A 72,089-nucleotide genomic window follows, 5' to 3' on the forward strand; every position below is an offset into this window, starting at 1 on the left:
TGTTGTAAAAGATTAACTATTTCTATATCTTCTTTATTCTTCATCTTAACTCCTGTTAACAGCTGAAAAGGTGTAGTATGAATGCTCCTCTGATAGGTGCTATTCAATGCTCTTTGTACACGGCTTACATGCTTGTACCACAGAGACTTATCCTCTAGACAAAGTTTAGTTAGCATGGGAATTAGAGTCCTATGAACCCTCTCCACTTGTCCGTTGCTTCGTGGTACTCCAGTAGTGATCAGTATGTGCTGTATACCTTCATCTTCACAGTAATGTTTGAAATCGTGACTTGTGAATGCTGTCCCTCTGTCTGTAATAATCCTGGTAGGGTTACCAAACATCTGCTGGTGTATTCGGAGCTTACCTAGCGCCTCAGCACTCGACGTAGTCTTCGTGGGGAATAACCATACACACTTAGTAAATGCATCAATCATGGTGAGTAGGTAGTTGTATTGCTTCCTTGTCTCTGTCAACGGTCCAATGTGATCTAAGTGCAAAGTGTGCAATGGTGTTCCTTCCTTATCAATCGGATTAAGGTAGCCCTCCTGTTTTCCTTCTTTTCTTGTAGCTAACAAGCAAGGTATGCAACTTAATACCACTTCTTCAATCTTTTTATCTAATTTCTTTATGTAATAATCTTTTCCTATAGCTTCTTTCATCTTCTTGATTGAAAAGTGACCATTCTGGTGAACTCTTTTTATTATCTCCTTCTCCATTTCTCTGGGAACCACTATTTGCTTCTTTTCTCCTTTGAATAATATACCATTGTCTATCCAGTAGTCGTCGTACTGTCCGTCCTTCAATACCAACTCTCTTACAGCTTTGAGGTCTTCATCCATCTCCTGAGCTTTCTTTAGCTCCTCATGCAAGCTGACCACTACTGCCACCACTGGGTATCTACTCAGGGCGTCTGCGTGTTGCATTCTAGTGCCCGTTCTATGCTCTACTTCATAATCATACTCGTCTAGCAATAGTGCCCATCGAGCTACTTTTGAAGTTAAGTCCCTCTTTTTCAACGTAAGCTCGAAAGCTTTACAGTCGGTAACTATCTTGAAGTGTATTCCGTACAGATAGTGGCGGAACTTCTTCACGCCTTCCACAATAGCGAGTGCTTCTAACTCATAACTTGAGTAACGGCTCTCAGCATCACTGGTCTTGTGGCTCATGTAATGAACGGGGTGTAATGCACCATCTTCATGTCGTTGCAGTAAGATTGCAGCTAGTGCGTGGCTCGAAGCATCTGTGTGTAGTTCTGTCGGACACTTCGGATTGTATATCTTCAACACTGGGTCGTTTGTTAACTTCTGCTTCAAAATCTGAAATGCACATCTCTGTTCTTCTTTAAATTCGTACTCTACATCTTTCTTCAATAAATCTGTTATGGGTTTGGCTATCTTCGCATAATCTTTTATGTATTTTCTAAAGTAGGATGTTAATCCTATAAAGCTCATGGCCTGCTTCACATTTTTTGGCTCAGGAAACCTCACGACTGCATCGACTTTTTCAGGATCTGGTCGTACCTCTCCATCTTTAACCACGTGACCCAAGTACTTGATTTCCGGGCTTATCAACTTCGCCTTCTTCCAGTTCACCTCCAGCCCGTACTGAGATGTAACCTCCAATACTTGAGCAAGTCGATCTACAGCCTCATGTTCGTCTTTCGCTGGAATGATAATATCATCTATAAATATCATGACAATTCCCTTTGCAATCAGCTCTCTGAAGATGACCGTTATGAACCTCATAAAATATTTAGGTGACACTGATAAGCCAAACGGAGCACGTAAAAATTCAAACTGCCCGTGATGCGTCACGAATGAAGTATAAGGCACAGATTCCTCACTAATTTTCAAATGGAAAAACCCATTCTTGAGATCTAATACACTGAACACCTTAGCATCTTTCAATTTATCAATTAAGTCCTCTATTATAGGTAAAGGAAACTCATCTCTCACTATCTTCTTATTTAAAAGACGATAGTCAACACACACCCGAGTCGTACCATTTTTCTTTTTAACAAGTACTAATGGACTACAATATTCAGAATAACTGACCTGAACAATCCCGTTTTGCATCCACTCATCTACCTGGTCCTCAATGATCTTCTGCTCCATCAGAGACACACGTCTAGGTCGCTGAGCTACTGGCACCTCATCTTTCAATACGATCTTGAGTTGTATAGGCGCCTCCCTCGTCTGCGCCGGTGCGTAGTCCTCGAGCAAGCGTCTCACCTCATCCCTCACTCCCGGACTAGAAATGTGACCTGTAACATCCACATCCCTCTCACAACAATTCACTCTCGCCAGCCACTCATCACTTCGACTTAACATGACTGAACCTTCCTGCATAATCATTACCACATTTGACAGAAATTCCTGCCCTAAAATCATTTTAAAAGGCATACAGTCTCTAGGTATTACATGAAATATCACTTCGTCGTAACACTGTCCGTCGATATCAATGTTTGTATACAACTTTCCGCAGGATCGCACCACTTTATGTCCGAGTCCAGTAAATGTCGTATTATCGGGAATTTTTGGCGTTGAGACACCATCGTATAAGTCCTCCGAGATTAAATTTACCTCGCTTCCACTGTCTATAAGCGCACTCACTGTTTTATCACGTATTTTTACAAATTTTGTCGATTTTTGTAGGTTATCTTGCGGTTTGTTTACGTCGTCGGCCATCATCGTCGAACCAAACATGGCGGAGAAATCGCTCGCTTCTGATTGGGCCGTCTCACCCTCTTCCTGTTGTACCGACAGGCCGTAGCGCGTTCCGCTTCGTGTCATCCGTCCCGTTCTCGCGCCCTGTTGCACCGACACTCCCGCCGCTGTAGAGGTCGCTGTCGTCGCGCCGCTTCCACTCGCGCCAACGCCCGCGCTTACATTGTTGCCAACTGTACCGCACCGTTGTCCAATATGGCCGAACTGATTACATTTGAAACATTTGACTCCATTCTGACATGCACTTGCTACATGCCCCACTATGCCGCACTTGTAACAACGCTGCCGCCATTGCTTGCCCCCGCTATTTCTTTCTTCTTTCACAGGTTTATTCTTCGTCGCCGTCCCTTCACGTTGCTGTTCTCGCCGTGGTAATTGCTGCGCCCTCTTTTGCTTCATCTTTTCGTAAATAGCTAACTTCTCTTTTAGAACAGGAAACGTCGTAGCGCCATATAAACACGCCTTAAAATACTCGTCGTCGGGAATTCCATCAATTATGTACTGTATGCACACGTAATCCGCAAATTTCGCTCTGCGTCCAAGCTCCTTCATCGTCAACATGTATTGGTAGCAACTTTCATCATTCCTCTTCTTACGTGCCGTCATAGCTTCGTGCATTTCTTTGGAATTTAATGAGTCGGGAAATTCCTTTAGAATCGCCGTCTTAAGTTCGTCGTACGACCGGAATACCTTCTCGGATTTTAACCACAAGGCCGCCGTGCCAGATAATGATCTGCGCGCCCTAACCAGCTTCTGTTGGGCTGTCCAGCCGGACACCTCGGCGTAATCCTCCACATCTTGCGCCCACTTGGTTGAGGAGTAGGTTAAGTCCTCACCATCGAATGTCGGTATGGGGTCATCCATCATCGAAATTGAGTGCTTCGTATCGTCTTTGCTGTCGTCGTCCCTTCCAGCCATCATCTTCTTTGATTCCTTGTAATAGAAATCCGTCGTCACGCGTCTTCTAGGTTATGTCGTCGTTGCCGGGCCGTCGTGGCTTGGTGATCCGATCGGAAAATCGAACTCCAGCTATCCCGGACGAGCCCCCAAATTTGTAGGAAGGGACTTCGTCGTCTTCAATTAAACACTCTTGATTTTGTTCGTCTTTTTATTTTTATTTACACCCACGCTACGCACCTTCACCTTTCGCCATCTTATAATATATATGATAATTAAAAAACAATACCACTTCCGCTTCCTATTTCTGTCTCTCTCACTCTCTCATACTTTCTCGCTCCAAACGTTCCTTTTCATGCATCATACCTTTCCATTCCCACAAATATATATGCAGAATACAAAAAAGGGTCAAATTATTAAAAATCATACGGCCTCTGTGGTCTAGTGGTTGAACATTGGGCTCACGATCCGCATATCCCGGGTTTGAACCCTAGTTAATCCGTGCTTCGTAAAGCACTTTAAGTCATTGGTCCCGGTTACTACTTACTGATGTAAGTACGTAGTCGTTACATGAGTCATGTCAGGAGCCTTTGGCGGCTCAATAGTAACCCTGACCCCAGGGTTGATGAGGTTGGTAATCCACCCCACAACCCACACGACAGAAGAAGAATAAAAATCATCAACAACATTCATTGCATGTAGGTACGTACCTATGTAGATACGTACGTAGTCTAACGACTGATCACGTTGTTTGATTTACATTGCGGCGTAGCAAAAACTCATTAAACATTTCCAAGAAAAACATATACCACCGTTTTAAGTTCAATCACGTCTGTTTGTTTGTTTAGCCATTGTTTATTCTATATTTCCATCTTTACAGTGTCAGTAATACCTGTATATACGTATAAGGTACAAGTATACAGGGTCTTCGTGACATCGCAACGAAAACTTTGAGGGATGATTAAGACCATGATTCTGAGTTGATATTAAGTGGAATTTTCTATCGCAAAGGTATAGAATTTTAAAAAATTAAAAAAAAAACTACTTGATATTAACTCAGAATCTTAGTCCGAATCATCCCCCTAAAATTTCGTTACGATGTCACTAACTCCCTGTATACCAGGACCACAGAGCGAGACGGGCCTCCGGCGGAGCTCAGCACATGTTGCAAGTAACTTGCTTGAATTTTATGTTACGACCAGCTTATAAACAACAAAATGACTAAGTAGCAAGTACTGTGGTTCTACAGATGGAAGGCAGCTTATTCATCGTTTAGATATTCCCGAGTTTGATCCTTACTTTAACTTTTGCAGACAAGATATTTAAATCGTTATGTAGTACTTATTAGCAATCAAGATGATTGACTGGTTACAAAAGTCTTTCATCATCATCAGCCCATTAACGTCCCCACTGCTGGAGCACGGGCCTTCCCTATGGATGGATAGGGAGATCGGGCCTTAAACCATCACGCGAGCCCAGTGCGGATTGATGGTTATTAACGACTGCTAATGCAGCCGGGACCAACGGCTTAACGTGCCTTCCGAAGCACGGAGGCGCTCGAGATGAAAACTTTCTTTGTGGTCACCCATCCTATGACCGGCGATTCCGAAAGTTGCTTAACTTCAACAATCGCAGGCCGAGCGCGTTAACCGCTGCGCCACCGAGCTCCTCAATCACAAAAGTCTTTATTATACATTAAGAAATAACAGTATTGCAGACACAGTCTAACAATACTTACAATAATTAAATTAGTACAAATATTCCGCCAGCCATGAAGCCATACGGAAATTTATGATACACATTGAGAACTATTTTAAAAACAATTAAGAAGTAACCTGTGATTATTATTATTTATTTATTTAAACATGCTGATTCCAGTACACAATGTCTAATTTTATTTTAAGTTATAAATTTCATCACTTATTATCTTATCCGCCGAATAGGAAAGGGATGAGTAATCGACAGACATGAAATTTATGGAACACACGTCAATTATAGGCAGAATTTTAAACAAAAAAAATGCTTCTGAAATTATAATATATTTATTTTTATTATATAATATTATTACTCGACTGAATTAAGTTGACAGCACACGCCAAACGGGTTGCATATCAGATATCCCTATTTCATTCGCCCGGTTTATGCATTCATTCATTTTAAAATTAATAGGTGGGAAATCATCCATCCTTTTCTTTTTTCGGCGGATAAAAATGATGGGTATAATTTAAATAAAATTAGGAGGTGTCTGCGGGTATCGCGGCGAATATTTAAATAAAAATATATTAGTTACTGCAACGTAATTTGTTCAACATCGCTTGGTAACAAGGATTATTTTGAATGCATAAAATAAAATGTTTTTTTATCATGATTAACCGGTTAATCAACTCTAACGGTGAATATTAGTAAACTAATCTCAGCTTTGAGACAGTCTTCAAGATCATGTCAATGTGACAGTTCTTATATAAAAACAGGGACTTGAGCATGATCTTGAGGGCAGTCTCAGTTGAGATTTGTTTATCAATACCACCCTAAGAATCTATATGGAAAACACCCCGTATGAAGACATAGGCAAACTTCATCTGAGCCATTTTGAGCTAAGTCTCCATTTGTGGCTAAAAGCTATCTACAGCATGTCACTCACAGTATACATTGTTGCAAACTGTGTTGCTGCAATGTAGTCTTTGTTTAGAAGTATGTTACGAATTGAGTCATAATGCTTCTTTACGTAGTGAACAGTGATGGGAACGTTTAAAACTTACGTCAAAAGAGGTTTATTAAAGAGTTAAAATAAAAATAGTTTTGAAAATTCATTCCAAAGAGTGAACATATGCCAGAGCCAGATTTACAAAATGCATTTCCAACTGCAGCGCCGAAATTTAAATATCGACAAAAGCAACTAAGTCTATACACGCGATATCTAAAATCAGACAACCGTTCGAACAAAATAGAGGACTCTTCCATTGGCTGGGGTCCAAAAATCGGTTCGTGCATTGGCCTATAAACCACGATCTCCAACCACTCATGTGAAAAGATACTCTTGAACCCACAGTCGATCTATCAAGCACCTTATCGGTTTAAATTGAAGCTAATTTTCACACCCATTTCTCTTTATTTATCGTCTGCTATAATTATTACCTATTTGTTATTTGTAAACATGCAACAAAAAAACAATCCGAAACATTGAAGCGTCTAGTTTGGGTAATGGGCTAATAATAATCTGTGTCTATGTCGCTCGTCATAATAATTATATTATGTCTTGTTATCAAAAGTGACTATAATAGTTTCCACGTGGACGATCTGTAGCTATCTCCGCACCAATATAGGCTTGTTTTATATTTATAGTGTTTAAGTTATTTTGAATAGTACGGATTTAATTGTGCGGAGTATTATTTTTATAGATTCTGTTTAAGCGTTCATGTTATTCTATTATTCTCGATAATATCATGTGGCTTTCATCAGTCAAATGCTCGGTGTTTGAATGATTTATTTTGTTTGCCATCAAAACATTCCAGTCCAATAAAATAGGCCATAGGGTTAAATAATTTGTTTATTTATTTTGCTATATTTCGTCCAAGCAAATGACAGATAAAACCACATGTTGTGCATTCGTTAAAAATACTTAAGAGTAAATGACTACCGACTTTGAAAATTCCGTTTAAAGTTGGAAATCCGGACCGTATTCTGCAAATCTGGGTTAAAATCACAAACGAGCTGAAACTCCCAACGCGAAACAATTTCGTCTCAGTATCGAGTCAAACACTTGAATAGCTTTTGGGTCCCGCGGGATGCTACCAAAATAACTATCTTCTTTCATCAAAATTCCTTGCACTATCACGGAATCCGTCGGATGTTCAAAGGACTAGGGGAATGACAGGCTGGAGTGTTAATAGCTGATGGTTATCTACATTTTCGTGAGGCGTCATTGCTCGGTAGCCTTTTGTTACCTGTTCAGATTCAAAGCGAAACTTTGATATTACGGGAAAGGCTAAAGGACTCGGATATTATACAAGACAGGCCAGAAAAGGGTAAAATAATAGAGAAAATTTTAACGCAAATCCAGTTCCGGGAGACGCTAAAATAGGTACTGGCTTTTAACTTTTTATGGGAGCGAGTAAAATTTTAAAGTGTTGCATGCAAGTAATCCAGGGTTACATAATGCGTACTTTTATACCTATTCGATAAGAAATTATAATAGAAAAAAAATGCACGGAATATTCACAACAGCATAATGTCAAATAATAATGTCACAAAATCTAAACTTAAAGGTCAAAAAATCTAAATTCAAATGAGGAAAACATATTTGTACCTATATGGAGTAGGGAGCTGGTAAAGTCCTCTGTGATGTATGAGACATTAATGCAGTACAACTCAAAAGGGAAACCACGCACCCCCATGCAAACCAACTTTTTCAATAAAAGCATGAATGAAACAAACAATAAAGCGCAGTACAAGTGAAATAAAACAAAAAGTTTCCAACAATCTGTCATGTAGATGCAGCTCTTTTAATAAAACTGGAATAGAGTTGATTTATGCATGTTTTGTCTGGTTGAAACAAGATGGCGCTTGTAATATCTGGATGGAACCGGTTAGCGCCGCTCCCGACCACAATTTCTCGCTTTTTCTCACTATCTTGCAGTTTCAACCCTGCAGTTAGAGACAGATTCGCTTTATTAAAAAAAGAAAAGGTCACGGAGAGTACTGTCTTGAATAATTTCTGCTTATTCTTTTAAAAGCGCTGACTGGATGGAATATAACACTTTTATCTAGCTCTTAGTGTTCTGCGACATTCTTTTCCGCCTTGAAACGTCATAAATTAAGAAAATACCTACTAAAATAGGCTTAAGTATGAAAATCTATGCTTTCAGTCATTGCAATTATGTCACAGGCAGCGTGAAATAATTAAAGTCGTAAGATGGACAACGACACCTAAACGTTTAAACAATAATCAGAACTAGAGTCAAAATGTCTAAAACAGGATTTTACTAGTTAGGTAGCTAATACAATCTTCCTATCAACATTTACATTTCATATAAAAGTCATCCGTAGGTACAGATAAAACGTTGAGAAATACTTAAGACATAAATATAAAAGACACGAAAGTTCGTATAGTAACCCCGACAGCATTACAGCCCAGTAAATATCGGAAGGATTAGAAAATGGTCGATAAAGGTCGCAGCTACAGAAGCGAACTTTTCAATACCGTGTCGCTACATATTTTAGTGGAAGACGGCAACTTGTCGAACTTATCTCAGGGTCCGTAGTGTCGGAACTTGAGTCAGGTTTATCGACAAAATTTGCTAAGCCGAGGATTCTGTATCTTTAGACGACGCTGCATAAACACGGTCATTTTACTAGCACGTTGGTATTATGAATTATGTTAGAATTCGGAGTAACGCAAAATAAGGTTACGTACATTGATCAATATTTTTTTAATTTAAATAAATATTAAATTATAAAACGAAAAATCAACAGTCTATATTGTACCTAATTAAAATTAACCAGGATCATATAAAGTGAAATATAATTTCATCAAAAGTGTTTCATTAGCTATTTTGATCAAGAAATTATGATAGACGTACAGCGGAGTCAATGAAAGGTTTCACTTCTAACTTGCCAGGGACAGGTCCGATTTTGATGATTTTTTTTTTGTAAGCATAGAAAAAGTACATAATAGGCTTTACAATAAGTATGTGAACTATTAGTTCATGGGTTTATTCGTAGAGTTTGCATGCGATATCGACATTTTCAATCATGTGGGCTCGGCTTTCCTTAAACTTCTCCGTTTTTAGCGAAAATGGTTGCGGATTTTTCACGTAAGCCTTTTTTCGACGTGGCTTATTGTAAATTTGTCGCAAATGGCATGAACTATTTGGCTGGAAATGCTGAAATTCACGTAAATTAAGATGCCATTCTGTATTCAGTATCAAATTGCTTCGTTGCTAAGTGAGATATTTTATCATACTTATTCAAATGAATAATGAAAAAAGTTCAAGGTTAGTTATCATGACCAACTGACATAATTCAGAAAATCTTCATCTAAAATCTACTAGGCAGAGATTTGCCTAACAATCTTGTCTCGTCCTCATATTAGCATTCCGAAATTTACCCAAATTCAAACCGTCCAAATATCACACACGTATACACGAAGCGAAACATATTCCATGTTTACCCCAACAGCTTCGATCAAAACTAACTTCGGCTTACCTGAATCATCGTTACACAACAAATTTCCACTTCCCACGTTATTTCATTACATTTTCGTCGATACTATCAAAACTTTTCCTACCTAAGTATTTGCGGAAGGAACTTACTTACAGGGAACTTTACCTAAATCTTGGGAAATAAACCCCACTTATTCGACGTGCACTCGCGAACAAAATTTATGGGACAGAGTCCTAGACCTTTTTCAATCTCTGCTGGTCTGAACAGTCTTTTATATTAGTCCCATCTATTCATATTAACCTTTTTGCTCCCGGAATATAACGTATAGTTATTCAGTTTTTATAAAAGCATTTTGAACTTTTGTACAGCGCAGGTTTTACAGTAAAAGACACTAAGATATTGACACATTCAGTAAATACCTGACTTCCCTAAACAAAAGTACACCATCGTTTGTATTCAAATAAACCTACTATATTATAAATATTAAATATTATAAAGAAATGAAGGCAGTAACGTATTACCCATCTAATACTTTTATATCACCTCATTCTGAAGTACTTTGAGTAAATTCAGTCTTTATAACTATAAAAGAATATAAAATATTATTCGCTTCTTGTTTCTTTTACATAGCAACTACTAAAACACGCGGTAACGGCAAACGTTTTGACGTTTCAAAGCAAAATATTTCCGTTAAAAAAAACATCTGAAATTGTTTTTCGTTAGTTGGTTTTGAAAATTCAAACCACGATTGTAGAATTCCAAAACGGGCAACAATTTGCAATCAGCAATTCCTTTGGCGAATAAATTAAAAGTTGTCAGAGAATTAGAGGGTCCTGCATAATTGAAATTGTTACTTGCAAGGTGGGACGTGATGGTTTGTGCCTTAAAAGACAACGGAAGAACCTATTACCTACGAGTTTTTAAGAATACTTTCTCAGTTTACGACAGTTTGGGTTGGTATGCCATCGAGGTAGATCAAGTTATGTCATAATTTACTAGTATATGTATTATGTATATTTATTCATTTATACTTTCTGTGCCTATCTACATCAAGAAGAGAAGGAATGAAAGATAGAAAACCCTTTTTAGAGAAAAGCCTAGCTTTTGTTACAAATAATTAATTATAGGTATTGTTAAATATGTACATTAAAGAATAAAATAAAATTTAACTACAAGTAAGATTGGTAATAGAATTAAAGGTCTTGTTTTACATGTTTAATTATAAAATAATGTTATTTTTTAGAGCGCCATCTGGTAAAAATGTGCTGCATTAGTTCCTCAAGCCGCCACAGAAACGACGTTAAATTTTATGGTTACGAACTGACATTCGTTTCATGCGGAGAACATAGATGGCATTGTAAATAAGTGTATTATTATAGTGGAATAAAACTTCAAAAATGCATTAAATACTTTTTGCAAATTATATTTTTTTAAAGGCAAGTTCTTACAATCTAATTTTATGGACGTCCTAATTAATAATCAAACTTAATAATAAATAAAATTATGCATTAATTTATACATTTCTATTTATAGATACTTATTTTACAAGAATACGGTTAACAATTTTATTGTTGATATCAATTTTATTTATACTTACAGATAGTCAACGTTTTGTTTCACAGTTTTGTTCCCTATTCTACTAATACTGATAATACTAATATTTTATTCAATGGAAGGCACATTTACATTGGTCCTATAATAATTGTTACGAATTAAATATCTTAATTAGGAACTTGGATGCTTCCTTGAGTCGTAACACAAAATTCCATTATATCTATACAAAATATTAAAATCTATAATTGAGTTGACAATAGTTCAACAGTATTTTTATTTTGTATTTAGACTATTTTGTTATTTAAACTTTCAGAAAAACCCATTGGTGTGCACGGTTAAGACATTGCGATTAATGCGACACAACCCGTGCGGATCCCGCGGGTTACAACTATAAATCGCACGCGACGCGACATACAGTACTACTTATAGAATTAAAAGGTTTATCTACATGAGCATTTGCTGCGTCTATTAGACGTCTCGCACTACCAATATCGTGTGATAGTGGAACCCATCCAGTCCCACAGGAATGTACTTTACTACGTCTAAAAATAATTAGCATCCGATCGCATTAACATATTTCATATTTACTGAGGCTTTGTTTCAATACGTCAGATACGTTAAAGCGACATGGTTCGAAAGTAACTGTTGACATTTTTTTTAAACGTTACCTTTTTTGATTTTGCAATGTTCGATGATAATCAACTACTGTGATTGACCGTATTGTTACTGTTATGATGAGGCTGTGTTGTAATCGGTGTGGTGGGAACAATCACTGGTATATCTTTAGGTATTATAATATTAACTGGTGTTTCAGGACGCGTATGATTCATTTCTGCGTCCCTTTCAGCTACTTCTTCTTCATCAATAATTGATATATCTCTAATGGACGGCCTATTAGATCGTCGCCAACCTGAAACAATTAACATCCATTAAGCATGTCATTCGTATAATTTTTTTTTACTATAAAACACATTAAGAAGAATAAGAATAAAACAAATTTATTGCCAGTAACTTTGCCTAACAAGGGTAGGTGTACAAAGACGAAAGTGTCAGTTATTCCCAATGACGCGTGCGAGTTTGCTTATTATAACAAAAGTATATTTTTTGAATAACAAACATTAGCTTAATTCGGTAAACAAGGGTACACAAATACACATAAAATTATCATAACTTATAAAGACTAAAATTAACGCTATAAATGAATAAATAAAATGAATAATTCAATGAGTACAACATTTACACGCAATGTCATGTATTTATGAGGGGATAATCTATGAATAATTTCTACTTGTCGATTCGCTATGAATAATAAAACATGTATTTTTACAATTGAAACCGAAAAACAATTAAAAAAATAACAAAATAAATAGGGTTAAATATAAATTAAAATAAATATACTAAAAGGCGTCGAAGTGAAATGAAAAAGAGTTGAGATCCACTTTTTTGTCAGTTTAAAACAACAGTATTATGGCTTGCCATGTTCACTCAAAGCAGATAATACCGTATTGAAAATATAATGATCCAAAATGGTATGTGACTAGCTAAGTAAATCATATGATACAAAATAAGAGAAGACCCAAACAGAATGTGGCAGGCCCGGTTCGCTCAAGGCAGATATATCCACAATCAATAGAAAATAGTGATTCGAAATACTGAACTGATTGGCAGTAAATTGACTTACTTTGACTTCGACTCAGACACTCTGGAAAAAGGTTAAGATTATGTTAGCCAGTCCTATGGGACAATTTTAAATAACACAATTCCACAAAAATCTGGCCAATAAATATATTATGAAACTATGATGATGCCTATGGCTTAATTGCTAAAACTAAAGTTTGTAATTTAAGCATACTGTTAAAACTTTGCGTAGATAACTCATGAAACAACAGCTAAAGTAACTACAACACTTTATTATCTGTTCACGATTACTTGCTTAGTCTTCTAACTAGCTTCTTACCATAAAACATTATTTAAGTTTTTGATAAAACAAATAATGCAGGCAACCCACAAAACTTTCACAAAACAGCAAAGTCTTATTTATTGGATCACCGACGCTACAAAATTAATTAAACATTTTGCAGGCAGGCAGGTAGTCTGAAATACCGTATATATAATCTTACCTTCTAAGACAGGTGGCTTAGTAGTCCTGGACAGAAGTCTAGGTCCAGTAATGGTGATGATGATAGCTCCAATAGGAGCTGTTAAGACGATAGATAGGATGCATAGAGTAACTGTAGTTTGAGCAAAATGCTGCATTTCAGGAGAAGCTTCTGCGCCGTATAACTTTCTGACTTCATCCAGCGCTACAGGTCCCAAAGCAGCCTGGAAATTTAAAAATTGTTTTCTTTTTAAGTAAACAAAGTGTACAATAATTTTCTCTGCTCCTACTTTTGAAAAAATCGGATCTGCATACTATCGATTCTATTTTAAGAACAGTTCCTTCCACCTTACGTCATATTAGGTATTATTTTGATCCGAATATAAAATATTTTCATATTATTTTTAATTATTATTATTATTATATTTATTAATAAATACTTTATTTATATGATGCTAAAAATATACGAGTCATAAGAATGATTTGCGATTACTAAGACCTTTTTTCACGCTTCAGCTATATTGTTAGCAAAACGGAATTGCAGTACACATGAATACGCATTGTTGTCTGTAGTCAGTAGGTATTTAAGTGACTATCAATGCTTTCATTTATTTTATTTGCATAGATTATCATCATCTCTCTAGCATTATCCCGTTTTTCACAGGGTTTGCACCTAACCTGAAGATTTGACAGGTCCGGTTTTTACAGAAGCGACTAATCTGTCTGATCTTTCAACTCGCGAAGGGAAGAACAGCACAATATAGGTTAGGTCATATAACTCCGAAAATGCATTTCTCGGGAATGTGGGTTTCCGCACGATGTTTTCCTTGACCGCTGAGCACGTGATAATCATTTATGATCCAAACATTAATTCGAAAACAAATTGGACAATCATTGATTTAGGCTTGTGCTGGATTCGAACCTGCAACTTCAAAGTGAGAGGCAAGCGTTTTACCAACTACCATGTTTTGGATTTTATTTGCGTAGATATTTGTGATAAATCTATACACACATGTATGTAACGTGCAACTGCATTGTTATTTGGGGAGCGCTGAAGGTTCTTCCACTGGGTATTAAAAGGAATGCGTTGAAAAGGGCCAAGGAAGCAAGTGATGCAAAACATTGCTCAAAGTGTTATCATAGTAAAATAATTAAGTAAGCAAATCTAAATTTGTGTATGTATGCCTGTCGTACAAGTGATCCTAGACTTGATCATTGAGTCTGGCCTTCAACTGAGTATTACGGAGCTACAAGAGTTGAAGGAGGATTTGTTTTCGACTCGATAGAAGAATAACTTGATGATAAAACCAATCATTACCTGAACAGTGGCTTTAGCCATCCAAGCCAAACCAACAAAGACCTTCTCTTTAAAATTGAGGTTACTTCTAACAGCGCAGACACTTGTAAGCAATGCACGGAGTACTCCACAAAAAATGATCAGGCCACCTCCAACAAGTACCAAGTGCAAAGGAAGTTCTGCAATCTATAACAGAAACAATTACAATTTTAATACAAAATGGTACATCATACAACAAATTAGACCAAACAGACTAATAAATACTAGTAGAGTAGAATTAAAAAAAACATTTGATGTAGAATTTTTCATATCCTACACACTTTATCAGTTTAGATAATTAGGTAGGTAGAGCTTTAATGCGAAGAGTTATTTATAATATTTTATAGTTTCCGTAATGATAATATCAGCGATAATACGATGAATAAAATAATGTTCGAAAATAATATTAACGACTGTTGAATCAAGCTTTTCTTGAGGGCTCAGAATAAAATTAAATAAAGGTATTATTATACACTCTGAACGTAAATCAAAGACGTTCTTGGAACACCAAGTGTTATCTACTAAGATAATACTAAAAGTAGTAAAGCACTCTCAATAATACTCATTGCAGCAATTTGGGAGAAATAAAAGAGTTCTAATAAGTTCACACAAAATGTACACTCACCACAATTTGTGCACCGGTAACTGAAAAGAGCATGGGTTCGAAAAACATCCATAATATCTCAAAACAAGTAACAACAGGGTTGTCTTCGTGTTCCCATCCTAAGTCCGACCAATTCTTGCATGCTATGAACGCGAACGTTATCACTGCCAAAGGACCTGAAAAATGAAATAAAGCAAAAATCAGAATAAAATTATACAAGAATTATAAAAACACGATAGGAGGTCTTAAGTGCAACCAGTTAATTTATTATTTTTTCGTGAAACTGACCAGACTTTTCCATCTTATTGTAAAAGGAAATTAAATCGAACTTACCAGCTCCACCCCATCCGATTTCTTCAAAACCCAACATAGAAACTATTCCACCAAAAAGCAAAAATAGTACTCTTAAAGGCACCAAAAAAGCGTCGTTTCTTTCAGGTACGAATTTGACGAAATATCCAAGGACGACACCAAACACAATTCCAACGCTTATACTTAGGGGGCCCTGAAATTAAAAATCGAATTATACGCCTAATCGTTAAAATTTCTAAGATGAATATTTTGATAAAACATTAATAGTGACAAGTTCCCACTTTTACAACTGTAATTTTTCATCATGTTGAAAGGCCAATATTTACTTCATGTCCGGGATGATAAGCAACTAGTCACATCCTATTTTTATCTTTACTTTCAAACCAGCAGAGAAATGAACTTGTTTCATTATCTAACTATGAAATATTTACGATAATAGGTATTTGAAATTTACAAAAAAAAAACATTGTATTAATAGGAAACACAAGTATTTACATACCTGAATAATAGTCATAGTAAGTGAAGCACTGGAGAACATAATTGAAAATACAATTCCAAAAGCAGCAACACTAGCTGCATCATCTATACCAGATACAGCCAAGACGAGAGTTGGAATACCCTTAGATACACCGTATCCCTTTTTTCTTAATCTCATTAGACAGGGTACTACAACTGCAGGTGACACCGCTGCCATTATTGCACTTACAAGAAAAGCTAAAATAGAAACAAAAATAAATAAGTAAGATGGTAAAACTTGCTAAAATAGAAACTTAAGCTTAATATGAAGTTATTTAAAACGACTAAAGTTACATAAATATGACACTCACGCTAGTGACTCCTAAAATAAATTTAGTGCCACAATGTATACTTTGATATGAAATCCTTAGATAGATAGATGAACCGGAATTGACATCAGGTCGGTGAACTCAAAATAATAGGTGATAAAAATCTACCACTTGCCGTGAACGATCAGTGGAAACCTTACAAGTAAGTATTTAAAAGTTGTTAAAACTCACCCCAATCCCAAGGCATTCCAAGAAGAAAGTACACTAGAACACCGAACAACACGAACTCGAAAGTCCATGGCACAAGAGATAATTTGATGACTGTGAGGAAGTGCTTTCTCATAGCGTGAGGATCCAAGTCCATGCCAGCTCGAATTAGCAGTATCGTTAGGGATATTTTTCTGTAATGATAAGAATATATTTTTTGTAGATTGACTGGCGACCTACCTGAATTCATTTGCGTGCAGTTATTACACCAAGTTCTATACATCTATTCTGTTCTTAGATCGATTGATATACACCTACGTGTCAATTTTCTTTCTGATCGACTACAGGTGTTAAACATAAGTACGTTTAGTTAGTTCTTTATATAATCTTTCTTTATTATAGTTAATATTAATAGTCGCCGGCAAAAGCTAGTAATAACTAGTTTTACGGACAACGTTCAAATTCAATTAAAATACAACATTTGAAACCAATTTTATACCGGTTTACCATTAATTTATTAAAAAAGACGATATCTTTTTTGAAAGATTGATTACTGACTTGGCCTTAGATTAACCTTGCCTAACATGGCAATTACGAAATGCATAATTTTAGCGAAATACATTTTGTTACAACCTCGACTTTGGTATTAAAACCGCTATTTTTATAACCTTCTGCAACATGCGTTGTTAGTTATACTTAACAACAGTACTTTTCTGTTTTATTATTTAAAGTACTAATATTTATAATATTTTTTTTCTACTTTGTATTTTATTTAAAAAGCGTGACGATTTCAATAGGTATAAAACAATAGTCAACGACTCACCTTATATACGACACAACAACCATATAGTCTTTGTCAAAATGCACCAGTCCAACATTCTTAAAGACTATACCCAACAAAAGCATTCCTATTAAACCTGGTAACGTCGTAACTTTTAAAACAGCCCACCCTGTAAGATGGGCAGCTATTGTAAGAACTGCTAAAGTAAAAAGTTGTCCACCAGGGGCAGCTGTTTCCCCCATGATAAGCCACATATTTAACCATATCAGGATACCTGTAAACGAAAAATTTGTGTTACTAATACAAGTATACATAGAAAAAAAGTACAGAACTAACACAAGCAATAGTGCTACACTGAATACCGTACGCTTTTTTATCAAACCGGAAAACACAGATAAGATGTCATGAGACGATCGAATTAATAGGTGGTTCCCTTTTTAAATCAGGGTAATTCAAAGTTATGTGGGAATGTTACACGTGTATGCTAATGATAATTTAGCATTTATTAAACTGACAATGTTTATAATGCCAAACCCTAACTTAAAAATAACATTATTTAAAAAATATTATAGCTGATATTTCCTATTGATGGTTTTGTATGCATGATTGACGCTAACTTTTTATAGCACCATTAACGTAGTAAACCAGAACTAAAAGTCACCTCGAAAACTATTTTTTACTTAGGTACATCTGCATACAATATTTGGCCTATGATATAAACGTAGACCGGTAAAAATTGAAATAAAGTCAAGGTCCACTAACGGTTTAAAGGCCTTGCATCTTATGACAACGATTCATGATGAAGCATGGTCGACTGTTGACCAAATGACTCATGAATACCTAAGTTACGGTATTTTGTACCTAAGGTGAGTATTTTACACAAATACAATACAATCTAAATATTATTTTATTCTATTCAAAACAATTTACACTATAAGTACCGCCTACTATGTACATTTTAAATGACACATTTCATTCGGTTTGTTGCATTTGATGATAATCTTTTAATTATTTATTTATGGGTTCTCAGTATCTTAAATAGATAATACAAATAAGAGAAGAGAGGAAAGAAGAAAAAGACCAAGAAGAGCTTACATTGGATAAATAAAGAGAATGCTTTGGCTTTGAGTAAAGATCGATTATTTGGAGATTATTTATTTTTATTTTGGTGCAATAAAGTATATTTGTATTGTATTGTATCGGTGGAAAATTCTACACTGGCAAGAGCATGGCTCTTTTGGGAATCAATTTGCAGTTTCGTTATTTTAATAAGAAAGTCGACTTAAATAACAGCATGTACCGTTAACTGGTTTGCCAAATCAATTAAATTGTGTGCCTTGGAATGTATTTTAATAACTCAAAGCCAAATTCAATGCCCTCATCCAAAAAAAAAAACAAATATAATAAGCTGTAAAATAGTAAAAACAACTGGTTTTGCATTTCACATAAATATCAATATACTTAATACACAATATGTTTTCAATGTTAAATTAGACTTAGTTATTAATTATGTGACGTATAAGTACGTAGAATACGTCACAGTTTAACATCCTTTAATTACGATGAAAATGAAGAAAACATTGTTTGTAACGTATTAGGTTTTACGTAGTAACGGTTACATTTTTAAATACATAATACAAACATTCACTTTAATTATATAAAATAGTGCTAAGTCAGTCGAAGGCCTTTCAAAAGTCCAGCAAGATATTTTGATTTCCCAGTTTCGAAAACAATATTAAAGTTTGAAAGGCGATGAAAGTGACAGCTCTTAAAAGTAGTATAACCTGAGTGGCGCCTGCTTATGTTAATTAGGAACTTCAATGGAATTTTTTTAACCGAACGGAAGTAAGACAGCCAGTATGAAACTTTTTCTTTTTATAGCTTGCAGAAGTGTAGCAAGCATTCTGGTAATATATATATTATTATTTTTTTGTTGGAGCCACCAGTTTTTAACTTTATCCTGTAAATCTTGTACAGGTTAGCGTCTGACTTATAAAATGATTTTCAACCTTACTAATGTCCCTCATGTTAGAGAATGAGTTACTTACCAATGAGACATATTGTAACTTGTCTTGCAACTTTCCGGAATGTAGGACAGAATGGATATGGACAAACTTTTTGCCAGTTTGGGGGCTCCCATGATGGAATCGGTGATTCTTCCTGATGGCATTTTTGACAACAAGCGTACCACCAAGATCTGTAAATGAATTATTTAATATAAAGATCAAACTTTTTATTAGGTAATAACCTAGCATCTTCAAATCCAGGGCATCCTTAAACTTTGGTTTGCAGTTCATAAAGAGATAATGACTATTTACCTTTCAACGTGTTCCTGTTGAGCCTTTTTGGAGTAAATTGTAGACGTTGTAGAGTATTTTTTGAACTTTCCTTCGATGTGTGTTCTATCTGTACAAACAAACATGTTGTTGTGAATAAGACGAGGATCATGACCCCTATTTTTTGCATTTATGATATTGTCGACAAGCCGATTGAGGTTACTCTTGCAAAAAATGCGAAGCTCATGACCGTATTACCTACAAATGCCTTTCCATTGATCCTCATAAATATTCTATTGGCGAGACTGTACTGTCCGTTTTCGACAAATTTACCATTAAACGTGTTATATAAGACAATGCGCCCAATGCAATGTGATGCGTGACAAAACGTAACATAAATGGCTCGTGGAAAAAACAAGCCAAGATCACATGACTCATCGGATACGGATCTATTTAATAGATGTCGTTCATTAATTCTAAACTTTTTGCACGAGTTGCGACCACCTTCTGATATAAATCTTCCAATGTTACTTGGGTTACTAAGCCGCAGCCATAATTTGATGATAGAATGTTGGTGTCACATTTCCATTGTCAAGGTTGTGTCACACCTTTTTTATTACACACTATTTTGTTACAAATAATTGGCCTACTCTTATTTATCTTTATCATCATCAGCCAAATTTTACACATTACCTACTATCCTATTTAAACTTTACGTCTCAGAAAATATTTTTTTAAGTAACGTACATACGCAAGTCTCTTGTAATAGGTACATCAACGGATTAAAAAATTGATAATATGTGTGGCACTTTCAACGTCTTTGTTGATAAGCAGCATAATTACGTACCCCATCCATCCATTTCTGCAGCCATGGCATTGTGAAGATTACTTTTCCGCCTCGATGGCCCTTCTGCTTGGTGTACTGATACCCTGCCATTCCTACTGAAAGCATAAGCATAAAAAATCATAATTGTGCGAGTATCCATTTTTGGAAGTAATTAAAATAATAATGGAATTAACGAAATATTTCGGACATGATTGAAATAAACTGGTTTGGACGTTGACCTAAAGAAGTTGAAGTATTCTCGCTAAAAAAAGAACTTGAATGGTTACCGTAATCTGATCCTTAGGTTTCAGATAGCAGCAGCGTGTTTTATTTGTAATTTGCATAGGTCTAGTTTAGGTTACTTATATAAGTATATAGTTTTGACTCAGGAGTTACAGTATAGTAACACTAAATAATTAGTACATAAACAGCCTATATACGTCCCACTGCTGGGCCCAGGCCTCCCCTCAATCAACCGGAGGGGGTAATAAATAATTAGTAATTACTTATTATTTTATTATTATTTTAAGTTGATTTTTCGTAATACGTCAAGACTTATCGATATTAATGGAAAACATATTTGTTCAAATTAATTTTCCAACACTTAAATAAATAGAAAAAGAATTCCAACAAAAGACAAGGTTATACGTGCGCACACTACTGAGCATGAATGTAATAAAGATTGTGATGAATTTTAAAGAGGCTAGACTAACGTTACAATTGAAATTCGTGTTACAATGGTCGATAACTCACAAGCAACACACAAAACTAGGCACATTGATCAAATTTGCGATGTCCTTAAAAAAGATACCTATATATAAGAGACGTTTGTCAACATCAAAGCACATGGAAATCTCTCTGATACTCTTTGTTTACTCCTGAAGGATACGTGAGTTTAGGTTTTTATAATCTGAAGCGCAAACGCTGTAAGCAACAGCGTAGTAATATAGCGCCGGTGTACCTAAGTAACTGAACGAAAAATTTTGCATGTTTTAAGTCTCACGTTTCAGGCGACCTGGTGTCATTACATGCACAGACATAACATTTGAAGGTGTATGTTTAATAAACCCACGTGCGTGAGATTAGTGATACAGTATTAAATGCGACATTGAATGTGAGGCCAGGTCAGTGCAGTTGACATGATAAATCCCCTTGAAGCAACGAATGCATGACCATTAATGAATAATAGGAAACGGAATAGGAAGTATTCTCGTTTGTTGATATGTCGACGGACAACTTAAAGACTGCAGTTTTAAACAAGCCTTTTTAGTCCTGCTCGTGTGTGTATCTCTATTAGTATAACCTAGCCAGTCAATGTGCTCATAAATTGCAAAAACCCGCATAAATATTGTAAGCCTTCTTCGTGTTAGTAACGCTTCTTGAAACAGACATACATAAAGCTGTTTTTACTTAAAATCACGTTTTGTCTACAGAAATTGTGAACATTATGCTAAAGAAAATATCTTCATAAAAGTAAATATTAAATGCTTGCAATCACGTAAATAATGAAGCGTAAAATCACTTGAAAAGATTGTAGACAGTTCAGTATGCACAACTGAATTCAAATTCTCAGAATAAAACAAATTGATTTCATACTCCACGGCTTCGTATCAGCTATCCTTAAACTTAACGTTGAAATAGCGAAACATGATAGGTACAAAAAACGGACGCTACAGATAAGATTCCTGTGACAATGAAAAAACTGGTTTTGATATGAAGTCCGGCGATTGAATTCCTGATTTAAACTATGGGGAAGCACATGGCAATAGTTGATAAGGACTCTCAGATAAAAGACCCTACTGAATTTATGTAATTAATGTAATGAATAGCGACGAATCAAATGACCCGCAAACTCACCAAGTTTTATAATGCGCCTCGATTTCGTGCGGCACGTCTGTCGGGAGACTGTCGTAGTGGTATAGGGTGTTGTGAGACATTTTACATCACACACACAAGTTTACACTAGATTTGGAGCACTGAGGGAGCGCCGTCATTTGCGTGTTTCAGAGAGCGAAGCGCGCGCGCAAGCATACCGAACAGCACGCGGTTAGAATACGAATGGCTATTGAGTGAGCATGCTTTAGGTGAAGGTTTGAGTGGTAACGGCCGCCCTCTCCCCTTCGTCCCTAGCACGTGACTCGAGCTTTCAGTTTCGCCGGCCGGCAGGTCATTGGCCGACGTACAAAAAAATTGCAAGAGCCTCATACAATGCGTAAATCATAGAGCGGTAACCGTGTCGCCTGTCAGACTAGACGGGAACAGCACCTACTTAGCGTATTTCTAAGTAAAACAAAAAGTTGTTCGCAAAGAGTGACGGCTTGACAAATAACTTTTTTCGTCATAGCATTGCTGGGATTCAAGTTCTTGGTTAAATATTTTATTAGTGACTCGACCCACTATTTTTACACTACAGTCTTCCTAGAGAAATGCTAATTATAATACAGTAAGTAACAGTACAGTACAGTACTTAGTTCTTACAGTAAACTGCATGGAAATACAGTCAATGTTCTCGAAATGAGCCTGAACAAACAGAGAGCATACTTCTTTCTATTTTTTGTACCTACCTACTTAATGAATTCACATCAAATAAAAATACTTTATTGCGCAAATTAAATTAAGTTAAATAAATAATAATTAAGGGTTAAGGTATCTACGATTAGGAACAAATCATACAGTAAAAACAATAAAAAGTAAATTATATTATTTCAAAAGTACCTATTTGTTTAAAAAAAATCACCTGAAAGCCTACTCTATGCAATAGGCCGATAAAAAAGCAAAAAAAGACGGATGTTAAATATAATATATATTATATTATTTTATATCCTTATTTGCGTACTATTATGTATACTATATACTTATTACTAATATTTATTTGTTGTTATATTTATTTATTGTTTATATATTCTGGCCATCTTTCTGTCTAACACATTATTATTTTTTATTTTATTTAACTTCTGAACTATGTATATAAAATAAACAAACAGATTAATATTTCCTCATTCATAATTAGTTACAATATCCGATACAAGTTACCCTGCAAGGACCATAAAGTAAGTTTCTATAAATACTTATAGCAGGAAAGCCGGTTCCAAATGACAACTTACTTTTCATTAAATAACCACTTACCTACTTGGTCGGTTTTGCAAAAGTAGGTACACTGGTGAGAGAAAAACCTACTTAAGTTTTTTTTTTAATGTTTACTTAATACGATGAGGCTGGTATTCCACCTCACAACCCACACGATAAGAAGAAGTAAGGTATACGCAGTTTTGATGCATAACATCGCTAATCCAAGCCAGTCTTGTTTCAATGCTTGGTTTCCTGGTATGTATTTTATACAACACGATTGCTTTTGCCCGCGGTCGCGTTATATTCGTAGTATTTCGGAGTAACACGGTTCCCTTTCCTAATGTTAGATTCCTACCTTAAAAACTGCGAAAAGTCCCATATAAACTTCCACCCCCCATTCTAGGGGTTGGATAGAGACAAAAATAGCAGTACAAGTAACCCATGTCACTCTCTATACTTTCATCTCTATTTAAAAAATCAAGTCACTGATCATAGATCTTATTTTCGGACAATAGGTTGATTAGCCTGCAATGACCTAATCAAACTAGGGAGGGATCACAAAGCATTTTTTTTTAGTCTCCACCGGGTTTCGTACCAAAGACCCCCAGGTAGCAATCTAAACGGACTACGAAAACTGTTACGATAATAGATGTGGGTTGTGTTCAAACAGTATATTTTACCTTAATTTATTTTTATCCTCAGAACCAAACACTAATGAGGAAACAACAAGAAATTAATAATAATTCTAACACAATAGAGTTCTAAGAATAACATTAGGTATAATATTCGCGAGAACTGTTTAAATTTAGAAATAAGAAATAAAATAGATTCCATTTATAAACTTTTATTTTATTTAGTTTCAAAATAGATTAGTGAGGAACGTCAGGGTCACGTCACATAATCGCGCTCAAATTAAATCACGCCTGTGATCATTAATAGGGTAGACAAAGCCATAAGGAATTTGAAGGCATATTGCAGCCACCAACCTACCCATAAAAATAGTCCAACAAGCTAGACAGAAAGATTATACTAAAGAAAGATTATAATTGAGGAAGTCCTTACCCGCTTAGGAACGGTACTGAAAAATATCGGCGTCCAAAGGACGTAATATACAATCCCGAAGACCCGATTACTCTAGCCATAGAGGTGGCCAATCAGCTCGCGACAACAAACACTTCAGAACCGCTACCGACCCCGCCGGCGTGGTCGACGTTTTCCCTCATTCAGGGCTTATCGTTACGACCCACTAGGGTCGATTAATTTTTTCAAACACGTCCCAGACCACGTCCAACTGGGCACCCTCAGGACTGCAGTCTTAAATTTTGTACCGGGTGAGAGCCCTCGGTCCTCATTTGCGGCAATTCTACAATAAGTCATGTTTAAAAATAAGATGATATCCTTAAAAAAGATTTAGTAACGATTTACTCTGAACCGGCGGCGGCGTGCGTGTATGAAACGATTGATGGATGTGGGGGAAGGAAGAGAAGTATCACAATAGAAATAAATGGAATTTCTTAGTCAGTGCTTACCCCGGTGGGAAATATGCGTGAGTTTATGTGTGTTTGTGTGTAGGATATTTTTTGCGTTGACAAACTCAAATGATCTGCAATCGCTGTTTTCAACAAAAAGAAGATCAGCACAGGCGGCACGGGTTTCGAGCCGCGCGGCGCGTATTGTACCGAGGGTTTTGACCAATAGACGTAGCGAATGCAATGTACGTGGATAAACGCCGCATGGCTATTGGTTGAAGCCTTTCTGCTCATGTCGCGGGCACAGTGAATTGTTGTGTAATCAAGCAACCTAACCTAAACATCCTACATACATACAGATAAGGTAACCTAGTGTTATTTTGTAGATTCATAGACAATGCTCCTATTGTCTTCTACAATAATACATAATTTATGTACACAATTACATAATACCCTAGCGCTCTATCCCAGGAGTAACACAGAACACTAAGAAGAATTTAAATGACCTTAGTTCTCTGCTGGACTTGCGTATATAAATTCACGTCCGTATTGTCTAATGGGGTGGGCAGTACCGCACTCCCAAATAATCAGAAGACAACTCGTAGTCACTTGTCCTAAAAGTTTGCTTATCACGGCATACGACCACGGCTATCCACTAAACATCACTATTCGGAAGAATTTCAGAGAAATATACCTCTTATCTTGTTTCATACTTTTTAGAGCGTATTTTTCCGTAGTCGGGTTTTAGTTTTTAAGCATTTATTTTTTCCCTTCACGAGTTAGAAAATTGATGATAAGTGTTACTACAGGGCTGGAAGGTCAGACTTTGACGATTCTGTAAAAACCGGACCTGAAAAATCTTCAGGTTAGGAAAACGGACCCTGTAAAAAATCGGGATAACGCTAGGGAGATGATGAGTTGAAATAATTGCCCACTATAGCAGCATTATGATATCTTCTTCTCATCTATCGTGTGGGTTGTGAGGTGGAGTACCAACCTCATCAACCCTGGTGTCAGGGTTACTATAGATAGAGAATTATGATATCGCTAAAAAAACAGGTCACATGAATCGAATTAATTAATTGCATTTATTGCACTGCATCAAGGCAGACAATCTTATTGACAAAAAACCTCGTGACCACAATCGATTCTAAATAAAGCTACCTTGTTGTCTGGATGAGTCATAATGTATCTACCGGTTAATACTATCAATAAACGACCAGCTGGCGTGACCTCAGCTCGCTAAATGATTTTAATTGTCGGGCAAGGGCTTTGGAGTTCTTCTGGGATCGGTTGCCTTTCTGCCTTTCACAAAGTCACGTGAGTCGTATGATGGATTCGATGTTATGTATGATGTATGTGTATATAAGTGAAAGGTAAGGAGGAGGTATGGAGGACAGAGGATCTCATTACGCGTACAGCGTTTGGGTAGGTCACTTTGTGTCTGTTGGTTGGAATATTTATTATATTATATTTATTATTTATATCTTTTTTCTTTATATCTTGAATATTCATATTATAATATTTATCGTATTTATCATCTCTCTCTCATTATTTAAGAGCTGCGCTCTTGTCGGTGGAGTAATCGCCTCCATTTTCATTACTCCATACATAGGGCGTGTAGAACGGTGGTTGCTCCAATCGCCTTCCGTTCCGTTCGTGTATTTATCATAATATATTATCATTAACATTAATTCGAAAATTGTGCATCATATCACACTTTATCGACTTAACATAACATCACGCCTGTATCCCCTAAGGGGTAGGCAGAGGTGTAATAGTACACTCAATCGTCGCCAGCCATGTAATAAGAGGCGATCCTATTGCCATGAACCGGGCACAAATCCTGGAAACCACTTCATATCAATTATCTATGATTCAAACGTGAATTCAAACTCATAAAGTCGAATTTAGTGACTTAGAGTGCGAGTCAGGATTCAAACCCGTGACACTAAGACCTGCCACGCGTTTTAGCGACTTGAATCGCACTTTACACGTGCGAATGTGTCAGTAACCTACTAGCAAAAGTGTACAGTCATGAGCAATATAATGTACCCACTTTAGGACTCTGTCGCACTAACATATTTGACATTTAGTGAGACTTACAGTTCAATTTGTCAAAAAAGTTAATGTGACAAGGTACCAAAGTGTATACATATTAATGCTCGTGACCGTACAAAAAATGTACATATTTACCTATCCAGGCAAAGCCTCTAACATCACTCCTGTAACGACTACATACTTACTTAAGTAATTAATAGCCTCTGCTTAAACGGCCTCAGCGGTCCAGTGGTTGAGCGCTGGACTCACGATCCAGAGGTCCCGGGTTCGAATCCCGGTTGGGAGATATCACAAAAATCGCTTTGTGATACCTAGTCGATTTTATTATTATTTTTTTAAGTAAGTGAGTATCCGTTACATGAGCCATATCAGGGGCCTTTGGCGGCTCAATCATAACCCTAACACCAGGGTTGATGGGGCTGGTATTCCACCTGACAACCCAGAGAATAGCCGAGATCAGAAGCACGGATCATATTACTTTCGGACTACGGGTGATCAGATCAGCCTTCAATGTCCTAACCAAACTGGGATCACTAAGTTATGTTTGTGATTAGTCCTCATTCCTCCCTAGTCCTCTAGGATACGAGCCAGGAACCTCTGGATCAACATACCGACGCTCTAACCACTAGACCACAGAAGCTGTTCGTCTTGGTTGATGATATGTGTCTCTACCTGCCCCGATAAGCATGCAGGCGTGTCCCATGCGCGGCCACGGTGCGTGATATCATTGACTATAATATCTAAGTAACTGCGCCATCTATGAGTTAATGATAGAAGTTTTACGGCAGACAACCTCGACATGTTTTGTTTAACTGAAGTTACCTATGTTTTGCAAAGTTTCAACGTTCTCCCGCGAGATGGCAGTAGTGTTTTTCAGGAAAATCGATATGATTCAATATTGTTGTTTCGGAATGTACTTTTGAAGAATTCAAAAGTACAAAGGTTATTTAATAATTTAGGTACCATATAATACCTAAAAAAACACTAGCGAAGCTATAATAATCATCTCCTTAGCGTTATCCCATTTTCCACAGAGCTTACCTAACCTAACCAGAAGATTTGACAGGTCTAGATTTTTTATAGAAGCGACTGCCTATCTGACCTTTCCATCCGAAGAGAAACAACCCCAATATGGGTTAGGTCACATACTGAAACGCATTTCTCGGGAGTGTGGGATCCCTCACTGTTTCCTTCATCGCTTTTTCTTCTTCTTTCGTGTGGGTTGTGAGGTGAATTACCAACCCCATCAACCCTGGTGTCAGGGTTACTATTGAGCCGCCAAAGGCCCCTGACATGTAACGACTACTAACTTACATCAGTAAATAGTAACCGGGACCAACGGCATAACGTGCCTTCCGAAGCACGGATCATCGCTGAGCACTTGATAATCATTTATGATCCAAACATGAAGCTAACAAATTCAAATTCACAAGTATCTTTATTCAGTAGGTAACATAGTTACACTTTGAATCGTCAATTTTTACATAACGAACGTCTCTTCCGCCTAAAACTACTGCAGCTTCTCACAACCTGTATAATCGGGGAAAAGAAGCTGCAAGAAAAACCTCGGCACAGGGCCCTAGACGATCTTAAAAAACACCTTAAAATATTGGTATACAATTGAGTAATTTAGCTGCCTAATATCAGTTCTCAGACAATTAATCCCATGCATTCATATCTTTTAAAAAATAATCACTAACTTTATAATAACCTTTTTAACTACTGTCTTAAAACAGTTGAAAGGCAAATTCTGAATGTCAATGGGAATCTTATTATAAAAAGGTATACATTGCCCCTTAAAAGATTTAGTAATCTTATGTAATCGACAGACTTTTTTTTATTTTAAGATGAGCCTGGAGAAGCATATAAGAATACAACGACTTTAATATAGAGTGCAGCTACGTTATACCTACCTTAATATAAATTACGAGCATATTTATTTGTAACAAATAGTCAAATCAACTCACCTTTCAGTGTCACCGGTCTTATTGGGATCACCAGTCATAATGGAGACTTTTCTTTCAGTGGAAGTTTTCCTACTCTCCCCTGACTTTTTCCTGTCTGGATTGAGGGGGTTGCAGAGTATTGAGTGTGGATTCGAACCCTGGGCAGACATGGTTCCTGATGATTGAACATTCGGGTCTTGTATATCACTGAAGTCGAACGGGTATTCCCTGATCGCTGTCATTCGTCCAGTGTTCTGCATCTGTAATAGATGTTTAAATTACGGTAAATAGAAAGTCCTTATGATGTTCTGTTACTCAAGTAACCCTTTTTGAAATATTCTCTCACTTTTCACATAATATTTTAAGTACGTCAGTATGGGTGTGGCAGAAGAAGCATTAATCCTACCATGATTAAATGACGTAGAAATGACGTCGTTGCGTAGCATCTAGTAGTAGTATCCCTAGCATTATTCCGTTTTTACAGAGTCCGCTTACTAAACCTGAAGATTTGACAGGTTTTTAACAGAAGCGACTGCCTGTCTGACCTTCCAACTCGCGAAAGGAAAACCATCCCAATACAGGTTAGGTCACATATCTCCGAAAATGCGTTTCTCGGGAAAGATTTCCTCACGATGTTTTCCTTCACCGCTGAGAACGTGATACTCATTTATGATCCAAACATGAATTTGAAACAACTTCGACTATCATTGGTTTAGGCATGTGCTGGATTCGAACCAGCGACCTCAAAGTGAGTGGCAAGCGTTCTATCAACTGGGCTACCACGACTCCGCCGGTTGCGTAGCATCTGCGGTGTTAAATTGAGTGATAGGGTGAGAAGAGAGCGATGTGGTATAAAAGATGTTGTACCGGGTGAGAGCCTTCAGCGCTCCCCATTTGTCCGGCCAAGTAGTTAATTCCATCCGCGGCAAATCTACAATAAGTCACGTCAAAAAAAAATTGGTATAAAAGACGACATAGTGACTAAGATTGAGAAGGAAAATGTTAAATTGGTTTTGACATATAGACCGCATTGTGGATAATGGGAATACGAAAGCGATTGCTATATTATAAAGCGAAGGTTGATGGTAGAGCTGGAAGAAGAAGAGCTCATCATGAAGAAGAGCTAGAAAGACTTTTATTGAACAAATTGGAGATGACCTTAGAAATGGTTCAGTGCGACCTACCCTAAACCAGCGTAGCTGTATAAAACGGTTGACGAATGTGGAGGGTGCAAGAGAAGTCTTTCAGGATCAATGTAAATTGGAATTCTATAGTCTCTTCTTACCCCGGTGGGAAAAAGGCGTAGAAATATGTATGTATGTAAGTATGTATAATTATTATTAACAGCGGCTCGCTTTACGGTCGCTGTACTGTCTAAAGTTTGACTATCGATTGTTCAAAACTAATGATACTATAGATTTTACCGATATTACCGGCCCCGATTCCTGCAGACTCCTATTTTTAAGTTATGCCTGTCATATTCTGATCTGCCGAAAAGGAAAGGGACGGATGATTGATATAATTGAATAAGTGTATTCATTCATGCTCTTATGCATTTCAGAAATAAAGGAACTTGGTAGTCTCAGTAGTTCCTTTAGTTCCTTTGAAGGAACTACAAGGACAAAAAATGCTCAGTAGTTCCTTCAGAGGAACTGCTAAAGGAACTACTGAGAATAGAGGTTTAAAATTAACTATTATAATTAACATTAGACCACGGAGGTTATTATCGTAATTGTCGTTTGATAAGTTATATTAAGATTGATACTACAGCAAAGGAAAGAGAAAAGTGTGTTGCTAAATTTAACACTTACAAATAATTATGTTTCACAGATTGTTACGCACTTTAATACGAATTCGAATACATCTACCGTAGTACTAAAATTAATGTTCAATAAAAGATAGCCATATTACGATGGAATATTGTAAAGTATCTATTGTCATACAAATTTTTGATTATTATCGGGTCTATGTACTCGTAAATGGGAATTCCACTTCGATAGTTCCAACTGATCAAATAAAATATTAATGACTAATATCTAATAATAGTAAGTAAAGAGACAAAATGTAAAGAGATATTATTTTTAATCAGCAGTTTAATTATTAATCGAAATATTCGTAAGGTGTCTATTAATGTGGATAATTGGATACGTCCGAACACTCGTACGAACTTTATTGCCTTCCGTACGAATTTGTACACAACTAAAATTGAACTTACAAAAACATGTTTCAATAATCATGGGTATAACCTGCGTCCTTGACCTATTATGTCACACAAAATGTACAATAACGTGTAAATACTTTTTTGTTAGCTATTCCATGTAAATTATATGTTGTTCATTTAGATCATAAGTGCGTTTCATGCGCGCTTTACATGTCACGTGTTAAATGCCTTTATGCGTCATGTTGAGTTCATGTTGCCCGGATGAGCTAAGAGTGGTAAACTAGAGTTGTCATTGTCACCCGTACGTATTCTAGATTTTGTACATAATATGTAGGAAAGTGAGAATGCTATGGAAGGATAATGAATGGGAATTTTATTGTTATGGTATGAAAGGAGGATGGTTAATGAATGGGACGTAAGGCAGTTTTATAAAGTAAGAGAGGGGAGTCTTTGGTGCGATGTCGGTCGGATGAGAGGATTTTATGTTTATATATAAGGAGTGTGTAAAATAAAAGGAGTAAAGACATTTAAAATATATCCCGTGTTATTTCTATATCCCACATATATCAATATTAGGATTGCAATCTAATGTTCTTATGCTTACCTACAATCTACATACGTACATAAGATCACACCTATTATAAATTAGGGTAGGCAGAGATCACGGAATTCCACTTATTACAATCCTGACACACCACTTTCGTTTCTTCCACTCTCGTCAAAGTCTCATGTATATGCTCGACGGTTTCGAGTACTCTTAACCTGGCCTTTGTTTAAAACGTCCTGGATTTGATCGCAATATTGTTCAATCAATCAATAATACTTTATTGCACAACGACATATACAAAGGACATAAACATACGAATAAAAATAAGCACAATATGGCAACCTTAGGGTGAAAGAAGTTTATGCATAGGAGATATATGCATCCTCCACATTTATCAACCGTTTCATACACGCACGCCGGTACAGAGCAGTTCGTACTAAACCTTTTCTAAGGACATCTCCAATTTGTAAGTTTGCGATTTGTTTGTTAAGTATCTTTATTATTTATGCTGAATGCAGTACCTATGCCTAAGAATTAACGAGACAGTAGTCACTAGAAATAACACATGCTACGAATTTATCGAAAACTAAATTCACCTTTCCGCCAAATCCATTTTCGTTCCGCAGAAATCCTTTAACCGAAACTTTTTTTTTCTCGCACAGTATCACAGCACAAGCGACCTGATCACACTAAATATGTGTAAACAACGCCTACATTTATGTATAGTCTCTCTGTCTGAACAATTAACGCGTACAACTAGATGTTATTTGTTATTTAGCCTGTTGTTCGATGGAATTGTCGAATTGTATTCGATTAGCGGAGAGAGGGAAGCACGGAAGGAGTTCTTGGGATAAAGGTTTAAGTAGATCTGCAGACATAGGTAGATACTTTTTTGTTTCCGATTTATTACAAAATATTCGATAAGATGATTATTAGAAAAACAATTGGATTTCATAACAGTAACAAGTACTTAATCATAAAAATAAACCTTGTAATTAAAATAAAAAAGAAATCAACCTTCAAATGAAACATTATTTACTTAAACTAGTTATTAAACCTTTTTTTTATAAAGTAAAAATAATAAGGTATATTTTTATAATATAAAAAGAATGAATTCTTAAGTATTTTCTTAAATTTCTTAAGTTTTGTGAAATTATGAAAAGCAATCACAAATCATCTAAATAAAATTCCGACTACCCCAAAAGGTATTTGGGTAGGGTAGTTTTATGTTTGATTTCATATAACCGAGGGGTGTTGTAAAGAACCTACTGACATTGCATTTTTAAAGGGCTGTCAGAAGAGACTTAAGACGCTTTAAAACTTCTTGCAAAAATCAGCGATGGCGGCGGTGAGTCAACTAACTTGCACATTTTTAAAAGTACAGAAAATTTTTGGCCAGAAATCTTTCGGCAATTTTCATAGTTATGTCTTTTATAAATATTTCTTTTTATTTTGAGCTCGATAAAAAATCTCGGTCGACCAATAATTTTATTAAGAAAACTGAGTTACATATCTTAATAAGCATTTGTTCATCATCATCAACAGCCAATTAACGTCCCCACTGCTGGGGCACGGGCCTTCCCTATGGATGGATAGGGAGATCGGGCCTTAAACCACCACGGTTTAAGGCCCGATCGGGCCCAGTGTGGATTGGTGGTTATTAACGACTGCTAATGCAGCCGGGACCAACGGCTTAACGTGTCTTCCGAAGCACGGAGGAGCTCGAGATGAAAACTTTTTTGGTGGTCACCCATCCTATGACCGGCCTCTGGGAAAGTTGCTTTACTTCAACAATCGCAGACCGAGCGCGTTTACCGCTGCGCCACCGAGCTCTTCACCCGGGTTATAAGCATTTGTTATTAGGTTCAAATGTTCTGACACTTATTAGTCAGAGTAAATCAGATCACTTACACGCTTTCAAACTACAGTGTCGAAACACATTGATCAAATTCAAATTCAAATTCAAAAATATCTTTATTCAGTAGGTAACATAGTTACACTTTGAATCGTCAATTTTTACATAACGAACGTCTCATCCGCCTAAAACTACTGCAGCTTCTCACAACCTGTATAGCCGGGGAAAAGAAGCTGCAAGAAAAACCTCGGCACAGGGCCCTAGACGTTCTTTTAAAAAAATAAAAATAAACATAAAATATTGATTTACAATTGAGTAATTTAGCTGCCTAATATCAGTTCTCAGACAGTTAATCCCATGCATTCATATCTTCTAAATAATCACTAACTTTATAATAACCTTTTTTGTAAAGTTTTTGTTTAACTACTTTCTTAAAGCAGTTGAAAGGCAAATTCTGAATGTCAATGGGAATCTTATTGTAAAAACGTATACATTGCCCCTTAAAAGATTTAGTAATCTTATGTAATCGACTGACTTGTAAAGCAAGTTTATTTTTATTCCGGGTATTAACAATGTGCCGATCGCTATTTTTTGCAAATAATCCTATATGTTTTTTTACATATATTAAGTTTTCAAAGATATATTGTGATGCCATAGTTAAAATATTAATTTCTTTAAATTTATTTCTAAGTGACATCTTGGGTCCCAATTTGTAAATCGCCCGAATGGCCCGCTTTTGCAGAACAAAAATGCTGTTCACATCTGCAGCATGACCCCACAGCAAAATGCCGTACGACATTAGACTGTGGAAGTAGGCAAAATAAACTAATCGCGCGGTTTCTACATCGGTTATTAAACGAATTAATCTGATCAATATTTAAACACAGGTAAAGTAAAAATATTTAAACACAGGTAAAGTAAAAATATTTAAACACAGGTAAAGTAAAAATCCATGATAGCTTGGTTCGGACAACCCCTGCCTTATATGGTAGTGTCAATGGTTCGAATCCCGAGATTCGAATTCGAAAATTTGGTTCAGCTTTCGATTGATGTACCTCTGCTTACTCCAGTTGGAAATATAGTCGAAAGCACGCCTTTATTTTAGTCATTTTTTGTTAGGTAACTAATTCGAGTTGACAATACGACATAATTAAGATCACGACTAAGTATATTCCTTATTACGCTACATTTTTTTTTTTACCTTTAATGGGTTTGCTCTGGGCCCTAGACTTGTCCGAAGGCATTGACGAGGCCTAAGATGGAGCGAGCTCGCCCAGAAGGTGCTTTTTCACTCTGGCCTTGAAAGCAACCGGGTTATATGCATTTGGCAAAGAATTCCACTCCCTATCAGTGTGTATAATGAAGGACGAAGCGAAGCGCTTTGTGAGAATAGTTGGGATATCCACCAAATAGGGATGGAACCCGGCCGTACGTCTGGAAGTCCGAAGATAAAAGGGGGATGGTGGAATGAGCTCGTGTAGATCGCTACATTCATCCATCGCAAGACAAACTAAGTACTCTCGTTTCACCGAGCTTTCTGTTAGACCAACCGTCGTTAATAATGGTCGAGTCAACTGTGAAAACTACACTTAACATAAATTAATAACTCATAAGTAGGTACTTACTTTTGAAGCCCATAAAACCACCAGTCTGAGTCAAAGTTAAAGCAAAACTAAAGTATCGTAACTTGTTTTCACGTTTCAGTTATCCACCAGTTTATTCTAAACATGTACAGGTCCTAATTCATTTTGTACATGTTAGATATCACTTATTTGTTGTGTTAGTTTAGTTGTTGGTGTAAATTTATTGAGAGGCAAGCTTTTAGTCGCGGTTTTGTCCTCTTTAGTATTATATTCCATGTAAGTAGTTCACAAATCTTTGAACGTACTAGATATTTTTGTAGATATCTACTTAGCTGCACGCGCTAAATGTATGCTTAGTTCCGCTTTTGCTGTCTTCAATATTCAAAGTTATCAATAGATGGCGTTGAATAATTAGAAAAAAAAGTTCCGTGAAAAGTTCCAAACAAGTAAAAACTTTTTTATAATTCATCATCTGTCATTTGACAGGAAATAATACCTGGACAGAGATGACAAATATACAGGGTCAAGCTAAATAAAACTTTAATTTAGCCTTCATTATAAAACCAAATATTTTAAAATAAATTCTCTTCTTCTAATCCTTTTATCCTAATCCTTTTATCCACTGTAGTATGTAGGAGATAGGGCTCGAATAACAGATTTTCACTGATTTCTGTTTGATTTTTGATAAAATAGAATAGATTTTTTTTTTATATAAAAGTACGCCACATACAAAAACAAGACAATAACATCACTTAAAATTTTCACAGAACAATTACAAAAAAACATAGATGATGTGCATTGAAATGATCATAAGGCGATGGTGGATGTTCTGAGATAAAAGGGCCTAACTGAGCACAAGTCTGGCTGCTATTTTAATAATGTCTCTTGACAATAATCGTATTTCCTATTAAGTACAAAGGAATGCTAATTTCCATGTTGTATCAGAATTTGAATTCAGAATTGCTGATTGTTCACGCGGAAATAAAAAAATCAATAATAAAGTACCTAGCTCTGAAGTAAAATTTTTATACATGATATGTAATATAATTCATGAACATGGAAATTAGCATTCGTTTGCATTCGGACTTGGGTTGATTACCGAGGTGACAGGTAGGTATGTCTTGTTATATTCCAGAGTAGTCCTAAGTGTTAAGGATTTAACGTTCTCATTTATTCAATCGTTATATCTACGTTTTACGATTAGGAATGAAAAAGTTGAACAGTGGAATTCATTTGTGTATTTGAGTACTATGTTTACAGGGAATAGGAACCCCGATACAGACCCCGCCGGCGTGGTCGACGATTTCCCTCAATCAGCGCTTATCGCTATCGACCCACTAGGATCGATTAATTCTTTCAAATATTTTTCCTTTCAGACGACCTGATCCGAGGTTCGCGCCCAACTGGGCCTTCAGGCCTGTTGTCTTAAACCGGGTGAGAGCCTTTAGCGCTTCCCATTTGTCCGGCCAAGTAGTTAATGCCATCTGCGGCAAATCTACAATAAGTCACGTCAAAAAAAAAACAGGGAATGGTAAATATGATGAAGATATAGAAAGGAGAGTAAAATTGGGTAATTTAGTGAATGGGCAATGCATGCAGTTGTTAGTAGCCAACACAAACGAAAGCATTCGGATGAAACAATGTCATCTTTATAATGTAACGACACGTGATAAGCTTCTTACCTTGGAATTAACTCGTTTCAAAGTGAAGATAAACGGTAAATATAATTTTCTTATATCAAATCCTGTACTTATCATATGCACAATGTATTAGACCGTTACTGCGAAGTGGTTCTAATGTGATAAAATTTTCCAATTCCCTTCAAACAGATCACGAACTTGGGTTTACTTGGGTCTTCTATTGTATTACTTCAGTGGCTGTAGCATGTCAGGAGGGACGCGATAAATTAGATAAAGTGGAATATAAGTAACATTCGATGTTTGATTTTTTTTTTTTGAAAATTTTTTTTTTTGAGTATATAAAAAAGTAACATTTGTTTTTGGGAATACAGTCGTCTCAATCACAGGTAGGAAGTATAGGTTTTGCTGTCGTCGACATATAGACTAGAATATTGATAGGTTATCGAAACGCAAATACCTACGTCAAAATAAGTTTATTTTTAATGTGACTTATTGTAGATTTGCCGCGGATAGCAGTACTACTGGCTGGACAAATGGGGAGCGCTGGAGGCTCTCACCTAGTACAACAGGTCTGCGAGGCGTCGCGACGTCTGCGCTTGGTTCACGACGTCATCTGAGAGAGTTATATTTGAAAGATTTAATCGACCCAAGCGGGTCGTTAGCGGTAAGCGCTGAATGAAGGAAATCGTCGACCACGCCGGCGGGATAGGTATTAAACTTCTGACAAAATAAAAGTTAAAAAAATTAATTTAGTAATTAAGCAAAGATACATGAAGAGATTTTTTAGACATAAGTTACTGTAGACTTGACGCAAATGGCATTAACTACTCGACTGGAACATTGTAAACGTCTGTTCATAGAAGTCAACCATTGCCATTGGCACTTCACATACGTAATGAAATCCTCTGTCATCCATACCTCCTTCTTACCTTTCACTTATAAATACATACATCATCCATAACAACAAATCCATCATACGACTCACGTGACTTTGTGAAAGGCATGTGCAACCAATTCTTGTAGACCTCTAAAGCCCTTGGCGGACAATTAAAATCATTTAGCGAACTGAGGTCACGCCTGCTGGTCGTGGCTTGATCCTATTTATATTAATTCAACTTTAACTGTAAACATGCACTAAACGAGTGAGCTTAATTTTAAATCGATTCAAGTCACGCGGTTCTTCTATTTGTCAACGAGATTGTCTGTAATGATTCATTCAATACTATAGTAACAATATATCAATGATTCAATGCAGTTGATTCGATTCATGTGATCTGTGTCAATCAATTTAAATGATTAGATAATTAGGCGAGTTCCCAAAACAAAAATATTATGGAATTTGTATGAAAAAGCACAATGTGACGTCATAGAAAACATAAAATTTTAGGCCTCAATTTTTTACCCGGAATGTAATTCATAAAAAGAAATCGAGATTTTTTTTGGAGAAAAGTACATCAGAATAATAATATGATTTTTCAATAAGGCGCTTATGTGGTTTATACAATAGGTAAGGCGACGCTTTGTCCGTAATACTGTGAATTTCTTAAAAAAACACAAAATGTATTTCACGTCGGATAAAAAATTGTTCCTTTTTGGATTGAAATCAGTTTGTCTATTGCGTGCAGTGATAATGCTGTTGGCGGGTATGTTCCCAAAGTGGGAATGTTACCATTGTAAACAATCTTTAATATCTTTAATACTAAGGACAATGGTTGTTTTTCTTTTCCATATTGTTCTTTCTTGTACTCGCCTAAAGGCTAGGTAGTAAAGCTCTTTGTCATTTCTTCTCCTCAGCCATAATACCTTGCGAAATGACGTAAATTCAAAAATGTTACATTGACCTTCAACAAGTTTATCCATGATAATTACGTTGAATAAATGATTCTGATTTCTTTTTAGATAAATTTTAGAAAGAGATATAAGAAGATACCTACTATAAGAAGACGTTGCGCATGCGCAAAATACGCGGACAAACGGGGAGCGTTGAGGGCATCGCACGGATACGACTTCACGAGTAATAATATGTATACACTTTGATACCATGTCACATTCAGTTTTTTGACAAATGAAACCATAAATGACAAAATTATGATAGTGCGACAGGGTCCTAAAGTGGGTAAGTACATGATATTATTACTCATGACTGTATTCTTGCGAAAACTTAGAATAGGCCAGTGTGAGGTTTATAAGTTTACACTTATATACATACATAAACTCACGCCTATTTCCCACCGGGGTAAGCAGAGACTATAGAATTCCATTTGCTTCGATCCTGACACACTTCTCTTGCTTCCTCCACATTCATCAATCGCTTCATACACGCACGCCGGTTCATAATAGATCGTATTAAACCTTTTCTAAGGACATCTCCAATTTGGTCAATGTAAGTCCTTCTCGGTCTTTCTCTGCCAGCCCTACCATCAACTTTCGCTTTATATACCGCTTTTCCGCTTTTTCAAGTTTACACTTCTATAAGTTTAATGACCTATGAGTATCTACGGCTAAGGGCAAAGAGCAATCACAAGATTCTCGCGCACCAATTAGTATGGTGACGCCGTACATATATCGTGTCCCGTGCCTCGTGAGCGATCATGTCATGTGATTGTGATGGAACCACTTAAGCAAATAAATACACGACCACAGTCAATATTTGAACGCATTCACATTATCCATTCAATTTGATTCGATGTTGACTGGGATTAAATTGTGCTTGTTACTTACTGGACTTCTTCTATCCTGTGGGTTGTATGGTGAATTACCAACCTCATCAACTCTGGTGTCAGGGTTATTATTGAACCGCCAAAGGCGCCTGATATGGCTCAACGACTACTTGCTTACATCATCATCATCTTACTTTTTTGGACAATCAAGTGATCAGCCTGTACTGTCCTAACCAAACTAGGGATCACAGAGCGATTTTTGTGATATGTCCCCACCGGGGTCCCCACTGAACTATAATCGTTTTTTTCTTATAGGATGATTCCTTATTATCTTAAGTTATTAAGGATACTTATGTTAAGTATACGCAAAGTGTATGCCTGTATCCTTATTGGGGTAGGCAAAGCCACATATCATCTACAAGATAAACCATAGAGGTGAAGAAAAAAACTGGCTGATCATCATTTTGGAATACTTATTATCATTTACAAAAAAAATGTGGTAAGTAGACCTAAAGGACAATTGTCGGACGATATATGGGGCCGGATATTGGTAGACACATTTGGCTACATACCTTCCGTAAATAAGTACTCAATGGGAACTTTTCACTTTGGCATAGAATAAGGAATAATACGTACGCTACGCTACGTATAGTACGGCAAGTCTCCGCTCCCCACCAGCGTCTGAGCTAGGTTTACCTCACACCCCCTCGAACATAGTTTAGACTAGAATCCTACGGCGTCCGACGCGAGTACGATAATGTCAAGGTGTAGTGCACAGAGTGTCTGTGTAAAACGAGGTTGTTTGTATGAAGTTTCCGGGGTGTGACTTTGGTCTAACAGAAAGCTCGATGAGGCGTGGGTAAGTTGTTTATCATACAATGAATGTACTTATGACTTGGTGCCCGAATCGGGACAGTCAGCTCATGAAAAAGGCTTTGCCACCAACAAAAAGTGATTTTGCCTCGAGGCCTGCTGTCAGATAGATGGTTATTTATTATCCATGTTTTTCGTTTAGAACCTTGCAGGTTGCAGCCAAGTGAAGAATCTCAAGGATAAACCTTACAATGTACAATAGATGTGCGATTTCACCTTCTCAAATTATACCTACGTAAATAAACTAGTAGTTACTCGTGTAAACGTTTCAACCACCAATCAAAATATTGACTCTTTTAAAAAATTATGACATTTTAAAAGCAAGTAAGTACTTACTAAACATGAGTGAATAATAAAAATGAAACTTATTATGGCACGCATTTTATGAAATCATGATTCTTCAATTTATAACATTAATACTTATCGCTAAATAGTTTTTCAAAGTTCATCAAACTAAACACGAAAAAAATAAGTTTAACGCCATCTAGTGTTGTTCTTTAGAACTACGGAGCTTTACTTAACAAGTTAATTTTGTTCGTGGTGGGTTTCAATCTCTACCATCTCTACTATGTTATAAAAGTTCATGTGATTCTCAACAGATGGCGCAAGTGACTTCTTACATTTTATTTTTTGTTACCATGAAATTTAAGATTTTTCAGCACAATTAAGTTAGGAATTCCGATTAGAATGATTTATGGTAACTTATTGCCAGATGTATTCATTTAAAAAAAGTTCATACCTAATCCAACTCCATATCCCGCTTTCACAGGGTCTGCTTACGGTTTCTTACGGGTCTGGTTTTCTACAGAAGCCAATCAGACTGTCTGTCTGACCTTCCACACACACCTCTGGAAGTTCATACCTAAATGTAGAGTTTTAATAACTCCACACCAAGTTACAGATTATAAATATTAGATAGTAAGTGTAAAAACGAATGTTCTAAATAAGCATTTAGGAACAAACATTGGAAGGGAAAACAAACACGTTGAAATCATCGTCCATATTTATTTTGCCAAGCCGCTCGGAAACTGGGAGATACAATGGATGCTTTACTTTGAATGCAGACGAGCGAAGGCAGGTCAGTGAATTTATTAATTTGAAATACTTATTATGAAATAGGTACTGACAATTATTTTACTGATATTTACAAAGTGAATTACCTATGTTATTAATTTGCATGTTATTAAAGTGTAACGGCCTCTGTGGTCTGGGGATCCCGGTGGGGACATATCACAAAAATAACTTTGTGGTCCCTAGTTTGCTTAGGACAATACAGGCTGATCACCTGATTGTCCAAAAAAGTAAGATGATCCGTGCTTCGGAAGGCACGGCCCGGTTAATACTTACTGATGTAAGTGAGTAATCGTTACGTGAGCCATGTCAGGGGCCTTTTCCGGCTGAATAATAACCCTGACACCAGGGTCGATGAGGTTGGTAATTCACCTGCAGTTTTGACTAACACAGTTGGCTCGACCATAATAACGATACGGCTCACCACCTATCACGTTGGTCTAACAGAAAGCTTGGTGAAACGAGAGTACTTAGTTGGTCTTGCGATGAATGGGTGTACCCTAATAGGGAATATACTTAGTCATGATCTTAATTATGTTATCATAACATTATTGCCGTATTCTTATCTTATCTTATCTAGCCTAAAGTGTCCCACTGCTGGGCAAAGGCCTCCCTCCATTTCTTCCAGGACTTTCCCTCCAGTGCTTCCTCCGGCCAGCCTTCCAGGAAAGCATCCAAGTCGTCGCGCCATCTACGCCTCGGTCTGTCACGACTGCGTCTGTCTCTATTCGGAGACCATTCTGTGGTGATCTTAGCCCACAGGTCGTTAGGCATCCGACAGACGTGATCTGCCCAATCCCACTTTAACTTGGCGCCTGCGTAGACCACGTCCGCAATTTGAGTCTTAGAACGCAGCATTGTCGTATTGTCAACGCGAATTAGTTACTTAACAAAAAAATTCTTAAATGGTCGAACCAACTGTTACTGGTGTTATGCAGATGACTAGCTGCGGCATTATTATATTCTGACAAAATTTAAGAAACAATATTACGATTTTTAAACATTGCTGTGAAAGATAACGTTAAACATTAAAACGTTTAATCCACCAAAATTTTATGCCAAACCAACACGCCGCAATACAAAACACAATGTCACCCGAATTACATTTAATGCCAAAAACAATAATTCAAAATTTTCGCTTACACTGTACATTACGCATTTCGTACCTACAAGCGAATTTTTGCCAAAAGTAAAATTTGGCTCACATCCCCACTGACACAATTTTATTGTCCCCACGACAGTAAATATGCGAAATAATTTACACAAAATTGTAGGCTGGAGTAGCAGTGGTACTATTGGTCTGTTTCTCTTGTGACTTTTATGCCAAAAACGTGACTATTCTGTTAAAAGGGTCACTCTACTTATTCAAATCTGTTCTATTTAGTGATCGTGGTTTTACCTTGGTATTCCCACGGTATTCCGTCAATCAGCATACGACCCTACAAATAACGATCGCAGTGTAGTATAAGGCCGATTGGTCTAAACTTCGTCGACAATAATTTTATTTGTAGGGTCGTATGCTGATTGACGGAATACCGTGGAAATACCACGATCACACCATCCATAGAAAAATAAATACCTTATTATTACTGAATAATAAGGTATTTATTTTGTTTGCATAAAAGGCATGATTGACGAATGATTGGTGGATAGATGTAATACGTCTCTTAGAAACATGCAGATTATTTATTTTGGTGAACTAATAATATCGTTGCTTTCATTCAATTAATTTCATTCCAAATATGAATTGAGAACACCTTTTTTACCTGGATTGAAAACAATAATATAATATAAAATGAAAAAGAAATTCTACTTTCAGTTAGAGAAAACTAGATGCAAAAACATTCACATTTCAGAAGAAAGTGGGGGACACCTATAAACTAGGAGTCTGGCGTTGGATAAGGTGTGTATTGTATGAGCTATAAAAAGACAGTAAAGTCACCTTTGCAGCACCTTTCGTATTTCCTTTACATGGCACACACCTTGGGACTTCCGATGTTAGGGAAACATACGTTCTGCTATATAGTTTCGTCACCATACGCTTTTAAATGCGTGTATTTTTTTGTTCTTTGTTCATCTTGTGATGGATGTACCTTTGACTACCCCAATTAGGTTATAGTCGTGAGCTTATGATTATGTTATGTGTTATTTTTGTAATTGAATGAAATGGAAACATTTATTTCAGATATAAGTATTCGTGTACTTTGTTTGTAACAATGACATACATAAACTGCCTATATACGTCCCACTGCTGGGCACAGGCCTCCCCTCAATCAACCGGAGGGGGTATGGAGCATACTCCACCACGCTGCTCCACTGCGGGTTGGTGGCGGTGTTTTTACGGCTAATAGCCGGGACCAACGGCTTAACGTGCCCTCCGAAGCACGGAATCAGCTTACTTTTTCGGACAATCAGGTGATTCAAGCCTGAAAAGTCCTTACCAAACAAAGGACAGTCTCACAAAGTGATTTCGACAATGTCCCCATCGGGAATCGAACCCGGACCTCCAGATCGTGAGCCTAACGCTCTAACCACTAGACCACGGAGGCTGAACAATGACATAGGTACTTGTTTTTGAAGGTTAGTAAGATAAACTTTACCGACCTGAAGAATAAAAAATAAACCAGGGATGAACGTGGGTTTAAGTATTTGACAGCCAAGTAAAATTGAATCCAATTATCATACAATTCGACTGAACTTTTGTTTTGTAAACTGGTTAGTAATCTAATCGATACGTATACCTGTTGCGAACTCTTTAATTGGGCAGCGGTTGGCTGGCCTCCGGTCTGTCATAACTGAGAATATTTGAATCTGGATCCAAGGGTAGTACAGTTATAGTAAAAACTGTCATTGTCTACATTTCAACACATTTCAAGCTCTCTGAGCTTGCAGATTTGAGAGAAATATAACGCTTGGAATTGTGACTAAAACAGGATGAAATTTAAAAACGTTTTAAAAATGAAAACTGTTTCAAGTATTGCTAAAGCCTCGTTCCCACTAGTCAACAATTCGTCCCTGACACCGCATAAGGGCGTATCTCAGTTTTTTGCAAAAATGAGTTATTTATACCATTTTGATCGTCTAAACGAGATCTACAACGTCGCAAAAGGGTGTAGCTCTAAACACAGTATTTAAGAATTTAAGGGAAGGGCTTATCTCAAATCACGAAAAAAAAGAGCAATGCAAAAGGACGTAATTGAAATACGCCATTATGTCGTACTTCTTCAACTTGAGATACGCCCTTACTCAGTGACTTCATTATCGTTTATTTGTTTACTTGCACCCGCATGAAGTAAATATCTTCCGGTGTTATTAACAAAATATATAGATTTTTAAGTGCCTCCAAGTAAAATTTTCCATCGTATGTCCAACTCACAGGTAAGTTGTAAAAATTCAGGTAATCCTTTGACTTCTAATAAAGAAGATAATGAAAATGATTATGACAACATAAACCATCTTTCTGTTTCATTCATTGCACTGTCGACAGCTGAAGTAAAAACCTCAGACAGTATGATGGCAATTGCCAGTTTTATTACTTCCAGCTTAACTAATTTCGACGATGAAGATTTACGTGATTTAAGCAGGCTTGAATCTATAGAAAAAGACACAGCAATGCTTCGTACAGACAACCCAAATTTTTCTAATACCATACAACCAGTCTTAGATATCACAACAGAAAAAAACATGCATGCATGTTTTGGATGCTCCGTTCTTCTCTGCAAAGTGCATTTCGAAGAAGACGATCTACAATGTACAACGCATGGATCCAAAAAATTGCACAACATAGGCTACGGAAACGATGTATATGTACCGCAATCATGGGAAGTCACAGATTGAATGAATGAAGTATTCAGCTCGTATCATCGATGCTCTATCTAGACACGCGGTAGCGTGTCAAGCCAAGTTCAAGAAACAGAACTGGCGAACCACACCGTGTGAACAACCATGAACCATTTGGAGCCACTTTTGACATCCTCATAAATCAAAAACTTTTTCACATAAACGTATCAAATTTGGCTCATATATAGAGACAAGCGAGGTACATATGTGTTCTAAATTTCATAAGCTTATCTCGAAACGGTTATTTAGATATTAATGTCCAAAAATACTCATTTTTATCATTGACTGACTGACCGAGCTATATATTAAAACTCTAACCCAGTTTCAGATGACCAAGAGAGTTAAAATTTGGTATGCAGATAGGTAATTAGATGAATACAAAGGAATACATAAAAAACTGGCAATTTTCTTTTTTTCAAAAACATAAATGTGATATGAGAGCCAAGTTCAATATTATGATAAATGCCTTGGTTGTTGACTTCAACGACAAAAGAAGTGAGATCTAAATGGGTGCCAAGTTCAATGGTCAGTCCTGGAATTTATGTATAAGTAAAAGTATAACATATAATATCTACTTATAACATAAGATAATGTATTGTAGCTAAGGTCTGTCTGAAATTTTGATCTCTAGTTTTAAGAATATTTTGTTTCTTAATTGCACAGATCTTAGATCTTTATTGTTTTTTTTTTTGTACACGATATTACACATGAAAGTACATTTAAACACACACACACACACACACGCAATCGCTTTTATATACAAACAAACACATACATACATACAAACGCGTACACACACACACACGCACGTTTTAACTTCTTATGTTCCTACGTTCCGTATTTTTGAAGTGTTTTTAAATGATGACAAATTGTGTTTTCGATATCAAACATAAATAATTTGCCGTTCGTAATGAATTTGTTTTATTTAAAATATAGGATAATTAGTAACACTTTCCACTTGCACCCATATTCAACTCTCCATACCTATTAAGAGAGGCGCCACAAAGGGGCGTTAGTGACTTTCAGGCCTTTTTTTCAGGAAACCATGCATTTTCCGGAAGTGTAAGAACTATAAATCTATGCCTTAATTCAACCTTTATCCACCTTATAAATTTCATGACTGTATCTATATTACTTTAGATTTTATGAACTGAAAACCTGAGGAACTCGGAGAAAAAAACAGTTTTTACGCTCTCCTGAAAAGTTAGGAAAACTGAGATACGCCCTTATGCTTTGTCAGGGACGAATTATGTCGCCAAGCGACGTGTGTCACTGGATTACGATGTATACAGTGAAACATGGAGCTCGGCGACATAAAGTCTGGCGACATGTCTACTTAACATAACATAACAAATAATTTCTTGCACAAACAGGAAATATGAAATACAAAACAAAAGAGAAATAGATACAGTAGATATAATAATAAAAAAAAAAAATTGTAATACGGTTGCCTTGTTAGCGTCCAACAACGCCCTTCAATACAATTAACAACTCTTAACTGCACATGAAACATAATATAAGCTTACGATTGTATCCCAATAGGGGTAGTCAGAGGTACATCCATCGCAAGATGAACTGTATCCTTGCCTCACCGAGCTTTCTGTTAGACCAACGTGATAGGTAGTCAGCCAACTACCGACGACCCGATTACTTGCCGACGAACCGATTACTCTAGCCATAGAGGCAATATTTCATTGAATCGAGATCGTCGTTATTCAATGCCTAGCGAGGACCGTAATTCCTATCCCATATTAAAAATATATTCTTTAAAGTTCTTCAACCACAATCTTTTAAAACTCTATCCTCGTCATTTTGATCTTCAATAACAAACTATGAATAATAATAATAATGATAATTATGAACAATAACGTCCAAAAATCGTCATTTTTACATAAATAAAAAACAGACATTTCTATAATTATTTCGAGGAAGTATATAGAAATACCTACGTGTGGGTGTAACACAATTTAGTTAAAAAGTTTCATTTATTTTATAATTTTTATGAAGTTAATATAGTAATTATTATAACAAACGATAAATTGCGATAAGACTGGCATGATATGAACCATGAAAGGTACATTAAAATTGATGAAAATGATTAGGCAAAGACTAATCCATAACGTTGATGTGGCCTTAACGACTAAATATTATAATGCCTAATTACAGCTTCAAAGTAATTTCGGTGTGATCTATTAAAACTATCGTGTGTTCAGCGATTCGTTAGTGTATTGTTTTTCTGTGGTTTCGGAGTTTGGAGCTGGAAAGTGCGACAGTATACGACAAACTTACAGTTTTATAACCGGTGCCTTATCCCTATTGGTATCTTACTATCTTTATTAAAATATTTATTCATCGTTTTTGTAGCAGCTTTTAAAGGAGTTGTAGATGTTGTTGTAAGGCCGTGGACACATGTCTTGGTTAATGCGTTAGTTAATTTTCCACTAATTTGTCTTTGCCTGTCCTAGAAGTGAATGGCGGGTGACGGCTATCGTTGGGTACCAGCAATAATAACCCAGAAGAACACACACACACACACACTTGCGTATCTCGAAGTTTCCTGTCAGTTTTTCCCTTATTTAATTTCTTCCTTTATTTCTGTTTTTTTTATATATATATTTGGATTATATAATTATAAATTTCTCTAATATTTGTAGCTACTTAGTGACACATTAGAATATATTAAATAATTACCAAGGGTTGGGGCCTGGTGACCTGTAGTACAAGGGAAATCATTTTACAATCACCAGCTCCCTTAAAATACACTTGCATCACAATGTTAGCCTACTAAGAAAAAAAATTGTTTTCTTTTGTTTTTTAAGTGGAGAAATAAACATTTTTATTATTATTATTATTTATTATGTCTGCGGCGCGGCACCGGCCGCCGTGGAACGGCACGGCGCCGCCACGGGCAGAAGTTGAGGCACCAGCGGCACTGGTGCTGCACGACTGGCATTTTAGCTGAGGGTTATTCTTCTTCTTCTATCGTGTGGGTGGATATATCCTTAAAGGGCACAAATCCTGGACACCGCGTGATATCAATAGGGTAGGTTCCAACTAGTCAAATCAGTTACTTTTTACTAAACGGCGAAACACGATATCACCATGGAACTTCACTTACTACACTTCCCTTACTTTACTTCGTTCTTTATGGAATTCTGTAGACTCTGCTTACCTCGGTGACAAATAGGCGTGAGTTTATATTAGTATGTACTACGGAACTTGTGTAAAAAACCAAGCTGTGACGTCGTAGAAAAACGTGATAAAATGTCGAACTTATTAATAGGTTTTTCTTTTGGTTAAAATTCATGAATAAGTTAAATAGAAAAAAGAAAATGGTTTTTGTCAGTTTCAGATCTGTCTTTATTCAGTAATCAGAATTTCATAATTTATCTTGCATCTAGTACACGAGGCAGTTATCCATGATCATAACATGAATAAAGTCGAATTCACTGGTTTAAAGCCCAAGCCGGAATTCAAACTCACACTACAAACTTCAGTAACAAAATATTCTAGTTAAAAACATTTCCATCACGACCGTTCCATCGACCAATTTCCGTACAGTAAACACCATATAACCGGACCATTTTTTTTAAAAACAAATTTCTGCCCCAACCCTTTAGTAAATGGGCCTCTAGCGGAGGAATTGCGTCGATACTTTAGCAGGATCATCGGAGAGTGGTCCCTTGCGATAGACGATAAATTATGACTCCGGCTAGCAGCATTCATATACGACATTAATCTGGTCACTACTTAGATAAGTCGAGGATACTCTGTCTGAACAGAGATTTATAAGTATAACATTTATAACTAATACTTTCAGCTTTGTTGAAGTTTATTTTCTATATATTTTGCAGGGATGGGATTCAGGAGAATTTATTTCTGACTTTTCTGATTTTCGAATAATAAGTACTTACTTGTTCACGCGTGCATATCATACAGATTTTCTTTTTGTTTTGGTTTTCCTCGAAGAGCAAGGCAAAGGGAACTATGACCATACAGCCAAGTCTTATGTATTTTTTCTTGATCATGATTAATGAAATGATGTAAGGTGATGACGATGAATGATGAAACCTAAGCCCCCACCCTCGGAGCTGCCTCCTACTCCAAAGCCCAAACGAATTAACTCAGAAGTCCGCATAAACTTTCGAGTTATGATTTTTTTCTCGTGTCTTATGTAGATTTGCCGCAGATGATATTAAATACTTGGCCGGACAAATGGGAAGGCTCTCACCTGGTACAACGTTTAAAACAACAGGCCTGAGGGTGCCCAGTTAGGCGCGAACCTCGGCTCAGGACGTCGTCTGAGAGGAAAAATATTTGAAAGAATTAATCGACCCTTGCGGGTCGATAGCTATAAGCGCTGATTGAGGGAAATCGTCGACCACGTCGGCGGGGTCGGTATCGGGGTCCTGAAGTGTTTGGTGTCGCGAGCTGATTGGCTGCCTGTATGGCTAGAGTAATCGGGTCGTCGGGAAAGTAAGAAACCTATACCTTATATGTAGTAAAAACTAAACTACTCGTGGAAATAAAACGCTAGTATACTTCAGAATTTCTAACCCATATAACTCTCCAACTCGGAATTGAAGAAAGTTTGGAGTCTCTTCTCATAAATTGAAACACAAAGTCCCATATTCGTAAAAGTTTTGCAAAATCTTGTTCATCCATCGCCATGTGTATCGGGGTCAATAGGAAATGAGTCCTCTCGTTGCCAAACCTGGCTAGATGCGTTCGGACCACAGATTACTTCATCTAGACATGCGAGTCTTTAGGACGATACAAAATCTTTTATTCTTTCTACTGTCGTGAGGGTCGTGAGGTGGGTTATCAACTTTCATCAATTTGCTTTTGGACAATTGGATGATCCGTATGTAATGCCCTAACATACAAACTTCGAACCTGGCACACTTTTCTTGCTTCCTCCACATTTATCAATACACGCACGCAGGTTCAGAGTGGGTAATTTATCAACTTACCATATTTACATTTATTGTAATACATTTATTTTATTATTTTGTCAACATAATAGTAATAATTGCAAACAATAATTTATTTGAAAGCGCAAAAAACTAATTGGGTTAATGCGTTGATAAATTATTATTTCCAAACTTATTAATTTATTATTAATAAAAGTATTAACGGCCTCCGTAGTCCACTGGTTGAGCGTTGGGCTCACGATCCGAAGGTCCTGGGTTCGATTCCCGGTGGGGACATATCACAAAAATTACTATGTGGTCCCTAGTTCGGTTAGGACATTACAGACTGATCACCTGATTGTCCGAAAGTAAGACGATCCGTGCTTCGGAAGACACGTTAAGCCGTTGGTCCCGGTTACTACTTACTGATGTAAGTACGTAGTCGTTATATGAGTCATGTCAGGGGTCTTTGGCGGCTCAATAGTAACCCTGACACCAGGGTTGATGAGGTTGGTAATTCACCTCACAACCCACACGATAGGAGAAGAATAAAAGTATTAGGCTATACAACTATTATATCGGTAACAGTCTGTGGTTTGGATCTAGCTCAAGTGGCGACACAAGCACTCGTCGAATGAAATACTGCGTGTGGAATGAATCGCAAAATTTCACTAAAAATCTGCTAAAAGCTTTAGTTTGGAACTGGTGGTGACAGTATGTCTCGATTGCATGTCTAAAGTAAAAAAAATAAGTTTAAAACTAAAACCCTACTCCGGAAAAAAACACGTTCTAAAAAGTATGCAACTAGAAAATAGGTACAGTCGTGAGCAATATCATACACCCACTTTACAACCTTGTCATACTTATCGAACACACATGTCATACATAAGGTCATGTCTACCAATTGGGGCAGTCAGAGGTAGAAGTCCACTGCAAGATGAACTAAGTATCCGCAGCTCATCTAACTTCCTGTTAGACAAACGTGATAGGTGGTGAAACGTATTGCCGTCTATAATGGTCGAGCCAACTGTGTGTGTGTATGTTGTGTATTAATCACTCAATATTTTTTTATTGCACAAAAACATAAACACAGCATATGTATTGACGAATAAAAACAAGCACAAGCATGTATTTATCTATCTATCAAAGCGTAACACAACAAGCAACCATTTATTTCAACAATTGCCAGTTAAATTAGAGCATTGTTGTACCAAAAATACGACCTGTTATCAGCTATCATAACAGTCACATTTAAGAACCTATAAAATATCGCAACCGTAACTGCATAAAGCTATGTTTACCGTAGCTGTTTAAAGGTGAGCATTCACCGAACCGTGCCGGACCCGTGGTAGCCCAGTTGGTAAACGCTTGCCTCTCACTTTGAAGTCGTTGGTTCGAATCCAGCACAGGCCTAAACCAATGATTGTCGTATTTATTTTCGAATTCATGTTTGGATCATAAATGATTATCACGTGCTCAGCGGTAAAGGAAACATCGTGATGAAACAAATATTTCTGATAAATGCATTTTCGAATGTGCCTAACCTGTATTGGACTGTTTTTCCCATCGCTGGTTGGGAGGTAGACAGGCAGTCGCTTCTGTAAAAACCGGACCTGTCAAATCTTCAGGTTAGGTAAGCGGACTCTATGAAAAACAGGATGAAGATTTAGTTGTAACAGAAAATCAAGCATTCGCCCTTTTAAAATTGTTGGACAGAACAAAGCTTAGAGCCAAACATCAAGAGACAAAAATCTTGCCTCGGTGCGGTTTCAAACACTGTCGCTTTCTGGACTGGAACGCTCTGGTCATCGTCTACCAAACATTGTTTTCAGCATAAGAAGTTATATCGCATAAACCTCAAAACATTTTGTTTCGAAACAAGGGTTAAGCAATTAGGGGTCTTACAGCGCTATAAAAAATAATAGCTAATAAAATTTTGTGTCTTTATTAACTTTACATAAGCTAGAATGTACTTACTGTTATTTTGTAGCATTTAAAATGCTATGACATACTTAGAACACGACCTAAACTTAATGTCATGAATACCTCTACCTACCTTATTATTTTTGCTTGTGGTAGATTTGCGTCGGATTGCATATGAGCAGAAATAACAAGAATTGCAGCCACGCAGAGTATTATGAAGTTGTAAAAATCATCATCAGCCCAATAACGTCCCCACTGCTGGGGCACGGGCCTTCCCTATGGATGGATAGGGAGATCGGGCATTAAACCACTACGCGGGCCCAGTGTGGATTGGTGGTTATTAATGACTGCTAATGCAGCCGGGACCAACGGCTTAACGTGCCTTCTGAAGCACGGAGGAGCTCGAGATGAAAACTTTTTTTTGTGGTCACCCATCCTATGACCGGCCTTTGCGAAAGTTGCTTAACTTCAACAATCGCAGACCGAGCGCGTTTACTGCTGCGCCATCGAGCTCCTCGGTGCTCGGCCAATGTGTATAGTAGGTATATTATCACCCACTCCTCGCCAGCCATGATGAAGTTCCATGTAAAAGAGGGCAAGCCTATTGCCATAAACCGGGTAAAATTCTTGGAAGTTACGTGATACCAATTATCTGCGATCCAAACACGAATTAAAACTTATTATATCGAAGTAAGATTTATTTTCCTATAATTTTATACGAAATGGCTAATAACAGAGTGTTTCATTGTACCTCTACTTACAGGAGTGTACCTATACTTACATTAGTATACCTATACTTACAATAATGTACCTACACTTACATTAGTGTACCTACACTTACAGTAGTGAACTGTTATTAGCCATTCACATACGATTATTATTGAATAATAAAACATAGTTCTAATTTCAAAGTGAATTTGAATTCATGTTTAGATCACCATATTTACAAATAAAATGCCTATTTGAATTTAAAAGAAAAATCTTCGCTCAACTATTAATATAAAACACAGCAACGACAAAAAACTTATGAATTAATGCGACAATCCTGCTCTAAACTTCAATGCAGTTCCACAATAATCCCGCTAGGAATGCGATTAAACTTCAACAAAAGCCATTTGTCCAGTCTATGAAGAGACCGTAAAACTAAAAGGAAGTACCGAGTAAATTAGAATGGGACGCTTAACCCTATCGCTTCTTTGCAGCGGGTAGCTCTCAGTTGACTCAATTAATTGTACTGTTACATCTAAAAATCGGTTAAAAATGTGTTAAGATAAAGATACTTCAAAACAACGTCGCATTTACGTTTTGTCGAATTATAACTTACAAGCGACCTGCCCCGGCTTCGCTCGGGTGCAATGCTGAGGAAAAAATGAAATTATTTACGACATAATTTATTAAAAACCTCAAAAATGACAGTATTTCTCCACTATTTAATGGATGTTATTATATATATAACTTTTCTCTTGAATCACTCTATCTATTAAAAAAACGCATCAAAATCCGTTGCGTAGTTTTAAAGATTTAAGCGTAAGCGACTTTGTTTTATACTATGTAGTGATGCTACTATTTAATAATCAGTCAGGACCCTTAAGGTGTCCTCCGAAGAAAGAAATCATCTGACTTTCGGACAAAGAGGTTTTCAACGTGTAATATCCAAACTAAATAACAGCCAATAAGAGAGAAAGCCACAAAGTGTTTCTATTTGACATGTCCTAAACGGAATCTTAATCCTGAACCTCTAAAGTAAGCTCTCTAATTTATTTAACGATAAATACGATAAAAATCATCAAAAATAAGCACAAATCATTGCTAATAAAAATTAAGTAGTACAAAGTTAGAACAACCCTACCGTGAAGGTGTTAAATCAGCCCTATTCAATTATTTTGAAATTAATTGGTCTCCATCAACTACCCAATTAGTCGAGTTTTAGGGGCAACATTAAATAGATTGGATCTATTTGTTGCAAGACTAAGAATCTCATTGCAAACTTGTGAAATTAAGTCCTCGCCATTTTGTTTTGTTGTCGTGAAAAATGACTTTCTAAGGAAGACTGATGTGATTATTTCATTGTTGGTTTAATCCGGAAGAAAATGTAATGCGCATCTGTAAGCTCAAGACGAATAAGTTCCGTGGTGTATGAAATAACTGCGTAGCACATGCTCGCCATGAATATGAAGGTACACAGTATAGGCCCCAATTCCTGCAGACACCTGCTAATTTTTCTTTAAGTTATAGTACGGAAAGGAAAGAACGGATGTTTCACAGCTCTTATTTTTAGGAAGAATGAGTAAATGAATAAATAACCCGGGCGAATCAAAAAGGTATTTCGCTGGTATGCAAACCGTTTGACATGTTCTGTCAACTTAATTCTGTCGGGTTATTAGCCAATGCAAAATTCTTATACGGTTGTTTTAGATTTGTGCTTAAAATTGACGTGTGTTCCATAAATTTTATGTTTGTCGATTACCCGTCCCTTTCCTTTTCGGTGGATAAGAAAATGACAGATATAACTTAAAATAAAATTAGATGGTGTTTACAGGAATTAGCACCAGTGAAGTATGCGACACATAGTACACGCGCACGCCATGAATATAACTGTACAAAGGTACACACATCGTGACGCATGCGTCGCATGGTGTACGGAGCACATGCTTCGCAATGTTTTACTTTCCTTCTCCTCGGCCTCCGTGGTCCAGTAGTTGAGCGTTGTGCTCACGATCTGTAGGTCCCGGGTTCGAATCCCGGTGGGGACAAATCACAAAAAACCCTTTGTGATCCCTAGTTTGGTTAGGACATTACAGACTGATCACCCGATGATCCAAAAGTAAGATGATCCGTGCTTCGGAAGGCACGTTAAGCCGTTGGTCCCGGCTACTAATTACTGATGTAAGTAAGTAGTCGTTACATGAGTCATGTCAGGGGCATATGGCGGCTCAATAATAACCCTGACACCAGGGTTGTTGGGGTTGGTAATCCACCTCACAACCCACACGATAGAAGACTTCCCCTGGCTGACCACGTTTAAAAATGACGTCATAACTAAGTATTTTTGTGAATAATAATCATTTCTACCGTTTCTTATTTGGCCAGAGGCCTACTAGTGACACGTTTTGTCAGTTTATAAAGTATAGAATCTATATCGACATATGAATATCCTATCATGTGATTGGTTGAAACTGACAACTCCTGTACTTAAATTTATTGACGTCTTAGCCAATCATAGGATAGGATTCTATTTGGCAAAATAGAAACTGAGTTTCACAAACACCTCCTGGGTTGCTTTCTAACTTATATATATATACCTATTATCGTTGACCTGCGGGTGATGAAAGTAAAGTTAATAATGTTGGAATTTATTATCTAATAAGTTGGTATTAAACTTGTTATTTGAGTTTATGATAAAATAATAAACCTTTCTAAGTATTATAATTGGTTCGATAAACTTTGTATTATAATATTCTTGGTATTTGCTATTAATTTATAAGCTTGTGCCTGTTATTTTAAAAATTAATGCGCACTTTACGAGTACCAGCAATTTTGAGTACTTAAATATTTTATAAGTTTGCTATAAAATAAAGCAGATATTTGGTTAACTTTTATGTAGGTACCAGTAAAAGTACCTACTACTAGTCATCACGGAATAAAGCTGAAGTTACATGGTGTAGAAAGTCAAAACAGGATTCAAGATGACAATATGTATACGTATTGTTTTTGTCAGAAATACATCCATCGCAAGATGAATCACGAGACATAAAAAGGTGGAAGTTATGAGTACATAAAATATTATAATTTATTGTATGATAGAGTGTCTGTTTTGAAACATAGTAGTAAGAATAATTAATTACAAATATATTATTTTCTTCTTGCTTTCTTTACCGTTCCTGTTTCAAGTATTCAGTCCCTTTCAGCACTGTATTTTTCACTCGGGTCAACGCTCGCGATTCCACGTCACCGAATCGAGGAGAATTTCCAGTGAAACAAAGATGTGTGAAACACAAAACAAGTTTGACAACATTACGTACCCATTTGCGGGTGTCAGGCCGAATACCCGAGGGTCGTCCCTATGGAATGACACCATCTCCTAGCCTTCCAAATTGAAACGGAAGGTGTCCAATAAATTTGGAATTCTCCCTCGCTTGAATTCGGGGGAACAAAGTTCCACTGTCGTGTGTGAATGTTTTATCAGCGTTGTTTTTTGAGTTGACGCGTTGTTATATCGACTGTCTGGGACAGTTCTTAAATCTTTGCGTCAGAGAACTTTTTCTTGCATGGTTCACTATTGCGTAGTTGTGCTTTGTCTATCCGTTTTGGTCTTCTGTATAATGTACTTATATTAAAACTAACTGATCGTGGCTTTATTCAGCTGTGGCGGTAAATACGTCTGTAGTAAGCACTGTTTATTTCGTTTTATTCTCTGTCAATTTGATTTACTTTATTCCTTAGGTGATAGGAATGAACAAAATACAGACAAGCGTTGTACATTTATGAAACAAAACACAAACTAGATAAACCGCTATGTTGTGATTTTGCGATCAAGTAAATTTGCGACGAGGACAATGACATACATAAAGTCACGCCTATTTCCCACCGGGGTAAGCAGATTATGGAATTCTATTTGTTTGATCCTGTCAATCCTGACATACTTCTCTTGTTTCCTCCACATTCATCAATCGTTTTATACTCAATAAAATTTATTAGATTTATTTACGAGGACAATAAGATTTATGGAAAATGATATCTAGTCGTTTTGCAATATAGTCTATAATGTGGTTAGTCATATAAATTGCTGTGTAGACATTCTAGACTATCTGAGACAAACTCAGCTCTGGTTATAGTAAAGTAATTGACATATTTATTCAAGCATTAAGTATGAACACTCCGTACAAACCTCTCATTCTCACCGTCCAGAGGATGAGCTCGACGCCCAATATGAAATGGTGCGGGACCTTTCTATACGTAGTATTTATTATTCTATGATAAGGTACTAATTTAAATAGAACGAAACTTCGCACGTGAAATTTATTTTCTGAACATAATATTTACAGTCCCATATAGGAGAACAATCATTCTACGTACTGCCAACAACATTTACGGAGCTTACCTCGAATGCTATAAACAGTGTAACTTATAAATCGTATCTCTATCGTTATTTTTCTTACAGTCCAAACACAGCTATACAATATTTCAGTAGCAAAATGTAGCGAATCGTTTATCCTAACACCTAACCAGTTTAAATCATCGAACAATAGAAAACACCATCAATTTCGATGTGTTTACCATACCGTGTTCAACAGAATCTATCAGTCAGTGATTCAGTTCGGTTCAAACCAATCCCTGGTTGTTTATCCAACTTGTTTATTCAACATCTAGTTTAGATGAACAAACTTCATTCTGTTCCAACAAATAGTCAAACAGTGCTTCTGGGGGTATGGACTGCACTACGATGTTGCAAGTATTGCATTTGAGAAAACAATTATAAGAAAGGTATGCTAGTGGAAAGAACGAAAGTGGCTTGTCAGGCAGGATGGTTTTACATCAAACATAAACACTTATACAGGCTGTTAGTTACATCGTAACGAAAACTTTGGGGTCTTTTTCTATCCTCTTCTTCTTCTGGCGGCAGGTTTACTATTGAACCGCCAAAGGCCCCAGACATGGCTCATGTAACGACTACTTACTTACATCAGTAAATAGTAACCGGGACCAAAAGCTTAACGTGCCCTCCGAAGCACTCATCTTACTTTTGGACAATCAGGTGTTCAGCCTGTAATGTCCTAACCAAACTAGGGGCCACAAAGTAATTTTTGTGATATGTCTCCACCGGGAATCGAACCCAGGACCTCCGATCGTGAGCCCAACGCTCAACCACTGGACCACGGAGATCGTCATTTTGGGGGTGATTCAGACCATGATTTTGAGTTGATATCAAGTGAGATTTCCTGTCGCAAAATTCATGAAAATGTTAGTATTTTTTTGTTAGTATACGTCGCACTGCTGGGTACAACCTTCCCTCAATGAACCGGAGGGGGTGTGGACCCCAACACCATCAATTCCGGGTTGGTAGAGGTGTTTTACGGCTAATAGCCCCGGCTATTAGCCGTAAAACCAGGGTTAGGATCTTTGTGAGTGGAAATCCCGGATACGAAACCCCAATACGAAATAGCCATGATCTGATCTATGATAAGGTCGGTTTTAAGTTTTACCCCAATTTTGAAATAAACAAAAGTTGTTCGAAGGGCTAAGTACAACATATTTTCTAATAAATTGTGTATTGTTTGATGTTTGGTGCAGCCGTGGTAGCCAAGTCGGTAGAACGCTTGCCTGTCACTTTGAGTTCGCAGGTTCGAATCCAGCACAGGCCTAAACCAATTATCGTCGAATTGGTTTTCGAATTCATGTTTGGATGATAAATGATTATCACGTGCTCAGCGGTGAAGGAAAATATTGCGAAGAAACCCACATTCCCGAGAAGTGCATTTTCGGATGTGGGTGACCTGTATTGGACTGGTTTTCCCTTCGCGGGTTGGAAGGTCAGACAGGCAGTCGCTTCTGTATAAAACTTTATCTGTTAAATGTTCAGGTTAGATAAACGGACCCTGTAAAACACGGAACAATAGAGATGATAGTTGGTTGATGATTTGTGTGAATGTACAAACAATACTTATAAGTACTTACTTACATAGAGACTTACAGTTTTTCTATAATGGTTGCTAAGTTCGCTTTTATATCCCTGACCTGTTTTCATTACTACGCTTCCTCTAATTTCACTTATCGAATAATAATATTGTTTCACCAACAAAATAATACGGAATCACGTTTCCTTGAGACTATTTTCCGATAAAAACACAAAGAAGGTGACCCATGATATTCCGTACGAGGAAAAACTTTGGAATTTGTGAACAAGTTTCCCCTTTGTTTATCGTCCCCATATACAAACAATCTAGGCAACTTTTCCATGGATATTATATGAGGACATATTTGACTCCTATTTTTGGATTAACTTCTTCAAATTTCTCGTAGATTGTTGAACTTTTGGAATTTAATAGGAAGTAGCTTTTTATAATGTAATGGTAAGTAAAATTGGATTTGATTGGAAACTTTTATTTAACTTAAAAGTTTTCAGTGTCCGTTTCTTAGTTTCTCAGTTCTTTGAAGCGTAACAAGGAAAAATCAGTAATTACTTAGAATTAAAATTTCCTAGATTCCTGGTAAAATTTGTTGCTTAGGGCCCTATCTTACAAAGACACGTTTATAAATTAAACATGACCATGGAAAGAGGAAGGGGAGACCTTTGAACAGCACTGAGATCTTGTAGGCTAGATTAAATTAGATTAATAATCGATAAATATCAGTAAGTGTTTATGTGTTAAAGTATGTACGAGAGGACGTGTTCTAATAGTGTCTTGTTGTTAATAATTTTGACTGCAGTATTATATTAAGTAATATTTAGTTGGAAAAATAAAAGAAACTCGTAGCACGGTGTCTAATTATGAAAATTATAGATTTATTATGCACTTATGCATATTTCTGCCTTCATCAGACATTAATTAGTTTTATAGATCCATCATCATTGGCCACAGCACCTATCGTAGATGATTGACAGCACTTGTGAGTCTACGGGTTCCCGCAGCGCCGCCGATGGCAATGGCGATGGGATGAAATAGATAGGTAAATAATAAACAATTACGTAGACCCTAGTAAGTCTTAAAAGAATACGCGCGTGTAAAAACTTAAGTGGAATAGATTCTATAGAGTGTCCGTCCTATTAGGTTTATTATTACCTGTATTACGACTTCATATCAAGAGAAACTGTAAATAATTTTCTGATGGCATGTGGCTCTGTCCACTCATGGAACACAGGACTGAGTGTACCAAATAATACCAGCGTCGTGGTCCACACCGCGACTTGTGCTGAGTGAGGCCCTTTTATCTCAGGACGTCCACCACCACCTTATGATTATTCTAATGAACATCCTCCTATGCTTTTTGTAATTGTTTTGTGAAAAATTTTAAGTGACGTTATTGTCTTGTCTTTGTATGTGGCGTCCTTTTATAATAAACAATTTCTATTCTATTCTATTTAAATAAAAATGCATACACTTCATGCATCCCGACAACTAAAGAGGTTCTGTCGACTACTCAATTTCACTTTATATCCTTTTAACTTTTATAAAATGTATCATTGTTTTACTGGCCGATACGCTGGCAACATTATTTTCCTGTGGAACCGCAACTGCAACTTCGCTACTAATATATTACGAGTAACATGTAGTAGGGAAGATATAAAGGCTGCCACTCCACTAATATTTCTTGATTATCCGTTCCTGAGTCTCACCACTCGCAGTTGCAACAGGCGTTGTTCAGTTTTGTTTAAATCATAATACAATATACTAAAAAATTAAAATTAAAAGAACCACGACCAGAAAAAAAGTACGCTAACAGCAGACCAGCTCAGTGGTTCCAGAAGACATTAGTGTTTCAAATGTCAGATCCCACATATGCTTGCAAGCAAACCGAGCGTGTAACATTCCTATCACACCTAACAAACGACCTGATGACCTTGAAGACCTGAACCGATTTCCACCAAACATAGCTAATGCCACAGACAGACACATACACATTTACACAAACTTTTAACACCCCGTCGTTTTTGCGTCGGGAGTTAAAAATAAACCGCTATTCGTTAGCCTCACTAAAATCCACCCCGGACACTTCATACAAACAACCTCGTTTTACACAGACACCACACATTGACTTTATCGTACATGCGCGTCTGTGTGTGTGACGTCTAACGCCATACGACTGAAGACTAAACTATGTCCGATTGGTTAAGCTAGCTTAGACGCTGCTGGGGAGCGGAGAGTTGCGTCTATACGTAGCATCTTTCCTTATTCTATGACAAAAACTCAAGAACGGCTGAACAGATTTGACTAATTTTATTCTTGAAATATTCATGAAAGTCCAGAGAAGGTTTAAACCTTTCAGAAAACGTGGATTAGGGTGATACGAAGTTTACCGAGTCAGCTAGTTTAGGATATTTTTTTCCATGTCAAAGACTTTTGGCCCCCTGACACCAAGTTTGCTGAGCTTGGTAATCCACCTCACAACCCACACGATATATGAAGATCAATTTTCCATCATATAATTTATTTGACTAATGTTAAGTAGGATACAAAGAGAAGCTATGCCATGAGTTGCACGTGCGTGGTACATGCTTCGCCATGAATATGAAGACACATACATTGCGAAGTGCTGCGCGTGGCGAGCGGGCCTGGCAACTTTTGAATACTTACATATTTTTTTATTTCAGCAAATATTATTCCATATAGATTTTAAATATCGCAAATTACCGTTATCTTGAATTTAACGCGAAATGACGCTTTCTGTAATTATTTTCAGTTGTGTTTCACCGCCGCGCAGTCGCATCCAACTGGAGTTACTGGAGATGGTACCTAGTCATGCATGAAGTGTTGGTAAGTAGAATAATTATATTTGTTTCTTTTCCTCAAGTTAGTGTGTAAGGGCCCTTTAACGAGAAATTATTTGGAATTCCTGAAGGAATGTTCTAGTCAGTTAAGGCACTTAATTATTGAGCTAATAACATCGAGTGTTTAAATTCCTATTTTATACCCAATGGTAAGTACCTACTTTAGTATTATTTATAGTACTTACACGACAAATAAAAGAGTAGACAAGTACACGATTATACAGTGTTGTGGCAGTGATTCCCATAGCTTCATTTGTTATTATTTCCCTGTCACGACGAAAACAGATATTAATTGACATGAAAGATTGATTGCTTTTCGAAAACCATTAACGTATTGCTAAGCTGGCTAGGTACCTAACATTCTTCTACGTTTTTGGAACAAAATGACGGTAATAAATAGGTATTTTACAAAATTGAGAGAAGCAAGAAAACACTTGGCCATAATTGATGTCTGTTTCAAACCGACGCACAATTACTTTAAGCGATTAGCTTAACCGTATATTAGGATGAAAGTCAGATGTGTAGAAGGATGCCTTGTTTCTTTGCTCACGCTGATAGGGATACTAAATGAATGAAATAAAAAGTGACACCACGAATAAAACTATAACATACACTATTTTAAAGGCTTAAAGTTTCTTTAAGCCTATATATATATTAATATATATTAATAATAATATTATTATAAGTAGTTTTATAATTTAGTAATGAGTACGACGTTTGACCGCTTTTATTGATGACGTCACAGGACAGTATTTCTATACAAATTCCGAAAAAACTTTCGTTTTAACGTTTCGTAAAAAGTATCTAATTTAACCAGGTTGTCAAGTAGCCCAAAGTTTTCGTTGGAGTATCTATGGAAGTACTGTTCTGCGACGTCATCAATAAATCAAACGTTCTCATTGTTACTTAATTCATAAATAAAACTCTAAACTAAGTGGAAAAGTAAAATGAGATTAATTTTTGATCATCTTAGACTGGCCTCTTTTTCTAGATTAGCGTTTTATAATTTATTTGATCCAGTCAAATACTCTATTGGAGTTAAAAACCTGTAACACCAATTTTATGTAGCCATGTTCAATTCAAATAAAGAATCTGAATCTGAAGATCCATCCTGTCGTACAAGGAGGTTAAGAGACTGAGGTAGGGATCGACAAACCTGTAAGAGTCTAGCTCTTAAATTTTAAATGACTGAAAGATTTTTGAACAACCCCAATTACTGGCTAGTGCAAAGTGCTTTGGAACTGGTGTTTTATAAGCTCTTAGTAAGATATTGTTGGAGTAACGTCTTATATCACGCCTGTCTCTGGGTGGTAGTTAAAGAACCGCAGAATTTCACTAATCTCACTACAGGAACATCTCTGCGAACTTGTCCGTGGTTTCATTCAATTATCGGGAAGGATGGATAGCTTAGAGTTTCCTGCATGTAGTATGGATGAAAATAAGAAGTTAGGATCGTCATGAAAGGATTTACCAATAATATGTAAGGTTTCGTTCCTCGGATGGAAATATAAGCAGTTGAGTGCACCACTATTTACATTGTATGGGACATACCTAATAGTCTACCATTTATGGTCAGTCACATCTCTAGCGCGAGCAAGCCAACGCTTCTCAATGTTTGGATCTTGTAATTTAATTTAATATCCTAAGTAATACAGTTCATTCAATTGTTTGTGTGGGGTTTTATTAAAATTACCAGCGCTCCCTACAACATAAGCCTTTCTAAATAATGGCTCATGGTGCATCAATATTATGTCAGTTCCGTCACGACCAACACAATACAAGAATAAAATTATTTCATTAAAGGTAACGACGAATTAAACTCGATGAGGGTAATTTCTTCCATACATACATAAACTTACATGAAACCCTTCTTTACTTTTGTAACCTTCACTGTTTTGGGAATAAAGTTATTCTTTTCTATTCCTTTATTGGGATGGTCTTAGTCTATCATGTTAGAGAAAACGATACCTAATAATAATCAGTTTTTTGCGCCGTGGCTGGCGATGTTACTTAGCTGAACGTATTTTGTGTTTTAATCTACGTCAGAATAAACCTTTGCAATACTCTTCATAGTAAACACATTGCCAGGAAACCTATTCAGGGATTGCTCCTTTAAATCATCAATCTTCGTTAAACTTGAAAGTTCATCTATCCTTAAGCCGTATTGTCCTTTGGACAGAAACTTAGTTCTTTAACACGGGTTTAGTGTGTTCTAAAGTTGGACACGAGCTGTTTTATCCTAACCATTACCCTAAAAGACTGAATAATTTTGTTAGTAAATATATAAGTAAGTATTATATAGGTGTTATTAACATCGTAACAAAAACTTTGAGGGATGATTCAGATTATGATTCTGAGTTGATATCAAATAGAATTTTCCGAGAGGAAGCCGTAGGAAAAGTATGGAACTGAAAATAACTTTAAAAAACACTATTTTCATTAATTTTGTGACGGAAAATTCCACTTGATATCAACTCAGAATCGTGATCTGATTATCCTTCTCAGTATTAGTTATGATGTCACTAACATCCTATATAAGGGAGCTTACAAATGTCCTTCTCAGTACAACTAGTCACTAGCATCCTAAATAAGGGAGTTTACAAATTTTAAACTTAATTTTTCTAGACAATCTGGTTTTTTTTCATTAGGATTGAAGGTTTTTGGTCGATCTCTTTCTTTGTTTTATTATCTATGCAGGCTATATGCTATTAGTAAATACATAACATACATAAATAGACTATGCGCCCCATTCATTGCTGGGCACAGACCTCCCTTCAATCAACCGGAGCCGGGGCCTTTGGCAGCTCAATCATAACCCTGACACCAGGGTTGATGAGGTTGGTATTTCACCTCACAATCCACACGATAAGAAAAAGAATCAACCGGAAAGGGTGTGGAGCATACTCCACCACGTAGATCTAGTACGGGTTGGTAGTGTTTGAGCGAGTAACCCAGGACCAACAGCTTACTGTGCCGAAACATGGCTGAAATGACATAATAGATTAAAAGTAAGAAAGTTGTTATATGGCGCATATCAGGGGCCTCTGGCGGCTCAATAATAACCCTGATAAAGTTGGTCCTAGACGTCACAAACAACACGTGAAAAGAAAGTTATTCATAATCGCAACAAAAACTTCTTGATCACTTAGTATTTTCCACTTACCCAACCGTCTTTAGAAATAGGTACCAATAAAAGGCTAAAAGAGATTACTGGAGCAAACTAGTGTACGTGTGGAAAGCAATACTCATACACATTACATTAGAGGAGGCCGCAAAAATCCCAGGTTTATCTCCCAGTGCGTGGGACAAAGCTGCGGCGAAACATACAGGCTGAGAGCGGCTTTGCGACGGAACGTACGGGAGTATAGTAGCCACAGCAAAAAAATACTATTACACTTATTCTTACAACATTACTCTTTTCCTTTTTTTAAAAAAAATATTTATGGTTCTGTTTTTATAATGAAGTGTGTTGTAGTGCTATTCATATTCTGAAGCTCTTGAGTTGCTTATTAGGTATTAGGTATTTTGTGTGTACTATTTACTATTTATATAAGTAGGTATATTATGTGTTAGGTTATGTATATAGGTTAGGTTAGTATGTTATGATAACATAATAAATATATATATAAATATTTATTGGCATTTATTTATTGGTAAGTTGTACTTATAATTTGTACCCGCAATCTTTCATTTTTTTACATTTTTCCTCACCTTGTGGTTGTCTGGAAGAAATCGCTTTAAGCGATAAGGCCGCTATTTGCCATTTATTTAGTTAAGAGTCTTTTTGTAATTATTTCTTTTTATTTTGTTGCAATAAAGTGTTTTTGTATTTGTATTTGTAAAAATAGTCAAGCACCCTATCGAATCGCGGTTTACCGCGCCTTTGCATTCTTCTCATTTCTAGCACTTTTTACATAGGCACACAGAAGGGTCTAGTGTTTGTGTGTTGCTATGTATTTAGTACTAAACCAATTCCTCGCCAGCAATGTTTAAGTCACACATGTAATAAGTAGGGGCGAGCCTATTCCTAGAAACCACGCGATATCATATCAATTAGGTACGTAAACATGAATTTGAACTATAAAAGTCGGATGCAGTGGTTTAGATCCCAGGCCAGGATTGAACCTGTGACACTGTGATATAAGCAAGTCAAACTTTATAAACACTTTTTAACACGCTTTCAATGTAATATACTTATGTTTATTCTTCAAGGAAGAGTAGTAAAAAACTTTTTGGACGTCTTTTTTCCAATATAGCGGCGCCAGCAACAAAATTAAAATCCGGAAAAAACAGGGCAAAATCTCTAGCGACTTATACTTAATAAAATGTTTCAGAATACCTGGAAATCTTTCCAGGTAACTAACTTAATAACTCCCAAATTACTGAGCTATTTAGGTACAACGACAAAAAGCGAGCAATTTTTTAAGAATTTTCTATCAAGTGAAGTAGGTATCTTAGTGTTAAAAATGTTATAAGCTAATGATTTAATTAAATTTTTCCATCTTGTGTATCGTTCTGTATTCTATGGTTCTACCTTATTACGGTGTGTGTTCATATATGTACGTGTACATGTTCACATTGCCTAATCAGATATCTAACGGATATATATAAGCGTCTGATATTGTTGATTACCACCAACTAGTGTACCGAAAATTGTGAACGTGGTACCTGCCTACTTACCTTAGTTCTTCTAACAAGATAAAGATCGTAATTTCTCCTGGCTTAATAAAACCAGTAAAAATAAAGTTCCTAAGGCCTTTTTACTTTTAAAAATCTTTATTGTACACACATTTTCAAAATTAACAATGAAAAAAGCTGGGATTATGTCTAAAAGAGATGCCTAATCTGTGACGTCAAAATATCATTCGCTTGTTGTGATATGCAAGCGTATGTTCTCGCCACTGTATCAAGCGCAGGTGGTGCGTCCCAGCTCGAATGATACCGCAATAACACTAAAATAAAAGTAAGCTATTGCACTCGCTAGCATGTGACACTGATTTCCCCTAGCCTAGATCCTCTTACGTTTACCCGTTTGAAACAAAAGTCCTTGTAACACAGTGCGGACATTTTCTGACGGTTTTATGCTGGAGTGTGTTCTTGCTTGATATTTTATTTACTCTAAGAACCAGGAGATACAGGGTTGGGAATAGCAGACTTGTTTCTTAACATGTATGATGAATGTATATACAGAATGTATAAATGTTGTGTGACACCAACCGGCGATTATGCCTGTATGCATGGGAGTGCACCCAAAGACAATTCCCGGTTCGTGTAGGACTATTGCAGATTATGGGAACAAAGGAAACTGGGGGTTTATTTATAAAATATTATAATTAACCATTGAAGGTAGGTACTACTAAGTCAGCAGTACTACTCAAGCCAGGGTCCTTATTTTGACTAACTCCGTTTAGTTTGGTAAGTCGAAGGAATTCTTCATAATTTTACCGAATTACCGTATCAGTAATAAATCAGCCAATAACCCTTTGGAACTGTTACGAAGCCTTCCGCTGGCTTATAAGAAGTGAAACAGCCCTATTTTAATAATGTTACGGTATCTATACAAAACAAATACATACCAAAACTTGAAAACTATTCTATTTACGAACAGAGCTAGGGGTGTTATACAACACTCACTTGTTTTGAACCCCTCTATTACAGTCACAAGTGATTACCTACGTCTTGAGTCAAGTTACAAAAAACAATCAACTATTATTCGTTTCTCGAAAGTTATTACCCTCTATCGCTGATATTTTCAAAACGGAACTCAATAAAAATAGTCATGTATATTTTTCTGCACCAAACGGCATTCCGAATTTGAATTTAAAGCTGGAATATAAACCGTTTGAAAGCCGAGCTGCCTATAGGCCGTCGAAACATCAAAGACGACAGAGTGAAACCCACAGTGGATCTAGTACCTACCTGATGCTTTGTTTTCAAGAGCGCTCATTACGGACTACCCTCGCATTGGACGAAAAATTCCATTCGCCAGCTCCACTCAACAACTAAGTTCAAATAAGGCTTATTTCATAATGCACTGTTAAAGGCGGTCCTATTTAATAATAAAAGTTAAAAACTGAATACTTTAAAAGTAATATAATAATAGTGTTTTGAGTGACGTAATAAGTTTAAGTTTTAGGCTGTTAATATCATAATTAAAACACATAGTACCGGGTCCTTACCGCGTTAAAATCAGTGATCATTGCACTTTAAGCAGTGTTGAAATATCCCTGATTTAACCGGTATTACTATTTTAACGCTATAAGAACCCAGTATTATGTGTTTTAATTATGACGTAATAAGGTATAAACACTACATACTTAAAAGTCAATAGTTTATAAGTTTAAGTATTTTCATTAGCTTTTTAAATTACCGAACGAGATTTATCCCCTATTTAACGAATTCGATCATCATTTAAAGATCTCTATCAAGTTGAAACTACGCACACGTCACATTAAAAACTAATTTACATATCCATTAGTTTCGAACCCCTGCCGACACAACTTCATCACACTAATCAATATAACACAATCAACTACTAGAACCGAAATCTTCCCCAATTTGAATTCATATTTCGCCCCCAATTCCGTCATACAAAATTCATCTCACCCAATTGCGTTCAGACCTCACCCTAACTGCCTTCTAATCATGCGGTTGGAGTACGTACACTTACGAAGTGGCTTTTAAAACATCAAAGACTACTGTACCCCAAAGAAACGAGACGCGAAAATTATTTATTAGTTGCCGAAATTGGTGAGAGACCTCTCGGAATATTTAGCTCTCCGAAATTTCGTGTAGCTATCGTTGTTTGTCACGTCTCTCTGTTGTTTATTTCGTTGTTATTAGGCCGAGATTGCTTTGCTACGAAAGGTCAGGTTTTATGGTGAATATAAAAAAACATCACTCTTGTACCTTCCAAGGACAGGCAGAGGCGTATATACTCTGTTCTCGCCAGATGTATTTTAGTTCCATTTAATAGGGAGTGAGTCCGCCACAAATCCTGGAAACCTCATGATATCAATTACGTACGATCCAAACATGAATTCAAACTCACAAAGTCGAATTCAGAGATTAAAAGTGCGAACTATTCGAACCTGTGATGTAAATCAGACGGTCTCCGAACAAAACCATCACAGATTTTTTGAAAAATATATATAATAACGCTATTACATTTAGACGCGATATCTTTTTATGACTGATTGATTCTACGTGAATATTTGCTTCTTTTATGCAAACTATAAATAAATCAAATTGCAAAAGTAAGAATGGAAAATATCACAACATAACATATTAATATAAACAACCTATATACGTCCCACTGCTGGGCACAGGCCTCCCCTCAATTAACCGGAGGGGCATAGAGCATACTTACGTAACGCAGCACTTTTTAAAATCTTTATTCAAACCGGCCTGCCTCTAGAACTATAAGGGGCTCATGGTTCCTAATACTTACCCTTACATCTTTGTTGCGATAATCCCTTTGAAGGCTTAAAACAAGAGTGCCTTCGAGATTTTCTTGATTAAAGGTTCCCCGAGCTTTGATGATATTCTCAATATTCTCATATTGTGACAGAAGGTCGGTCTAAAATTTGCTGTTTGGCGGTCTTATGAGGACTTTTATTTTTTAACGTGACTTATTCTCGTAAAACAGCCTCGGTTGGATGGAATTCGCAACTTGAGCACACACATTATATACTTACGCCTATTTCCTACCTATATTCTTATTCCTAGTATATAGTTACGTATATGTATATATAAAAGGTATGTATGTAGATTTAGTATATTATATAAATTATATGCATGTATTTGTGTTCCCTTAGTCTGTTTATTTATAAAGTTATTTTTATTTTATGTAAGTAGATGTAATTATTATAAGATATTTCGTATTCTTCTTATTCTCCCGGAGCTATGCTTGTACTACTGTCTGGGTTGGCTGGAAGAGATCTCTCTTAAAGATAAGTCCTCCCTTGTAAACGTCCATTTCATGTTTGTGATGTAACTAATGTTAAGTGCAATAAAGTATATGTAGTATATACTGGGTGTGTAAGCAAAGCAAAAACTATGGGATTCCATTTGCTTCGATCCTAACACACTTGAACACAAATCTTCTTATTCGATTAAATAATTACTTAATAGTAGTCATGATTGAGGAACCATGAAAACTAGGTGTAAGAATGAAGATTTAGATTAAATAAATATACATCCCCAAGCATTGTCCCGTTTTTCACAGGGTCCGCTTACCTAACCTAAAAATTTTACAGGTCCGGTTTTTCACAGAAACGACTGCCTGTCTGACCTTCCAACCCGCAAAGGAAAATCCAAGTCACATACCTCCGAAAATGCATTTCTCGAGGATGTGGGTTCGCTGACGATGTTTTCCTTCACCGCTGAGCACGTGATCCAAACATGAATTCGAAAACAAATTCGATTTTCAATGGTTTAGGCCCGTGCTGGATTCGAACCTGCGACCTCAAAATGAGAGGCAAGCGTTCTACTAACTGGGCTACCACGGCTAAAAAAGAAAAAAAAAGTTACATAAATACATTATTTACATGACTTATTTGCAATTGATGAATAATAGAATAAAATGAAACACTATTTATTCATTTTACATATTTTTATATACCTCTAGTATAATTATTATACATGTACATTTTACTTTTAGTGTTTTCACGTTACTTTCAATTTTATGCTACCACAATTTATTTAACTTTTGTAACATTGGCTTCATTGAAAAGAATAGTAGATACTATATTGTTACTGGTTTTAGTAGATTGTGCAGGTAAATCCTTTACCCATATTCTGATTGGGTCATTGTATATGCTTGTTATATTCCTGGTCACCCTAATCTCTTTCAGGTCGCCAAGACTGAAATTTCGCATCACTGAACGAGCTGCAAAAAAAAAGGTTTAATAGGAGAGTGACATTTAACAAAATCTCTCATTATATGTTATGTTACTTTATGCGATAATAGCTACAAGCTATAGTATGTAGCCTTAACTTTTTTTCTTACATTTTCTAGACGTATTATAATTGTAATTGTAATAAACATGAAAAATGTAAAAAAAGTTTAATCAACAAATCGCCTGAAGGATCTTTTTGAGCATGTGACTAGAATTAACAAGAGTTTGCAAAGCAAAGTAACGTAAGTAATTTTAATTTTGCAAGTTTTACTACAAGTCAGTAACAGAAGATTGTTATTTTATTCAAGAGATCTTTCACAAACACAAACAAGCAATTTTCGGGATCAAACTAGGTACCTAAGCTAATTCAACTAAACACAAGATATCGCGTTAAACCAGCCGTCACACCGAGTATTAAGTCGGACTCCTATTGGGGCTTAAAAACTTTAACAGTTTGGTTAGCCACCGAAAGTTTGCTTGCCCTAAAGAGGTCAGCTTAGTCTATTGTGGTACAAGTCTCCTATAAAGTTACGATACAAGCTTAGATATTGCATAGATACAGAGTAATTGTTGTGCTGTTGCCTACTGTACCCGTATATTGAACACGTTCTACAGGTTTTTACGTTAGAGAAGCTTTAATTCAATACTGATCTTTGCGTATAGTTGATTTTACAAGACTTGGAGATGAGGTTAAGATTTTGTTTTAGATCAGTTGTTACTTGGAAGTACAAACGCAAAGTAAATTATATTCTTTATTGCACTTGACAACTAGTTACACTATAAACATGAAATGGACGTTGACAAGTGAGGACTTATCTCTAAGAGAGATCTCTAAAATATAAATTAGCAATAGAAATGCAATCACGTGCTTTTTCAAAAAAATTTTAGTTTATTGACTTTGTGATGATTAAATTACATGTTTTAGATTTGAAATAATAACACCTATTTCAGCCGAGATATCATCATCTTATTCCACTTTAAGTGGGGTCATATTTCTCTTTCATTCATTTCAGATTTCACACCTTTCACACACATAACCTTTTTTTTTAAATTAAAATGTGCATTTTTCAAACAATCCATTCACGCCATCGATTATTATATCAGCCAAGACACTGGTTTTAAAAATAAACCTAATAAAGATAAATTCAAACATAAAATTACCTGGCCTGTCGACAATTCTGTTCATAATTTCAGTGAACTCTCTGGATATGATGTCAACCATACTTTTGTTTCCGTACCAGACATCCATGGCGCTGTTGGGGACCCATTTGGAAGGTCTATAATCCCTCCTCTCTATTTTACTGTCGTCTATAATCTTTGACCTTCTGCCTGCTCCTACTTCTTCGATAATAATGATTGTAAGTATTAGTATCTGGTAATATATGCAGTTTTTCGAACGCATTGTTACTGGTTTCACCGACTGTTTCTTCAGTTCTGAGTTTCAAGTCTCAATCACAGTTGCAGAATCGGTCATGTTTGTAGAATCAATGACTAAACAACATAATATGATTGTTCTTCTGAAGTGTT

General features: G+C 36.5%; 1 protein-coding gene across 1 annotated transcript; it reads right to left on the bottom strand.

Moving 5' to 3' along the window:
- Positions 1–11,183: 11,183 nt before the first annotated feature.
- Positions 11,184–32,496, bottom strand: LOC126382352 (sodium/hydrogen exchanger 9B1-like). The gene is made up of 13 exons (XM_050032164.1): positions 32,414–32,496; positions 29,131–29,369; positions 20,586–20,680; positions 19,781–19,868; positions 19,511–19,659; positions 17,505–17,736; positions 16,706–16,875; positions 16,189–16,403; positions 15,711–15,882; positions 15,399–15,553; positions 14,756–14,920; positions 13,460–13,661; positions 11,184–12,249 (listed from the first exon to the last, which is right to left on the bottom strand). Exons 2-13 carry the CDS (start codon positions 29,367–29,369, stop codon positions 12,038–12,040), a joined length of 2,094 nt encoding a protein of 697 aa, XP_049888121.1. The 5' UTR covers positions 32,414–32,496; the 3' UTR covers positions 11,184–12,037.
- Positions 32,497–72,089: the final 39,593 nt, after the last annotated feature.

The sequence above is a fragment of the Pectinophora gossypiella genome, chromosome 4 (assembly GCF_024362695.1).
Source record: "Pectinophora gossypiella chromosome 4, ilPecGoss1.1, whole genome shotgun sequence".
Taxonomy (NCBI): domain Eukaryota; kingdom Metazoa; phylum Arthropoda; class Insecta; order Lepidoptera; family Gelechiidae; genus Pectinophora; species Pectinophora gossypiella.

What these genes read in the sequence shown, in the direction of transcription:
- LOC126382352 (XM_050032164.1), bottom strand. Translation starts at nt 29,369, where the DNA reads ATGCAGAACACTGGACGAATGACAGCGATCAGGGAATACCCGTTCGAC. An exon ending in AATCGGATGGGGTGGAGCTG is followed by an intron (nt 15,554 to 15,710) that starts GTAAGTTCGATT and finishes TTCATTTTTCAG; the next exon opens with GTCCTTTGGCAGTGATAACG. An exon ending in TAAGCCACCTGTCTTAGAAG is followed by an intron (nt 12,250 to 13,459) that starts GTAAGATTATAT and finishes TAATTGTTTCAG; the next exon opens with GTTGGCGACGATCTAATAGG.